The following is a 72,089-nucleotide window of genomic DNA, read 5'->3' on the forward strand; positions in this document are numbered from 1 at the left end:
GGAGGTATTGAATAGGATTGGGGAGAAGAGAAGTTTGTGGCACAACTTGACCAGAAGAAGGGATCGGTTGGTAGGACATGTTCTAAGGCATCAAGGGATCGCCAATTTTGTATTGGAGGGCAGCGTGGAGGGTAAAAATCGTAGAGGGAGACCAAGAGATGAATACACCTAGCAGATTCAGAAGGATGTAGGTTGCAGTAGGTACTGGGAGATGAAGAAGCTTGCACAGGATAGAGTAGCATGGAAAGCTGCATCAAACCAGTCTCAGGAGTGAAGACAACAACTACAACAACAATATTACTGTAGCTGGGAGGGAGGTCGCTTCGGTCGACTTATTGTCAGTTTTTATCGTAACATTTCACGAGGACACATTGAACTACCTGATACTATACAAGGTGAATCACCTAAACCTGACACCGCAAATACTGGGGAAATGGGAAGTGCTATTGATGTGCGGTTTTCACAGAATGCATTGGTAGACAGAGGCTCTTAATGTTAGCCAATCAACAGTTTGTAACAATGCTTAGAAAGTATTTTTTGCAAACTTACACTTTTTATATGGAACAATGCCTGCTGGCATTAACAGACTAAGAGTAGTGTAAGTTAGAACGTAAGTAGTGTTTGTCGCAGGATTATAGTGCTACTCGTTTACGAGATACCGTATTTTAAAAAGTTGCCACAGCGACGCTTGTACAATACCTGCGGTAGCACACACTAAAGAACAATAGAAGTGCATACGATAGTTGTGTGGGTTCTGACCAGTAATGAGACAACTTACCATCACAGTTTGTGTTCAACATGACCACCGGCAGCAGCAAGACATGCTTCCTGTTTGTTATGGAACGACTGCTGCACACGTGCTAGAATGTCAGGGGAGATATCCGAGCAGGCTGTAGTAATACGTCATTGCTGATAATCGGGTGTAGTTGGTATATCCTTGTAGACAGCATCTTTCAGCTTTCCCCAAAGTAAAATGTCTACAGGCGTCAAATCCGGGGAATGGGACAGCCAAGGTACGGTCATCTGTGTTGAATCCAACGATTTGGAAAAAAACTCATGAAGGTAAGCTGTAGTACTTCGTGCACTATGCATTAGACAGCCATCATGCAGGGACCATAGGTTCCTCCTAGTCTGCAGAGTAACGTCTTCTAGCATCCGTGGAAGAAATTCTACTAGGAGGTTGCGATATTTTTGTGCGTTCAGTGGAATGTACATGAACAACGGGCGTTTATGGTTCACTATCCCAAACCACACATTTACACTCCATGGACCCTGCTGTTCCATCTCATGGAGCCAGCAGGGATTCTCGGCAGACCAATAGTGCATGTTTCGACAGTTTACCTGGTGGCCATGACTGGTAATGTGGCTTCATAGATATCATACGTGATACATCTGAAGTATTCTCTCTTTATGCAATTGTACAGAAGTTAACACGATTCTCATAATCGATTCCTTGCAGCTCCTGATGGAGAGAGCCGTGATAGTGATGGAACCTATGTTGATGGAGAATGTGCAGGACAACTGCCTGACTCACGCCACTTGCTCGTGCGATTTCGTGGGAGCTAACGTGCGGATCAACTGCAATAGCAGCGAGAACAGTAATTTCTCCCTCGTCTGTCGCAACTTGGTTCCTTCTGTTACCTTGTCTGGGTGTTACACTACCACTTTGAAGTAAATGGTTGAAGAAGTCGATAGACAATTGCCGATATGGTTCACGGTTATTGGGATATCTTGCCACATACACCGTACAAGAACGAACTGCATTCTTCCTACACTCTCCATACTCCATGAGCGTGTCGACGTTTTGTGCATTGGTGAATCCCATCGTCCACTCACGGCCTACTGCTTGGACTGTCACACACTAACTGAGCAGCAAGATTCAAGGCACACACAAGGATACCGTAAGCAAACGTAACAATAGTCCCAAGCAAATACTCAGGTTGAAAGGCACAAACAAGTGTGGGTGTGGAAACGTTTCAAAATATGATATCTCATAAACAACTCGGCCTATAATCCTGCATCAAACACTACTGAAATTCTAATTTACACTAATTTTAATCTGTTAATGCCAGAAGACGTTGTTCCACTTTAAAAGGATACGTTTGCAAACAAAAAAAAAAAGTACACTGCCAATTTTGGTTGAAAAAACCGGAAATTTCTTGTGGAATATTTTCAAACATTCCCGCTTCGTCTCGTATAGTTTCATTGACTTCCGACAGGTGGCAGCCCTGTACGGAGCTGTTAAAATGGCGTCTGTAACGGATGTACGTTGCAATCAACGGGCAGTGATCGAGTTTCTTTTGGCGGAAAACCAGGGCATCTCAGATATTCATAGGCGCTTGCAGAATGTCTACGGTGATCTGGCAGTGGACAAAAGCACGGTGAGTCGTTGGGCAAAGCGTGTGTCATCATCGCCGCAAGGTCAAGCAAGACTGTCTGATCTCCCGCGTGCGGGCCGGCCGTGCACAGCTGTGACTCCTGCAATGGCGGAGCGTGCGAACACACTCGTTCGAGGTGATCGACGGATCACCATCAAACAACTCAGTGCTCAACTTGACATCTCTGTTGGTAGTGCTGTCACAGTTGTTCACCAGTTGGGATATTCAAAGGTTTGTTCCCGCTGGGTCCCTCGTTGTCTAACCGAACACCATAAAGAGCAAAGGAGAACCATCTGTGCGGAATTGCTTGCTCGTCATGTGGTTGAGGGTGACAATTTCTTGTCAAAGATTGTTACAGGCGATGAAACATGGGTTCATCACTTCGAACCTGAAACAAAACGGCAATCAATGGAGTGGCGCCACACCCACTCCCCTACCAAGAAAAAGTTTAAAGCCATACCCTCAGCCGGTAAAGTCACGGTTACAGTCTTCTGGGACGCTGAAGGGGATATTCTGTTCGATGTCCTTCCCCATGGTCAAACGATCAACTCTGAAGTGTATTGTGCTACTCTTCAGAAATTGAAGAAACGACTTCAGCGTGTTCGTAGGCACAAAAATCAGAACGAACTTCTCCTTCTTCATGACAACGCAAGACCTCACACAAGTCTTCGCACCCGAGAGGAGCTCACAAAACTTCAGTGGACTGTTCTTCCTCATGCACCCTACAGCCCCGATCTCGCACCGTCGGATTTTCATATGTTTGGCCCAATGAAGGACGCAATCCGTGGGAGGCACTACGCGGATGATGAAGAAGTTATTGATGCAGTACGACGTTGGCTCCGACATCGACCAGTGGAATGGTACCGTGCCATACAGGCCCTCATTTCAAGGTGGCGTAAGGCCGTAGCATTGAATGGACATTACGTTGAAAAATAGTGTTGTGTAGGTAAAAGATTGGGGAATAACCTGGTGTATTTCAATGCTGAATAAAACAACCCCTGTTTCAGAAAAAAAAAATGTGTTGCATTACTTATTGCCCTCGTATTATTACAATCTGTTGATTAGCTAAGAATACGAACCTCTGAGTACCAACCCATTCAGTGGAAAACACACATCAATAGCACTTTTCGTAGTATTCGCGGTGCAAGTCTGAAGTGATTCACCCTGTATACGCAGAACTGCTTTGAAATTGTTCACAGTGCGGTACGTGTTCTTCACTCACAACTGTAAGCTGTTTACTGTAGCGCTTGTTTCTAGGAACGGCCACGGGAGGCCAAGTGCAATAGTATCGTGATGGGGTAATAAGTTGGCCTTAAACGCAAGCGTATATAGTTAAGGGCACAGTGCATAAAGTAGATAGTAGCTCTTCCAAAACTGATGAAAACATTATTATAGTCGAATTAGGAAGTTCAAAGCGAAGCTTAGACACACCAGCATCAATTTTGAATTATTGCCCGGCAGTGTGACAGCCAGCTGTGTGATAAGATTCACAACAAAGTAAGTCTAATAGACTCGTATGAAAAGTTTTCTTACACAGATTTCCACAACTTCACAAGCTTGCAGCTACGGTTATGTTAACGTTAGTACCTACATATTCGTACGAGCAACATTTTTCCGCACTGAACAGAACGAAATCCACCCACTAAAGCTCACTGACAAATATCAGTTTAAAAGCTTATCGTCGAACCAACAGCGCTGAGAAAGTGGTAGAACAAGACGTTGATACTTTAGTGAAAAGCAAAACAAATAGTGTTCATTGACATGCAGTGTTTCTGTCATAATTATGTTGGCTTCCGCAGACGGTGTCATGCTGAATAAAATCCTTCTGGGTGTTGTCTAGTTATAAACTTAAAAGCTGAAGTTTCGATTATATTACAACTGCGTTTCTCAGGGCAAGACTGAGTTTATCGTCCAAATAAAATGATCACGAAATTCATACTGATGTCAATTTAAACTTCGCACGAAAACGACAGTCATCATAGGGTTGCATCAGTCGTAACAAATATCATGTTTCGTACTTAGCTGTCCCAGGTTCTTCACATCATCAGTTAAAGGAAATATAAGTCTCGCTTCCTTGTCATTTCTCATCACTGCAGCAGTCTTGGGAAGCAAATTTGCCACGCAAAGTATTAATTAATCACCGTGAAGCGATACATTTCTGTAGAACGAACTTTAGCGGCTGCAGAATATACTTGTTGATAACAGTGTCTCGTGGCGAGCTCCCGTGTTCCCACTCCCCCTCCGTTGCGCTCCTCTACCAAAAATGATTGAAATGGCTCTGAGCACTATGTGACTCAACATCTGAGGTCATCAGTCCCCTAGAACTTAGAACTACTTAAACCTAACTAACCTAAGGACATCAGGCACATCCATGCCCGAGGCAGGATCCGAACCTGCGTCCGTAGCGGTCGCGCTATTCCAGAATGTAGCGCCTAGAACCGCTCGGCCACTCCGGCCGGCGCTCCTGTACCGGTCGGCCGGTTTCTCACTGCTGAGGCGAGAGCGCGAGCCAGCTGTCACAACAGATCGGTGAACAGTGATGCAGTTAAGCATGCTGCAGTTCTCTCGGTCTCTGAAAGATTGACCTAAGTCTTCGATTTCTGACGTCAGCCTTACGTGTGTGAGTGTGACCATTCGGGAGAGCCTTGTTTCCCGCATTCACACATATCGCTTTGGCTAAGGCCAAAGCGGTGCAGGTGTGTAGGCTAAGGGCCATGGCCGGTCAGGAAATGTACCATACCGCGTGTTGGGTCAGTCTGTCCAATCCTCAACCGTCCCCGGATGTTCGGGAAGTAGGAGAAAACCAGACGGCCCTTGTCAGATGTTTCCCATTCTTTTTGCCATGTCACAACATTCCAAACATTTAATTGGTGTTATTCTGTTATATACCTTATCCAGTCTTCCCCTATTAAACCAGTTTCTTGCTGCTCTGTGTCTAACGGTCATGTCAGTAGGGTACGTTACCATTACAACGCATAGGGCTTCCACGGACGTGGTGTCAAATGCCCCTGACATTCTGAGGGATACACCCCTTTCTCCATGCCTCATAAAGGTTTCTGGGTCGTGAGTGACAGTCGATGTTCCCAGGCACTTTCTGAGAAACACATTGTAGATTCAAAGAGGGCTGTATGGTACACACGAATGGAGAACGTATAGTGTCAACAGTGAAGTACGAAGAACGTGGTGTTACAGTATGGGGGTTAATTACACGGTGCCATTGACGCGCTAAAGAAATCGGTGAGTGCGGAAGGGTGTGAACTTTATAGCATTACGAACTTCGTATGGCAGAGGAAAAGCTCTGAGACGATTATTGTATCATCAAGGCAATGCACCTTGTTGCTAAGCAACATCTATGAGGTAAAGATTGGTGAACAATAACACTCCTGAAATTGATTGGCCGGTCCAGAGTCCTGATCTGAACCCAACGGAATACCTTTGGGATGAGTTGCAACGTAGATTTCGTTCAAGACCCCAGTATACGGCATCACTGACTTTTCTGGTTTCGGATCTTGAGAAAGAATGATCTGTCATTTCTCCGCAGACATTCAGATTCCTCTCTCAAAGGAGAGATCTAGCCGCCATAAAAGCGACGAGTGGACACACACCGATTAAAGTCCATGTCTCATTACTTTTAATTAGATAGTGTATATATACAGTATAACAGAAAGTGACCTGGAGGTTTTTTTGCAAGTTTTGGTTTGCGGATGTAAAATTACACTCAAATTATTTACATTTATCATCCCAAAAAATTATTTCCTATCGGAAATATTCAGAAAAGTACAGTAATTATCTTTTGTGGGTTTTTTTTTGCACCAGCCTTCTGACTGGTTTGATGCGGTCCGCCACGAATTCCTCTCCTGTGATAACCTCTTCATCTCAGAGTAGCACCTGCAACCCACGTCCTCAATTATTTGCTGGCTGTATTCCAATATCTGTCTTCCTCTACAGTTTACGCCTTCTACAGCTCCCTCTAGTAGCATGGAAGTCAATCCATCACGTGTTAAGAGATGTCCTATCATCCTGTCTCTTCTCCTTATCAGTGTTTTCCACATATTCCTTTTCTCTACGATTCTGCTCAGAACATCCTCATTCCTTACCTTATCAGTCCACCTAATCTTCAACATTCGTCAGTAGCACCATATCTCCAATGGTTCAAATGGCTCTGAGCACTATGGGACTTAACATCTGTGGTCATCAGTCCCCTAGAACTTAGAACTACTTAAACCTAACTAACCTAAGGACATCACACACATCCATGCCCGAGGCAGGATTCGAACCTGCGACCGTAGCGGTCACGCGGTTCCAGACTGAAGCGCCTAGAACCGCACGGCCACACTGGCCGGCTTATCTCCAATGCTTTGATTCTCTTCTGTTCCGGTTTTCCCACAGTCCATGCAACTTATTGGTTAGAAACAAGGGAAGAGTTCAATTACTAGTCGATTACGCTACTGACAACAAATCTCTGGAAACGAGAGATGCCGTAAAATATGTAGGAGTAACCATTCAGGTCAACCTACCAACCTTAACTGGAACGTCCACACAAAACTACTTTCCTGGAAAACAAATGCTGTGTTAGTGGGGGGATAGGGGTGGCAGGGAGATTCGTTGGTATAACACTAAGGCAATGTAATTTATCCACGAGAAAAAAGCCTTTTAATACAGTCGTTCCACAGATTCTTGAGCATTGCTCATCAATCTAGGACACTTTTGAGGTTTTGCAAATAAAAGAGAGGCGTGGAACAGCGCGGAGGGGTTTACTGTTGAAATGTCGAAGACCTTGTGTTAAAAATGAGAGAAGAGTCGGTTTAGCGACATGTTGCTTCCTACCGTATAAGCCCCGTCAAATGGACGACGACGAAAAATGAGAGAACGTAGAGCTGTTAAGCATGCGTACTGACAGTCACCCTTCCCGCACAATACTGACGAATGGAAGAAGGAATGCTTGAAATGATAACAGTAGTAGAAGGGTCCTCATTCTCTAGCTTTGGGATCGATTGTCGAGTACAGCAGTAAATGTAGCTAGAGACGAATTTGTTAAGAAATGTGGTAAATTATTTATTTCACTGAAAAATAGGAGCACACTCCACTATGTACTGCATTAATCTCACGCTGCAGCACACGTCTGCCAATGCTAGTAAATAGAAATGGTTTGACATATCAATGAAAAACAGGGTACTTTACGTAAATGTAAAGCTGCGTGAGATTAATAGCTTTCTTGTCGAATTTAACTGCTGAAAACTTCCAGAGTTTTCAGTCAAGTGGATGAGATAAGGCTGCCCTCAATGCGATGTCTGGTTTAAACGTTGCAGTTCTATTATTACAATGAAATGAACACCCTTAGCTGCTTACAGATGAAAATGTGTGCCCCAACCGGGACTCGAACCCGGCAGCTCCTGCTTACATGGCAGACGCTCTATCCATCTGACCCACTGAGGACACAGAGGATAGCGCGACTGCAGGAATTTATCTCTGGCACGCCTCCCGCGAAACCCACATTCTCAACGTATTGTCCCGCACTACATCCGTAGTGCCCCCGCCCATTATACTCATTACTCGCGGCGCGTTGCCGATTCCCGTAAGAGTTCGGGCTCTGTTTGTGCATTCGCACAGAAGAAGAAGGTGGTCAAGTGCCCGATGAGCCTTAACTATATATATACTAGGTCCTATGTGTTGTTTTCTCTTGCCTTTCTCCGACCATTCAAGAGACAGACACCGAATTGTTGGAGGAGGGGATGGAGAGATGAGGACAAGTGCTTAATTTGGACTCCAGATCTGGCAATTTCACATATAGAAATCGTTGAAAGAGATAAAGGAAGAGAGATAGTACAGAAAAGTTTCCAGAAATGACTAATTATGAAATTGCGGGTATTTTTATTTTCAGTTCAAATGGCTCTGAGCACTGTGCGAATAAACGTCGGAGGTCATCAGTCGCCTAGAACTTAGAACTAATTAAACCTAACCAACCGAAGGACATCACACACATCCTTGCCCGAGGCAGGATTCGAACTTGCGACCGTAGCGGTCGCTCGGTTCCAGACTGGAGCGCCCAGAACCGCTCGGCCGCTCTGGCCGGCTCATTTTCAGTCTGACTCTCGCCCACTAAGCGACCGAGTCAGACTACTTGCGTAATAACATAATAAACAGAAATTGTAAACTTATTGAGGATTTAAAATCCAGCGCGTTACATACGTGTATTCTTAACTACGTCTTTAGAAATCACTGTTGTGAGCGAAGTAGCGCACTGAATGTCTTGACTGATTAATACTGTGAGCCTAACTGCACACCAAACATTTACTCGCCTTGTCTGGGTAATGCTACTACCGTCCGAGCTATGCAGACCAACGACCCTCCTTCACAGCCCTAATCCACCATCACGTATTCCCTACTCTCCAAGCCGTGTGCACCCCTAGTCCAGCACATAACTTTAATATTATATAACATTTTACAACGCCGCATGTTTCGGTACCAGGGATAGACTGTTCCTGTTTCCTCACAGACTTGTTTCCACATAGACGTATCACTATCCAAGGGGACCTTCCACATGTATTTCGGAATTTAACTATCCACCCTTATTTGTACAGGATTTCTTGTTCCACAGCTTTCTATCTGCATTACATGCTCACATAAATGGCAATTCCAGTTTTGCCTAAAATTTATGTTCCGGTCGTTAACATTTACGTCTGATTTTTCACTACCGAAAATCGTTTGCGTGAATATTCTAAATTTCGCTGCTCTTTGTGGTAACAAGAATATGTATTGAACACGGTGTTCTATATATTTCCGCCTACTTGATTTCGAGACTACTCAGACTCTGTTATTGAAACTAACTTATTGATTGTAATTTTCCTTTGAAAGGCCACAAATGTGTGAACCGCGTCGCATTGTTTGGCCGCCGGTTTACTAACAAACCAATTCTAATGACGCAGCAATAAAGTTTTGCATCTCTTACACTTAAGTGTTTTCCTGGCTAGTTACCTCAAATTTTTCTCGTGTCCCTTCTTAATATTGACTCCGCATTCGAGTTATTTGTTCGCCATACAACGATTTGTGCATCTTCTGAGCTTCCCTATAGCTATTAAGCAACGGGAGACTTTGAGAAAATTCCAGGAGTGGTAACAGCGAAGTACCATTCAACTGATGACCACGCGCAGTTGGAAGCTGCCTCTTCCACTGGATTTTGTATTGTACCTTCTGTCGTCAATCACCCTCTAGCCATATCCGCAGCAAGTCCTCATTGAAATATGTATACTGATTTTTAAATTTAAAAATTATCTTTGTGAGCAACCGAGGAGTATCATCACCTGCTTGTCTGGACGAAGATGATGAATTTGCTCTAGGCACCTACATACTGTATGTAGTTATAACATATGACCACCAAACAGTATAAAATAAAAATAAATAGTTACATCGTGATGAAAATACGAGGGTTATTCGGAAAGTAAGGAACGATCGGTCGCGAAATGGGAACCACAATGAAATTCCGATGAAGTTTTGCACAGGTGTGTTGGGTAGTGTCTCTAGTATGCCCGCCGATCGCGTTACGTCGTTCTTTTTAGTTCTGAGCACACAGGGTGCACATAAAAATATCTATAACAACAGTTTCTCCCGCCAAGTACGAGGGCTTGGTGAGAAATTTCGCTTGAAGCTATGTAGCGAACATTGCCTAACTGTCGTGCGGTTTCTTCGTCAAGACAATTCCCAGCCGCATTCTGCAGGGGCAATGAAGATGCTCTTGCATAGTTTTCAGTTGGAAATGTTTGATTACCCACAATACAGCCCGTAATTGTTTCCCTCCTAATTTCATCCCTACTCACATGAACCGCTGGTTATGAAGACAACATTTTGGCACAGACACCGAGCTGTAGGCCAGCGTATAGAATTGGCGGAAAGCACTGGCGGCTGCCTTCTATAACGAGGGTATTGGAAAGTTGGTACAACGCTACGACAAACGTCTACGTCGGATCGGCGACTATAGAAATAAGTAGCTGGAAGTTGTAGCAAACTGTTGCAAATAAAACAATTTTGATTTTCACTGTGGTTTCCATTTCGCGACCTATCGTTCCTTACTTTCCGAATAGCCCTCGTACGTGAGCATTCTGGGTTGAAAGAATTCATGGACTATACTAGCATTTGTGCGTATAAGTGTCTTCGTTAATTCTTATATTGTGTCAGAGTATCAGGTTTCTTAAAACTGTCTGTTCAAAGTTTTTCCTCTATTAACGTTTGTGCGGCAGATTTCTTATTACAGGCTTTGCTTTTCAAATATGCACCGAGTACGGGGGGGGGGGGTGTTCAATAAGCAATGAAACACTTTTTTCGACGAAATTCGGTTGAAAAAAAATCGTTCAAATGGTTCTGAGCAGTACGGGACTCAACTGCTGAGGTCATTAGTCCCGTAGAACTTAGAACTAGTTAAACCTAACTAACCTAAGGACAACACAAACATCCATGCCCGAGGCAGGATTCGAACCTGCGACCGTAGCGGTCTTGCGGTTCCAGACTGCAGCGCCTTTAACCGCACGGCCACTTCGGCCGGCTCGGTTGAAAAGATGCGGAATTTATCGTGAGACATCGTGGGATATTCCCTCTTCAGCTCCTATTGTTTCATGAAGTTCCGATAGCTAATGGTATACGTAGAATTTAAAACGGAGGTATTTTCCAAGCAGGCAGCTGTTTCATGAAGTTCCGATGGCTAATGGTGTTACACGTAGCCTTCCAATCGGAGGTATTTTCCAAGCAGGCAGGACACCAGAGCATTGCAGATATTCGTAGGCGCTTGCAGAATGTCTACAGAGACCTGTCGGTGGACAAAAGCACGGCGAGTCGTTGGCGAGGCCTCTGTCATCATCTCAACGGGGTCAAGCAGATCTGTCCGATGACCCGCGTGCCTGCCAGCCACATACAGCTGTGACTCCTGCAGTGACAGACTTCAGCGTGTTTGTCGCTACACAAACGCAAACGAACTTCTCCTCCTCCATGATAACGCAAAGTCTCACACAAGTCAGCGCACCCAAGAGGAGCTCACGAATCTTCGTCGGACTCTTCTTCCTCATCCACCTTACAGCGCGGACCTCGCACCTTCCGACTTTCGTCTGTTTGGTCCAATGAAGGATGCACTCGCGGGAAGCAGTAGCTGGATAATGGAGAGGTTATTTATGCAGCAAGGCCTTGGCTCTGACATCGACCAGTAGAGTGGCACGATGAGGCCAACACAGGCTCTCCTAGAAGGTGGCGTAAGGCCGTCGTATTGAACGGGGTTCATGTTGTGAAATAGGGATTTTCAGCCCAAAGAGTGAGGAACAATATGGTGTATTGGAATCCTCAATAAAGCTAACCTGATTTCAGAAAAAAAAGTGTTGGTTTCCTTACTGAACACCACTCGTAGTTGGACTGAGAAAGGCTACACACGTAACGAAGGAAATGCTGCCTTCGCTTCTAAGCCATCGTCGTAAAAGTAAGGAATTATGGCACACTTTAATTTCTGCTCATCGAAAAAACATACACACCATATATTATAAAAAATTTCGTTGAAAATTTATATTCGCTGCTGCCACAAAAAGATATTATCGTAATTAAGCCATGTCAAATACGTAATTTACGCAAGCAAAACACATCTGCCGCGGTACAATTATTGCTGACGATAATGTTGTATTTCGATGGTAATGACTAGATACAACCACTATTCTCTTAACTAAAACCGCGCCAAGGGGTGTACAGGGAATAGAATTAATAATGCATATCCACACAGTAAAGAGTATACGATACTAAAAGGAAGAACGTGCCAGTATTGGGGATTTGTAGGTCGCTTCACTGCAGCAGACGAATGTTATTTTGCTCACATACTGTGATGCTGTTCAGTGTCACCAAGCTCAAGCAATGCTGAAAAATGATGCCCCAGAAACCGCGGGTAATTACGTCCTGTCAGTTGTGGAAGAATGTAGACCCCAATAAGACGCGTACCTGACTGTCCTAACCACACACTCCGTGATGAAGTATTGCTGATGTAATTCAGTTAAAGCACATCACAAACGACTGATATGTCAACCTGAACCTGTACGTCAGCGTGGTTACCTGAAAATTGTCATGCATTGCAATGAAAACTGGATCAGATGAGTGTGAGAGATTGTCAACAATTTGTAAATATTCAGGAGGTGCTCGAGAGAATTCGGAAATGTACAAAGAAATGAGTGTAGTTCTGCAAAGACGGCACTCTAGACAATTCTTTTAACGGACGTTGATGTGCAATAACTGCAGCATGTAGCTCTAATGTAATGTTCCTTATTGTCTCACTCATGAGAGTACGTGAACTGTCACTCCTCGAAACGCCTATTTCTGCGAACTGCATGTTTACTGAAATCATACCCTCCGGTTCCCAGTCATACAACCCGTTTCAACTCAACTGTGAATCCTTCTCAACCGCATTAAGTTGTTATGTCGCGGACAGTTAGTTCACGTAATAAAATGTACAACTTCGGACGACATGCATCGTTGTCAGCTGCAGTAAAAAACTCCAAATTCCATTTTTGGTCAAAGCAAGTGTGCATCTAGCAAAGTAGCCAGTAAACTTTTATTTATTAGTTGTTTCTTAAACTACGGCATTTACAAACAAGGAAGTCGCAATAGGGTGCCAACAGCTAATTCGCAGTCCTTCTGAAAACGGTTCGTTTGCAGACTCTCGTTCACACATTTGCTCCTGCTTTTAGTACCTCTTACTTTCGCTTGTGTCTGTTTGTGCCATTAATTATTACGAAGAATTACGTGTGATTCAGACGAATAATGGAAATGGAGGAAAAGTGACCACGGTTCACATAAAAATGTTTATATTTGTGACATTAATCGATAATGACCACCAGTCCAGAGTGTAAACGTATACCAATATGGCTTCATCAGTCGGATAATGAAGGCACTGTTTCGGCTCTGGCCACAGGCATTTTGCGTATTATCCTATTGTTCCCGTCAGATATCTAGGTACCGGCTTTTGGTAAACCGCGAAACTATGCTGCTTCTAGCCAGCTAAGGATAAGGAGGATTTCTGTATAACACGTGGCTAAATACTTCTGATAGAATTCTTCTGCTGATATTTATAGTCACGTCCCTAATCTGGCAGGTGACAGAATATTCCGTTCAATTAAATGTTTATACGGAAGTCTAGGCGTTCGATATTTTACGATAATCGTAAGCACATTTGTTACAAACAATAAGAGTATCAGCACAGTGAGACAGAAATTTAAGTTTTGTAGACGTCCCATCTCATCAGTTGGCAGATTCAACAGTAACAGAAAAATGACTGAAAATTGTGGAAGCTAACAAACATCGTTTTCAATAACAATATATTACGAGGATTGAATCATAAACACAGTTGATAATGAACATAGCGCAATACTATGTGAGCTGCTCAAAGCCGTTCGAGATAGCAAAATAACGGTCCCAGAGAGAACGATGTCTCAATAGAAATGTGTAAGACTACAGATGAGGTAATAAAAAACGATCATGCAAAACTACATTGCCTATAAAATGAAGTGAAGCGGCCTGAAGGCCAGGAGAAAACGAAATAAAGCTTTACCGTTTGAGATGGTATGTAATGTTATTTTAGTGATTACAAAATCGACTCATATGTAGAAAAAACTTGGCAGTTATGAGTCTGACGTGGCACTCCCTCTGACCCTGACGCATGCACTGATTCGGTTGGGAAGCCGTTTATCCACTCCCGAGGCAAACTGGGCATCAGCTGTTGTAACTCGTCTTCGAGAGTATGGATACTGGTGAAGTCATACTCGATGTTTCCCCACAACGTAATGCCGGAAATAACGTCACCGTGCCCCTCCAAAACATTGGAATAATGGAACGTATCCCCAAGCCGCATCCATATTCGCCGACGGTAGTCATTTGGGAGAGCGCAGAAACGCGATGCATTGCTGAACACAGTGAGACGCCATTCATCAGCAGTCCATGGTTCCCGGTCAGAGTACCACTCTAAAAGCAGCCGTTTGTATTGCGCTGTTAACAGCAGCTAACGGATGGGAAGGTTATTCCCTGGTCTGCATACTGCTCCTAGCAATTGTGCGGTATTGTACAGAATGTTGCCGGCAGTCCATCACTTACTCTCGGATGGCAGGTGCAGATGTGAAATGGTCACGATGTCCTTGGTGCACAATATGGCGATCATCCCTTCTGATGGTTAGACGTGGTCGCCCGGAACTTTGAAGACGAATTTGCCAGCCCTCACGATCCCATGCAGTCCACCATCTGGTCAGTGTCCTATCCGAATGCCCAACAGTTGTGATTATTTCACGATTCGACGAGCCAGGCAAATGGAGACCCACAGCGAGGACAATACTCGACTTTCCTGGGTAATGAAAGTGCAGTCACACGCGAGTACGCGGCATCTATGTGTTCTGCACATGATCATTCAACATTTGAGAATGTTAACGCCCCTTTTCTACCCTACCAGGCCTTCCGGTAACAATACTGAATGAACTACCCGCCAATGGTATGTATGTGTAGGACGTTTGACATACGACCATTACTTCTGGGTACTTCATTGATTTTGTCAGACAATGAATTTGCAGCACGGAATTCAAACAACGCGGTGACGGGTACTTCACGGAAAGGAGTAAAAAAATGACTTATAATAAGACTAAAAAATGCTTCCAATCGTTCTGAGCACTATGGGACTCAACATCTGAGGTCATCAGTCCCCTAGAACTTAGAACTACTTAAACCTAACTAACCTAAGGACATCACACACATCCATGCCCTAGGCAGATTGTAACCTGCGACCGTAGCGGTCGCGTGGTTCCAGGCTGTAGCGCCTAGAACCGCTCGGCCACACCGGCCGGCTAATAAGACTAAGCCAACGCATAATTAATACACCCGAAAAGAAGAGGACAAATCTATCAAGAAAGACATAGGTACATTTAGTATCGGATACTATAACTGCAGGACTCACAGAAAAAGAAATGAATACAATACTAAAATTAGCCTTCCTTTTGCAAAGTGGAAATCGTATTCAAACCTAATATTACGATGTATAGGAAAAGAAAACTTATAATCAATGTTTATAACCTATTCTGACTTACCGCAGTGAGAAAGAAACCTTTGTTAAGTAAGTTATTCCACACTTTCAACGAATAACGAAGGGACGCATAGTGGACCTTACTAGGACAGCCGCAAAAATATACAATAGCAGCAGGCAACAGAATGGGGCGGAGGACGTAATTATGACAGAAATGAAAAAGAATTGGCTGAGTTAGTGCCATGTGGCCAGGCGATTAGGAGGACGTCGCGCCAAGGAAACTGTGTTTCTAGGAGAGAAAGATCGAGTCGTCACGAACGCGCAGAAGAAACGACATTCAACCAAAGACTATAGCGCATGGGAATTCTAGAGGGAAATGAACAGAAAAATGCTAATGATTGTGACAACTAGTCGTTAAAATAAGTAAACGCAAAGTAATGAGTCAATTTGCGAGACATTTTATTTACGACGCGTTTCTTGAAGCTTTCTTACACCATCAGGTGGCAGTTCCTAAGTGTAGTTCAGGTGGTTTGCTCCCTGGAAATCAAGATGTCGGAATATCTGCGGTCCTCTGTATCTTCGTTGTGTAGTATCCTCGAAAGCACTACATTTGAGCTTAACACATCCACGTCTACAAACTTTACCGGGTATGTAATATCATCTCTAATATGGCAGTAACAAACCCGTCAGGTTAGCCGAGAGCGCTGGACTCGTGTAGGCGCACCAGCCCCGGATCGAATCCGCCCGGCGGATTACCGACGTCGGTCGGTGTACCGGTCAGCCTGGATGTGGTTGTTAGGCGGTTTTCCACATCCCGCTAGGAGAATACCGAGCTGGTCCCAGAATATGCCAGTAACACACATTTTCACTGCAGCGTTTAAACACAGGTTTCTTTCCCACTGTTTTGCAGCGTCAAATAAGCAAGTTATCCCACGTGTGTTGTGTTTTTTGTTCTGTGCCTCCTTCTTCCGCAGTCGCAGCTATACAACTACTGTAGCTTATACACTGAAGTAATCAAATTCTTGGGACAGGAAATGCACGTATACAGAGGTCGGTAGTCCAGTATAAGGTGTAATGGTGCAGTACATTGGCTGAGCTGTCATTTGTAATCAAGTGATTCATGTGAAATGTTTCCGGGGTGATTTTTGTCCGCACGACGGGAATTAACAGACTTTCTACGCGGAGTGGTAGCTGCAGCTAGACGCATGGGGCATTCCATTTTGGAATTCGTTAGGGAATTCAAAAGTTCAAGGTATTCTCTCTCACCATGGACAATGCAATGGCCGAGGGCCTTCACGTAACGACCTAGAGCAGCGGCATTTACATAGACTCATCAGTGCTAACAGACAAGCAACACTGCGTGAAATAACCGCTCAAATCATTGTGGGATGTACGGTGAACGAATCCAGCTAGGACAGTGAGGCAGAATTCAGAGTTTATGGCCTCTGGCAGCAGACAACCGAAGCGAGTGTCTTTGCTAACTTCACGACATCGCCTGCAGCGATTCTCCCGACCTGTGACCATATCGGTTGGATCCTAGACGAATGTGAAAACCGTGGCCTGGACAGATTAGTCCGAGATATCAGTTAAGACAAAGTCTGAAAATAAGTCCGTGATCGTAATATGGCACTTGATTTTACAAGTCCGTCTTGACCACAGAAACTTTTACATAATATGTACCTACCTGTATAATTTGATGGCAATACCTACATCAGAATATTTTATGATCTGAAGATGGCAGTAGCAGAAGCTGGTAAAAGTCTGTGGGATCAAGACGGACCTGTAAAATAAAGATGAGTGCGACTTCAGTTGGTAGGAGGTAGTAGGGTTCGAGTGTGGCAAGTTATCGACAAGACACTGAGGAAGCTGGTGATGGCTCTGTAATGGTGTGGGCTGTGTTTACATGGAATGGAATGGGTTCTCTGTTCTAAATGAATAGATCGTTGATGGAAGTGGTTACGTTTGGCTAATTGGAGTCCATATGTAGCCATTCATGTATTTCATTTTCCCAAACAACGATGAAATTTATATCGATGACAATGCGCCATGTCGCAGGGCCACAATTGTTCGCTATTCGTTTCAAGAACATTCTGGACAATTCGAGAGAATGATTGCCCGACATGAATTACTTAGGACATCTACGGAACATAATCGAGAGTTCGGTTCGTGCACAAAATCCTGCACCAGAAACACTTCCGCAGTTATGGACGACTACGGAGGCAGCATGGCTCAATATTTCTGCAGTGGACTTCCAATGACTTGTTGAATCCATGCCACTACGGCAGGCGAAATGAGGCCCGACAAGATGGTATGAAGCATCCCGTGACTTTCGTCACAGCAATGCATACCGCCTTTTGCGTCTTATTTAGACTGTCCGCGTTTTGCGCTATTTCAAAGCATCTTCAGTGGTCACTGCAAGAATATATATATATATATATATATATATATATATATATATATATATATATATATATATATATTACAAATTCTTCTGTGAAGATCGTACATGAGAACGTTTTACGTTACTAATATTAAGCAATATTAAATTACAATTATTAGTCACGAATTTCTGCTACCTACTTCATTTCTAATGCTCTTCCACACGTAGGTGCTCGATCTTTAGAGCACTGTGCTTCACTGTCGCTGGTTATCTTTTTCATGCGGCATAGATGCACTTACGCCAAGTGTACTTGTATTGACGTTGCAAGGTACGACACTACTCCAACAAAATACATACAAAGACACAGAGGCATAGTAGATGCTTCCATAACCATAGAAAACAAAAGAAGAAGACGATCACACACAGTCGTCTTCTGAAACCCTGGAAATAATTACAAGTCTGAATATGTAATTTGGCGTTTAAAAGTAACATATTTGGTGCATTATATCGGTGGTAAGGTTTGCAAACGGTAGATGCGTTAATTTAGAATGCAATTGTGGAGAGGAATGAACTCAATGAAGATGGACGGAACTGTAGATATTTGAACATCGTTGGTTTCCCAGGGCATTACGTGCTGTCTCCCACGTAGCTTTGAGGCTCCACGCCGTACGACAGCGTCATTTGGGTTGCCTGCACAGCAGGCGTTACGTGGTGAGACGACGTAAGGCTAGAGCCATAGGAGCGACACGTTTACCGCCGTAATTTGCATCGCCTGTCACGTGGGCGGAAATAGAGCTCGGTATCATTCCGCCCGCCGGGTATTTACGTGGGCTGCGTTGTGTGATAAGTTCAGTCGACTGAAGGGTGAAATTGCGGGTCTACTTTCGGAGCCGGCTCCTAACCTTCTAAAGATGACGAGCATCAGCGGACAACAGCCAGCAATCAGTGTTCGACGGTCCCCTCGATTTCCCATAATAATTTTTTACAATTGCCTACCAATTGGATTAGGACTGTTATTCAGAATCATACTTGTCAAATATTGAACCTGACGTCGAATCTCTTCCAAACGTGGGTTAAGTATGTATAGAAGGTGGTCAGAAAAGTCTGTAAAGATTGTTGGGATGTTGCAGGGCAGGTTGTACTGAGATGTAAATGTTAAGAAAAAATTCGATTTCCGAGTTATTTAGCATGGAAATTAGCCAATAGGGATGTCGCGCGCTCATATTTCAAGCGGCCTGCCACGGGCATTGTTGCCCAAAGATAACTTTGTTTGGTTAGCTGCAACTTGAATTCGCGCTCGCGACGATCTGATTGACGAACTTCAATGCTAAACAACTCGAAAACGGCGCAACGTATAGAATTTTTTTCTTAATATTTATGTCTCAGTGCAACCTGCCCTGCAACGTCCCTACAAGCGTTTCAGACATTTGCTGACTACCCTATATAACTGATTCCGTAATAAATAGTGTGGGCTTTGAGTCTGATCAGTACCTCAGTAGCTGTGTCAATGGTTTCCGTCTTAGTGGAATTGATACAATCAGTTTCACACTCGTTGAGTGTTGTAGATCGTTCCAGACCAGCGCACTTTGTTGCTAAAAACAGAGCATAATACAGCAAGCTACTTACCCAGACACTTACAGGGGAACGAAAGTTTCACGTGACTCTGAAACACAGTCAAATGTATTTCTGTGTTAAGATCGCGTATCGCACTCACTATAGTCCAGTAGAACTAACCTCAGTTCCGCCAACACGCACAGAGGGCCAACGCGATAGCGCGTGACCCCTTTTCTATCTCCTGGGCGTGACGTCACTGGGCGGTAGTATCAGTGAGCTTGCCGTAACCTTGTGGCCCCTCCCAGAGTGCCAAAGCTTTTTCTATCGGAATAGGATTCTTATCTTCACGCGGCCTTGAGCCTTCAGTTGCAGTATTCCTACAATGGAAAAGTGCATATCTGTACCAGGAATCGAAAGTGGTCCTCCGATTACCATGCAGGAGCGTTAACCACGGGGGAGCTCATGCCTCTGCGATTATTAAAGTTATATGACAGATGTATTACAGCATAATAATTAGTTTTTTGCATATAAAGTGTCTTGGAAAGTAGCATATTATAGATAGCCTTCGCGAATGACAAGAACAGAACATTCTAGCATACCTGTTTCATTCCTGTACGGATCGTGAAAGAGATGGTAGTTGGCGTTACATCCATAAACGTCGCAAAATGGATGTTACAATTCGAGAGCGACTTTTGTGCTGGAGGAAACAGTATAAGACATTTCGGGCAAGCACTCATGTATTGACGATAGAAATGGCCGTTAAATATCTGCCAGAAGAAAGTAGTTTCTCGGAAATAGATGCCATTCTGACATTTATTCGAGGAATCGTAAAGAAATGTCATTAATACATTCTGCATCTACAGAAATACTCTGCAAAACAATCTGAAATGCTTGACAGAGGGTACTGTCCATTAGACACACATTAGGATATCTTGTTCCATTCACGTATGGAGCGTCGGAAGAATGATTGTTCAAATTCATCTGTGCATCCTATAATTAGGCTAACTTTTGCTTTGCGGTATACGGGAACTATACTTAAGGAAGAAAGAAGTGTACTATAGTTCTAGTTTCTTCTTTGCACGCTGGACGTCTTTGCATACGTTCAGTATACCCTGTTAGCCCTATGTGTTATGGGTCCAACACACGCATGAGCGATACTGTAGACTGTGTCACACGAATAATATGTAAGCAGCCCTTTGTGGCTGATTGCAGTTTCTCGATATTCTACCATTCGATCCCATTTATCTTCGCACGAGCTTATGTGAACATTCCATTTCATATGCCAACAAAATGTTACATATTTCTATAAGCAGACTAATTCCAATTCCGTCTCCTTGATTTTGTAAACTGCTCAATTTTCCATTTTTGACATTAAAATCATATTTCCAAATAAATTCTCCAGGCAGTACTTCAATATACATAATCGAGTCATCTGTAAACCTCTCAAGTTATTATTAAAATTCTTTCCCAGGTAATTAATATAAAATACGAACGAAAATGAGTCCCAACACACTTCCGTGGAGCCTGAAGTTGAATCTACATCTTTAGATGAATTTTTATCCTAAATAACAGGAAGGAAGTAGTTTACAATGCTTCTGCTTGGCAGGCTCCCCAGCACTGCTTAAAACCGAGGGTCTCTTTCCACGTATAATTAAGAGAGGAAACAGAGGATCTCCAAAGAAACGTAGCGCGTTCTATCACTGGTTTTCTCTTTAATAAAGTGTGCGAGTTTCACGGAGATTCTTATCGAACTCTAGTGGCTGATGCCATAAGGCCTTGCACGTCATTGGGGCGATTGCAACTGATATTTCAGGAACGTACTTTGCAAAAGACATGAAATAACATGTTATTTCCTCCAACAAACGTCTCAAGTAATGGCTATGACATAAAAATGAGAATAATTTGAGAGCATTCGGAGCCATACGTTACTTGCCCTTCCCACTCATCATTCGCTATTAGACAGGGAAATTGAGAAAATGACAGTGGTATGTTTTGACATTTAAAGCATGTAGCCAGACAGTTTTTTCAGACGGTACTTCCTTATACACAAACGCATCTTCTGCAAATATCTTACGTTGCTATTGTTTCCCAGGTCATTAAAATACAGTTCCAACAACAAGAGCCCCAACATACTGAGAAGCAGTACTGGGGCACGCCGTAAGGTAGGTTCCGGAAATGTTGGGGTAGTTTTTCACGTCAAGTATAATTAGTTACGTGCATTATCCTCTAAAAGAGTCAAATGAGTACCTTATTTAGTCCTAATATGTAAAACAAACTGGGCGCACAATATATGTATCATCTTCAAGATCTATCACCAGCTTCCGTCTTTTCCCATTCAATAATATGTCTCAGCCTTTGACGCCCTCTCCTCCTTTACCGCATACATACACACTGTACTCGTGTGTTTGGCCAGATCTGGAAGCTACTTCTGAGAAAAATCCGATTCTACCACACCGTTCTGTGAGATACTACTTGCTTCACAGTTTCTCGAATAATGAATATAAATCTATTCAATGAAATTGACTGACAAAATGGGTGAGGAAATCACCTCATAATTAACAGTTCACAGTGTTGGTTTCCTTGTGAACCCCAGACTACCCGCCGTGGCTGCTGTACTTAGGAAGTAGACAGTCTGCAACTAAACCGCGAAGGCCACTGCACGTCCTAAGCTCTTTGAGGCACAGATTCCAGCGTGGTGTCGTTTTCTTTCGCTTATTTTATATCCGTGCCAAAAAGAGGTAGATGTTCATAGCCATGGGAAGGAAAACCACGAAAACACAATTCGTGTCCGACGCTGTGAAAACGTATATTATCAAATTTTTACATACAAGTCTTGTGAAATACGTGCTCACATTGCAATTCGTTATAAAGAAAAAATTTATCATTAACCTATCAACACAGAGGTTTTGTTCACAAACTTTGAAAACCACTGATAATTTCCATTGTTTGCTAAAGTACCGCCGAAACCTAAATAAAAATAAAAAGACGCGCGAAGCATTTCCCATAAGTCTGCACCTCTAGCACGTAACCTGAGAAGCAAGCTGAAGCAATGAACACTGAAGACGTACGCGTTCTATCCGCTGCTTGTGAGATGTCTTTGCGACATCGTAAACTAATTTATGCGCTGGTAATTTGGTGAGGGCAAGGAACGTGAAGTGTAGCAATAATTATTGGACACTAGAATTTCGCTCTAGCAAAACTACGATCTGGTCGCTTTGGTACAATACTTAAACCTAGTACATGGTAAGATTACCTGTAGTACGGGTAGGGAAAGAAACATAAATAATTTGTGAGAGAGAAGCTGGGAGCTGAGGACTTCTTTGCTTCTTGTTTGTTTGCACGTAATTACAAGCGCACATCGCTCAGTGTTAGTCCATTGTGTGTTCTATATCTTTATATAATGTAAACTGCATTTTACAAGTAATAACAATTTGTTGATTGCGTAACTTCTGAGCTTTAGTGTAACCGAAGCACTTAATTTCCATGCAAGTGCAGTTTATATCCACAAACATAAAAGATTATATTATTATTGTTGTTTTTTGTACTGATAGAACATTCTTCACCACAATCAAAGACAAGATTTTCGAGTTGTTATTGATAAGTGCGAAATTTGTTTATGAATGTTTTATATAAACTCGACAAAGCATTGAAGTGACGTTTGATATTTTGTTGTGTTTCTTTTCTTTTAATTTCACTTTGTCTGAGGAAATTGCGTTTTCCAGCGTTATGTGATTAACCTGCTTCATTTTACAAAACAATAATTTTCGAATAAAACCTGCATTACTTGTAAATATTTACAATTTCACTTTTGCTATAAATGTTATTCATCTATATGTAACAGAAAGTGGGATAATCAAGTAGAACAAAAATGTTCCGTAGGTTACACGGTCCTTTATATATCTCGCTCAGTTTCTAGACTGTTCACCGCTTCCTGTTTCTAGGAGAATCTAGTGAGGGACTGATCGCATATGAAGACAAAACGATAGAAGTTAGGTAACGCCCGATAGGTATGCAACACACCTAACATACAGGTAACGCAGTTACAATCTTAACTGACCAAAGCTACGATTACTTGTGATGGTCTACTGCCGTTTTACGACTCTGTTCGACACTTTTGGGAAATTGCATTAATGGAGGATGTACTTATTTGCAATTTCGTAAAATTCCGTGCATAAATAATAACGGTGGAATCACTCACGTACATTGTAATAATAACGACTCCCCGTTCCTGAAACTATGAAAGAAGTTCCTCTAACTTCGAAGCCATTACTTCAGACATTTTAGGCTTACTAACGACTTGTGGAAGACATGAGAAGCGCTACCCGAGAAAGAAATGATTCAAATTTCAGCTAATGAAAACACAGAAAGTTATGAGCTTGTCCACCAAATTTTTATTCATATTGTCATCGTTAGTGTAGATGTGTAGAATTAGTGGTGGATATAACACTTGCTGCATTGTGTCCAGCGTTCGTGCTAAGCAGTAAGTCGGTAGACATAAATAATTTTACTGCGGAATAGTGTGAAAAGTTGCAGATTCGACAGTGCTGGGATGTCGCTGCAGAAACAGCTGAGCGTAGCCTCGTCGTGCCAGTCTGCTGTTACATTCATCGGAGCCGCACAGGAAGCGCGTGCTGGCTAGCTCTTCATCAGTAAAGCTACCCGTGCCGTTTCGTGTGACCGTTAAATACAACTGACACTGCAGGAAGAAACAGATCCGAGACAGAGCCGGCCGGTGGTGACTTCAAGCTTGAGGACCAAGAGTGAAGTGGACGTTACTGTAGTCAACACCACGTGCGCTTAGTGAATGGAACAAGTTTATTTTAAGAAAACGACGCACAGCGTGTATCATCGTTATTTGCATTATTGCGCAGAAATTTTCAGAGGAATGCAGATACAAATAAGTAAGAATAAGAAAATAGATAACACCATTATACCATAATAGTCAGAAAATGTCCACCAAAAACCACTAAATTTTTTTGAATTGAGTTCGGTTAATCGTGTACACTTATTCTGCCAACTAGTGACACTCCTAGTGGCCAGTACGGTGTGGCTCTTGACACATAGCTGTGACAGCACAAATACTTCGTCTCGAGAGTTACGTTCAACAAGAACGTAAGAGTATGTTTACTTCTGATGCTAGATATCGCTGATAGTACAGATATAACGGTATGCGTAACACTTCATGCTTTACTATCGGTATTAATGTTAAACAGTAAAGTTGCAGACTAACACATTTTGGGTGTTTGCGACTGTAGCACTGGTAGACGATAATGTGGGAGTAATACGTCTACACTGCGCTGATGAACAGCGAGTCTTCAAGCTGAGGATCGTAGATACTGTGACACAACATTTCGCACAACCCCCAGGACCCTACGCGGAATATAGAAACAAACAGAGCTGGTATACTGCCTTAGGAAGACACAGTACCCGTCTTGTATTGTTTTATTATTATTTTTATGTATTTCCGTCTCACGTCACACAAATGGTATGATAACTGGTTTCGACTTTTTACCAAATCACCATCAGATGATTTCAATACGTTGCAGTTTTCGATTTATTACCAAGTCACCATCAGGTGGTGTGAATAAGTTACTTAGTAACTAATCATCTGAAGAAAACCAGAGATGATATCCCAGCTGAAACACATCTGCCAGGCCACTTCAGCTGAGTTACTATGTAACATATCCGATGATGACTCAGCAATAAGTCAAAACAGGTAATGATACGTACGTGCATATTCCGAGACTGAAATACATATAAATCAAAACATCTGTTGTGACAAAATAAAGCTGAGTGTGCCGGCAGTCGTCTGATGATACGGGCTGCAGTACCTTTACAGGTCACTGTTAGCTCGAAACTATATGCAGAAGTAAGCAGGAGCACTGAAAGCCGTGGAGCAGGGCACACGAGTGGAGACTGAAGTAACAGCGCTTGGCCCCCGCGGCTATCGATAGTCAAGGTCACTGGGACGCACCTGAGAGGGGTGCCCGCCGCCGCTGCCACCGCCGCCGCGGTCCGCCCCCGCCGCCCCCGGCGCGCGCCTCACGGAGCCGGGCCAGGCCGCCGGCGCTGCGCTCCTCTGGGTCTGGCTGTGGCTGCGGCCGCGACGCCACGCTGCCAGCCTGCCGTTCCAGCGCGGACGCTCGCCTGGCCGCCAGTGTGCCCGAGGCGCGCGTCGCGACGCTGCCGACGCCGGCCGGCGCCGCCCCCGCCGCCCCCGCGCCGCCCCTGCAGCCCCGGCGGGAGCGGTCGATGCGCGCGCCTGCCTCTTCAATGGCCGCGATTCGCCGGGCGCGCCGCTGGTGGGGATGGAGTGGAGTACTACGCTGCCATAGTAACCGGCGTGGCGCTGGAGCCGCAGCCGGCCGGCCGCGGGCGGCGAGAGGCGGGCGGCGAGGAGTGTGGCGGGGGAGGGGGACGTAAAAAAAGAGAGAATTTTGTGCCCGTCCTAAAACACACACACACACGGTGGCTGCTGCCGCTGCCGCTGCCGCTGCTACCTCTGCTCTCGGCCGCGCTCGACTCTGCTCGCGCTGCAATCAATATGTGGGACATTGTAATAGTTGTAACGCCCGCGGGCTCCCCTTTAAAGACGAGCGGGTGTTAGCCGTCGAACGATGCGTAGGCCACGCGTAACGCGATCGTGATCGTATTTCGGTGGGGGCGCACGACGGGATTGTTATCGGCGCCCAATGTTACCTGTGGAGACATTTTCAAAAGAAAAGTCATATGTTTTCAGAAGTTGTTATTTTATCTACACGACCAGTTTCGGCATTTCATTAATGTCATCTTAAGGCCACTATGTATAGAGAGTCACATACACGGATGCATGCATAACTGGAGCCATCAATACCTGCATTTCGTGAATTTTTTGTACTTTGTGTATTTCGAAGACTTCACAAGTTGTCAAGTATCTGAATCTCTATACATGCAGTGCATAGGGGCCTGATCATGGAATTAATAAAATGCCGAAACTGGTCGTGTAAATAAAATAAATTTTTGAGAACATCCGACTGTTTGATGGTTTTTCTTTGGAAAGTATCTGACTGGTCGCTGTCCCGTATCCACGATGAATCAACAGAGTCTGTGGATAAAATTCGCAGAATAGTTAGGCTTTTACCATAAGTAAGAAATATGGTATAAGTAGATTTATTCTGCACGCTCGCTCATTGAAGTTTCACAGTCTTATTAGCCACGAGGAGTGGCCGCTTGATTAGAGGCGCCTTGTCACAAATTGCGCAGCCCCTGCGGCCGGAGGTTCGATTCCTCCCTCGAGCATGGGTGTGTTTGTTGTTCTTTGTGTAAGTTAGTTTGGGTTAATTTAAATAGTGTGTTAGCGTAGGGACCGATGACCTCAACAGTTTGGTCCCTTAGGAAATCACACACACACACACACACACACACACACACACACACACACACACACACACGCACACACTGTCTTATTTGTCAGACTAATTTTTTGCAACAGCCGATAAAATGCATGTTCAACAAAGTCTCACTCCAGTGATCATTTTGTTACGAACTATATGTATATATGTTACGTGACTACAGAATTATATTTTTCTCTTTTAATGTGTGCGGACGAGGCACAGTCTAAACATGCGTTTACTCTCGTGCGCCTTGCGGTTAGTAGCTGTCAGGCTGTAGCTTGCCCTACACGGAAGTAATGTGGTCCGCTGTGAACAAGGGTGTGAATCATTCGTACGCTCACGTTGAGGAAGAGGTGTGCACCTACAGGCGAGCCTCTACTTGCTTGTGAGTCAAGCACAGACGCACGGAGACCAGGCACAAGGAGCACCGGTGTTGAAAATGGCTCTGAGCACTAGGCGACTTAACTTCTCAGGTCATCAGTCGCCTAGAACTTAGAACTAATTAAACCTAACTAACCTAAGGATATCACACACATCCATGCCCGAGGCAGGATTCGAACCTGCGACCGGAGCGGTCGCTCGGTTCCGGACTGTAGCGCCTAGAACCGCACGGCCACTCCGGCCGGCCGAGCACAGGTGTAAAAATACTTCAACGTAACAGTCGCGACATTCCGCCTTGTCTTTATAACCCACAGCGATAGCAGCGCACCAAGAGGCTAGCAGATTATGCTGCTAAGCTCGGCGGAATCCTGTGAAAGTGAATGCGAATCTCAGTTGTTTATATTGGTGTGTAGAATGTTTCTTTTTTTTTCCAAACGGGAGTGTCCGTAGCGCAATAAATTTCAGCCACGACAGAAAGAGAGCATCACATTCTTCTTTTCTTTTTGGTTTTGAAAAGTCCCCTTTTAAACAATTATACATGACTGTGCTTAAACTGACACAATATTTTTAGCGCAACGCAATCTGACTCTCAATAATCGCTACAAAAGAATGGCCCTGACTAACATTAACCTATACCTTTCACAAATCACTTACCTCACAAAAATCTTCGTTACTCGAACTACTGCAATACAGCGAGCGCCACTACTGCCAGCTAAATAAAAGATTCAAACTACGGAAGGCACTAACTACTGACAGGCATAGTTAGCAAATGAAAGATTTTAATAGAGAACAAACAATGTATTTACCTTAATAGTGTTGAAAACTCATAATATACATAGTAGGTCATGACATCCAGTCTTACAAATTTCAAAACTCCGCCATCTCTCTCCCCACATCCACCACTGCTGGCGGCTCACCTCCAACTGCGCAACGCTACGCGCTGTTAACATCCAGCTGCCCAACACTACAATGGCAGACAACAATGCAAACTAGCCACAGACTGCACACAGCACAGCCAGTGATTTTTCATACAGAGCACTACGCGGCATTACCAATAAGAAAACCTAAACAGCCTACTTACGTAGCCCCCATGCATTTACAAATTGTTTTGGGCACTGGCCATTACATATTTGGAAAAAATTTTTCATAATTACAATAACAAAGAAATCAAATGCACACACTTATTGATACAATGTTGGTCAAAAGCTAAAATTTTCTCACAGTCAATAAAGACAGTCATGATTATTCATCACAGTAAAATTGCAGTGTTTTTCTCAAAGTTTGAGCAGTAAAAGAAAATGCACACGGAAGTAGTGGATTTCCATGCAGTCTTGAAGAAGTAGTGTTGTCCTTCCAACGGAAAGACAGTGCTGACTCTTGACATGCAGACAGGTATTGGTCCACAACAGAGCAAACCCACAGCAGAGTCAGTCGAAATTTTGAAGAGTATTGGTAGGTAGGTCATCACAGAGCAGACCCACTGTGGTCCTGGTAGAGATTACGGTATTGGTGGGCCACCAGAGGTGCAGACCCACTGCAGTCCTTGTAGAAATAATGGTACTGGTAAGTCAGCAAAGGTGTAGACCCACTGTAGTCCTTGTATTGGTGGGTCATCAAAGATGCAGACCCACTGTAATCCTTGTAGAGATGGCCAGCAGCCATCTGTTGTGACTGTGCAGGTGCACAATCACCATTGAAGAGTCTTGCAGATAATGTAGCAAGTCCATAACCACCACTTGTGCGTTCACAAAGTTTTTGGAATTGTCCTCAGAACCAGCAATGCTGTTATCCAGTCCCTTGCTGAATTATTAACACACGTGCAAACACTAACAGTCCCTACTTCTCACATATTGTCCATATACTATGACCAACAGAAACGCGTGCAGTGAAATGTAACTTACAAGTTAATAATATGATGAACTGGTATCATTTACAATTTTATAACATAAGAATACAATAACAACGGTACAAAATACATCATTAAAAACATAATAATACAGATAACATTTGTAGTAATAGGAGCTTTACAAAAAAATAGAAATAAACATATACATCAGTGTTACAGGAATTATGACATAAGTAAATGCATAAAAGATCAGAATAATTATTGAAACATCAACTTCACACATGAGCATTAAAACAGAACAGAATTAATAATGTCTAAACATCTTTACAAAGAAAATAACATATTATCAGAAAAATTCTACAACATAACTCTTATTAGCTAAACACATTAAGACAGGAAAAACACAAATTCACATAGTGTAATAACACATAGCGGAATAATACGAAAGGAAAGACAGGGTTCGTCTTCAGGGTAACATTTGGTACTGCAGTCCAACCCAAAACTTCATTCCATAGATCTTTCGTCTTATTTCAACATTTGCTTCCACCAAAAAAATCCTGTCTAAGCATGCTTTCTGTATTTATATGTTCACATATTTCTCACCTCATTATTTATTTTCCATTATCTTACATCATTTATTTCCAAGAAAATCCTACCTAAACTTGTTGTCTCTAAAACCTACTTTTTTGTTCATATCCTCTTTCAAAATACTTTTTTGGGTAAACCATATTCTTATAGCTTCTCAATGCATGTCTCCCAATTCATCACAACTCGTTCTCTTATATAGCCTACCCCATTTTAAGCTAACTTAAATCTACTGAGCTCAGATATATATACTAAGGGACGAGGCAATGCAGCAGCACAAAACAATTAACACAAACATCAATGACAAAAAATTCAAATTGGCAAAGCAATTGCAATATTACAACTGATATAAGGCACTGTGCAGCAAACAAGAAAAATAAATGTGTAGTAAAACTGGCTTAACAGCGTAATACAAAATCAAATTCAGTAACATTATGCCTGGCAAACAGCAGAAGCAAATGCATCTAAACATGACAAAGCTCAAGCAGAAAAATATTGCAGTAAAGACAACAATGCAGATAATGGAAATGTCTATTCACATCTTAATATCTATGTCATTAAAGTGGTGCACCACAACTTATTCTACAAAATAAATTACCAAGTACTTGAAAAGAAAATTATGAATGCAGTTCATGTGAAGGTAAATGTCTTTTTGTGCTCCCTCATTTTTTTGAAAAAAAATATTAATTACTGGATCTGTAGGCATAAAATATCCATATTAGTACTTCCATAAAATTTTATTTTAACCAATGCTGCAGTGCAGCTAGAAACTAGATATTAAACAAAATGAGCAAATATATATAGCCTATATAGAGCAATGCATGAAACGTCATTCACTAGGCAAATGGCGTCTCCAAAGGCAAAAGAATCTCTCAACTAGAAAGACAATAAATGTAAAACGTTTCTCATCATTTCATTAGGCATTTCAGTAAATATCATAAATTAAGAGCTCCACAGTGTAAACATATGTTTTCAAGTTTGAGTGTGTCGTATTTGCGATGCTTTCTACAAAGAAATGTCAATAGCGAGGATAATGGCCTCTTTTTTTTCTCTACCTGTGCCTCTGAAAGGCACACACTAATGGCTTTTTTTTGTCAGACGACTACCTCTCAGCTGGGCGCCCAAAACGCATTATGTCAAGGTCACTTACCTTTCTTACTGAAATATTTACGACAGCAGTTTCCGCTACAGTGGCAGTCTCATATAAAAAATTCACAGGTTGAGAATTTGGTTACAAATGCGTAGAAACAAAATCCTATGAATATAACAGTGTTCAAAAAGTTTTCGTCGGCATTGTGATACATTCACGCATTTACATACATTTCATAACTCTTAAAGTACGATTCTTGGTTTCCAACATCCTTTTTCACAAGTCAGAGTCCCTGACCACTACTCATTATTCCTTACATTATTACACATATACATATTCATCAACACATCTTCAATATTTCATCATAATAAATACATAGCATAATCAAATTCCTCATATAGCATCAGCTTACTGATCATAAACATACCTCAACAACATAATACACATCGTCATCATAATAATAACATCATAAAACCTCAGTCAAATCTCAAAAACGTCGTAGCTTTCTGCAATAATGTCAAAACCTAAAAAAAATTCTCTGTTAATTTAAATAGTGTCATCTACCTCAAACGTACTTTAAAAATCATGACCCCATACCAAACACATCATTCAAAGCTCTCATAATATCACAATGGTTCTGAAAAAATATGAGCAGTTCACAAAGTACAGACAAAATACAATTTCGTAAGTATGAAGTTATCCAACAGTGTATTTACGTAAACATCTTTCACTGATGTAGTAAAATAAATGTTTGTCTCTCTCAGTTAAATGATCAGATAGCTGTGTAATTTATGTGTTGGAGAAATATGGTACCGATGTGTAAAGTTGTATAAGCAAATACCACATTAGCTAGGGCTCCTTGTGCTTGCCACACACATGGTACACAAAGTAAGTGTGTACCCCCCTGAGGATTAATGTAATTATACCCTCAGGTGTTACAGATTACAGCAATGGAATGAAATGTATCATGGAAAACTTTCTTTGTAATTCAAAAATCTTGAAAAATAAATGGTTTAAGTACAAAATCAATCACTCAAATGCGTGTCCTGTAGCACTAAATGTGCGTCTTGCTGTAAGATAATTCTGTGGAAGTGTCGTAGTTACTGTCCTCTGTAAGCAAAGTTCTGCTGAAGTCAATGTACTTACCTCATCATAAACGAAAGTGAAATGCTTTGCGTATAGATATCGTAGTTATTACGTACCTTACCATGATCAAGAAGGTACTGGAATGTAACGTATTGTTGTGATACGAAAAACGCTGTCTCATTGTAGCTATACCACAAAAGTTACTACTAAAACACGTTTTACTTTCAAGAAGAATTCAGAAAAACTGTGCGGATATAAAACAGAAACACCGCAAAAGCAACATTGTAAATGGTCACTCATTAGTAGCATTGTGATAAAATCGTGTAGCTGTCACATAAACTAACCACTGTGTCATCTGGTATCTCACAGAAAGTACTTTAAATCCAGAATGTATTTTCGAGTAAACCAAAGTGTTGCATTAAAATCTCATTAGCAGTACTGGTAAATGTTCTAAGTATGTAAGCCTTATAGTCGTTATGTAATCGTGCAACTAACACGCAAGAATGTACACACACAATGACACTGTGACGTCTGTTCACTATAACAATGCATTCGTAATTTCTGTTGAAACAAGTTCTCTTGGTTCTTGACTGGATATTTAACCTCAAACATTATTGCATGTTAACAGTTTCTTAAGTCTGTTAAAGCAAACTAGAAATGTGACGTGAAAAGTTTTATGGCAAAGACAAAGTTAAATAGCAGATTATCTCTCAATAAGCGGTTTTACATGTGAAGTGTAGTGCAATCCTTTACTCTTCCTAGTACGCAGAGTTTCAACTTTAACGCAATTATCATGTGGTATACGTCGGTAAAGAATACTGGAATTTTTCTCAAGGTTAGCGTGTATGCTATTTTTCCTGAGCCAGCGGGCGCACGTGGCTGCCTGCGGTGCGAGTCATTGTCTGTTTCTTTGTTGGCGCGCGTCGTTACTGGGATTAGGAGACCTAACTTCTACAAATTCACTTTGACGAGAAGGCCCTGACCTGTTTGAAGCTCGCCAATTCTGATGGAATTCAGGTCTGTCGTTTTGTCGGTAGTTTACATAGTTTCTTTTTTGTCGGTCATGTGGTGGAGAATTTCTCCCGGAATCGTAACCGCGCGCTGAACTGTTGCGTCTGAAATTACTCTGTCTCCCTTGATAATAATAGTTCTGGTTACCATATTGTCTGTTTCTATTATTGTCTCTGTCATATTCATTACTACGGAAATGCGAACTTTCTCTGTAACTATTACTCTGCCAGTGGTTGTCATTCGGGTGGTGTCTGTTTTGGTCACGATTTGTGTTATGAGAATAGCCTTGCCGTGTCCAGTTATTATTTCTTTCATCGCGGAATTGCGATGGATGTGACCTGTAATTGTTGTATTCCTGTTTTCGCGTTCCGCGATTATCAGTGTCAATTTATAATTCTTGTAAGAGTCCCTTAAAAGCTTCAATGTCGTCTTTGCAACGTCCTGCTAAAATAATATGTCGTAAATGTTCAGACAGTTTGATTAAGCAAATGCGGATGAGTTCTGAGGGGCTGTATGGGTTTGACAGGTACTGATTCTTGTGCAACATGTCTTCAAAATATTTCACAAGACTGGAAAATTCAGATTGTTCGAAATGTTTCATCATTATGATGCTATGTTTTACTCGGTCTTGTGTAGATTGAGACCAATATGCTGAGAGGAAGGCATGATAAAATTCTCCTTCACTGTGACAATCGTGAATGACCGATCGCATTCTTACAGCTGGTTCATTCTCTAAGTAGCCACACATAAATTCTAATCTGTGCTCTAATGACCAGTTGAGAGAATTGATGAAGCCACGCTTGTGGATGAATGTCGTTGCTTGAATTCTTAAATGTTTTGAATTTACGTGTAGTAATGAACAGCTTATAGTCAAAATCATCATGTCGGCGAGTCGCATGTCGGTCATTGCTACATCGTGTCGGCGGTTCCATCTCAAAATTCGGTGCACATGGCCAATTTCTTTCATAACTTCCGAAATGCCCTGTGTTATTATTTTTTGGCTGTCCGTATTTCTATGTCCCTCTTCCCGTATTGGAGCGCGAGTGTCCTCTGAAATACATAATTCTTGTATTACCTGTGTCAGCTGATCTTGTACTTCCCGGATTTCTCTTTGGTGTTGCGTATTAATTTGATTCTGATTTTGTTTGAATTTCCTAAGTTGTTCGCACTCTTCTGTATCATTAAAGACTACCGGTTTTGTGTCATTCAGATTTCATCTACCTTTGTAGATAAATTATTTAGCTGATCCGAAAGTTCAACTACTTTCTCTGATAATGAACTAATTTCCTCCATGTGGCTTTCTGAACCAATTTTCAGAGTATCTACTGTGGCCTTTAAGTTTTCCTGAGTGTTTGCAAGTTGCGTAACCAAATCGGTAGATGCAACTGAGTCAATTTTAGCTTGCAATGTCTCATGATTTTCATGAACAATAGTTTGCAGTGCTTTTATGGCTGCTTCGTGATTCTGTAATGCATTTTCATGCCGCAAAAAATAGGTTGAAAATGGTCACAAATTTGTGTTTCTACGTCATTACAGACTTTTTGACATTTCGATTCAATGTTATGTAACTCAGTAGTTAAATCTTCACGTGTTTGTTCAAGCGTGGTGTCTAACTTTTGAAGATTTTGTTCCATTGCGTCTAACTGTTGCTGTGTTTGTCTCTGGTGTTGTTCCATTGTGTCTAACTTTTGAAGATTTTGTTCCATTGTGTCAAACTGTTGCTGTGTTTGTCTCTGGTGTTGTTCCATTGTGTCTAACTTTTGAAGCCTTTGTCCCATTTGTTGCATTAATTGTAATAACAATGCACTGGTGTCTGAAACATGTTCCTCAGCGCTTTTCGTCAGTGAATTTGCACCGGCAACATTCACATTTTGACAAGCGGAAAATGTGTCTTGACTCATTTGAGAAAACGGTGAGAACCCAAAACCTGAGTCTACAGTATTTGCAATATTGTGTTCTGTCATTCCCGATTCCTGAGGCGAGTTGTTGCCGACCGATCGATCGATAATGCTTCCCTGTTCACTACCTGTTTCACTGTGTACACCATTATTTAACGCCCGCTTCATTTCCCTATGCACAGTTACCAAATTACTACTTTGAATATTAGTTAATTCATTACATGGTGGCGCTAACACACTGCTTTCGTCTTCACTGTCATTCCTCAGTTTACTTTGGAGCCTAGTATTACGTTTTTCACACGCCATTATTGTCACAATATTTCACACGACAACACAGAAAAGCACAATTTGAAGAGCAAAAATAAGAGAACACATTAACATAGCACTGAAAATAATATCTAGTTAATTGCAGCTGCGAAATACTTGGTGCAAATCTACATGCGTGCCACACCTGTTTTACTGTACAACAATGAAAGACTGCAACTACAAAGGAAATTCTCTCTATAATTACGCGCTAGCAATAAACAATAGCTACACTAATTACACAAACTACAAGAAAAAAATCAGAAGATTCCAGTGAGGTATCCTAGGCTAAGGGTCGACATATGAAACGTCCGCTTTTGAACAATTATACATGACTGCGCTTAAACTGACACAATATTTTTAGCGCAACGCAATCTGACTCTCAATAATCCCTACAAAAGAATGGCCCTGACTAACATTAACCTATACCTTTCACAAATCACTTACCTCACAGAAATCTTCGTTACTCGAACTACTGCAATACAGCGAGCGCCACTACTGCCAGCTAAATAAAAGATTCAAACTACGGAAGGCACTAACTACTGACAGGCATAGTTAGCAAATGAAAGATTTTAATAGAGAACAAACAATGTATTTACCTTAATAGTGTTGAAAACTCATAATATACATAGTAGGTCATGACATCCAGTCTTACAAATTTCAAAACTCTGCCATCTCTCTCCCCACATCCGCCACTGCTGGCGGCTCACCTCCAACTGCGCAACGCTACGCGCTGTTAACATCCAGCTGCCCAACACTACAATGGCAGACAACAATGCAAACTAGCCACAGACTGCACACAGCACAGCCAGTGATTTTTCATACAGAGCGCTACGCGGCGTTACCAATAAGAAAACCTAAACAGCCTACTTACAGTTTTCTAAGGATGCTGAGATGTATGATACGATACATTTCTTGTAATCTACAGATGCCTGTTGAAGAATGAAGTTCTCCTTTAACAACAAAAAATTAGAAAATAGCAGAACACCTGATCTTTTGTACAAAGTCATCTACTCAACAACGTGAAGTACTCTTCATTACTTTCCCAGCCAAATATTTAACTTAGGAAACTTCTATAGAATCCAATACCTACGTTATTTAAAAAACAAAATAAATTACCGTAACAGTAGTTAAAGGGAAAACCACAGAGACGTGTTAACTAAACGCCAAAAGCAGTAAAACTGTTTGCGAACACAGAAGAAACCAACTCTGCAACTGTTGCTACATTTGAGCTACAAACGGCAGCAATCTTCAACACCTTCGGTTTTCAACCAAAAGGAATTAAATTTAGAGAAATATTCGCGTATTATAAAAGTGATTGAAGTGTGAGAATGTGCGAATCGTCAGACACAATACGAAGTTGTCATGTCTCAAGGAAAGCGGCTTTAATAATAGAAAAAGAACACATAACAATGTAAATATATGCTTTCCATATATGAAATAAGTGTTTACATTCTCCTGCTTTCAGCGGAATAAGCTGCAGTTATATACATATTGTATGAACCTACCCTCACCCGTAAGTTGCATCCTTCGTTACTGAAGGGTGATATTCAGCTCTTTTTAGATGTATTTCACAAACATTCGTGTCCACTGACAATACACAAACTCTTTGAGGCAAAAAATAGAATAACTCTTTCCTAAATCAGGTAGAAAAGTGATCAAAATATACATTATACTTACGCTGCATGTCACTGACTGCTTTCTCACTGCTTGGAGCGCTACTATCGTTCCACTTGTCGAGCGGTGACAACTTTCGCAGCAGAGTGTGTCGCGAGTATTTGTGTTAGACTGTAGGTGAGCCACGCTGTCGAATATCTGCTCACAAACTGTAACACACCGAAGGCCGTCGTCTTTCAGAACAACGATCCTATATTGTCATTGTTTTTTCCGTAGAATTTTCATTGTGAATTTTAACTTTATGTTAATAGAATTGGGCTGAGTGGAATTTAGTTTGTTTATTTATTATTTATTTATTTTCGTTACAGCCATCCATGGGCTACGTTTAGACAACTTCCAGCGCTTTCTAAAGTTCTCTTCCCTCCTCTTTCACCAGTACTACTTCATCCGTTGGCTCACTCGTGCACGGTCTTCTGCCGAGAATACGCTGTTCTTCCTCGTTTCCTCCTCGAAGAAATCGTTCACCTCCGCAACCTGTTCCCAAAAGATCTGCCTGTTCACAATTTCTTCTGCCGCGATCCGGCATTTTTCTAGATCCCAGTGCACTTCTTTCACCCATGGAACTTTTGTCTTCCTGTTCTCGTGGAAGAGGACAATCTTGTTGGCGAACCTCTCTGATTCCATTCTTTTAATATGTCTGAACCGTGATAAAAAATTGCTGTTTTGAAGTGCGCTCTGCAGCGCGTTGTGTGAAGCAGTTGCCCTCCGTTTCTGGCGGTGGCGCCGCTGTGGCAATCGCAGCTTTGGTGTCTCCCTCTGGTGGGAAACGAGAAAGGTTTCCCTCCACGTGCATTTAAGGGGCGCTATGAGCTCGCCAGTTGGTCAGTCTGGGTGTGTCTGGAGTCAGTTCGGGGTCAGTCTCTCGTCCTCAGCTTGCTAGTCTGTCTCTTGTCCGAATTTGTGGCGCAGTGAGAGGACTCAACGAGTGGTCGCTCGGTAGGGGGCTTAATTCCTGCATCTGAGTCTGCCCGTTAGGCCGCCAGTCTGCTTGAGTTGCTCATGCAACGGTCATCGGTGGTTGGATCGATCGGTTGGTTGGTTGGTCGCGCCCTTAGACACAAGATGACTTGTCCGCCTCGAGCGTCGGTGATGTGAGGTCACCACGTGAGTCCATTGGGCCGCGTCGTATAGCTGGCAGCGGACGGTTCGGGAGAGCGTTTTGGGGGTGCTGCGCCAGGTCTTCTCAAGAAATCGCAGTTTATTACAAGTTAAGTCATTGTTGATATGTTGTTTCATTTACTTGTTAAATTCTACTTGTTTCCTTGGTTAGGTCACCAGCCGCTTTGTTTTGGGGTCTCCCACCATTCTTCTCCGTTTGCCCACCCGCGGGAAGGTGGTTATTTATGAATTGGGTGGTCCGTTTTTTTTCGTTGTGGAGTAGGGGCGGGTTAGAGCAACCAACGGTTCGGGTTGTTCGATAATCTCCATAGCAATCTGCCGTACGTTAATAGTTGCCTCTGTCATGTTTGTCGGATTCGGTGTGTTAACGAATTTATTGCCCTAATTCCTGAAATATGTTTTTATCTTGCCTATCATCTTGAGAGGCGGTATATGTGTACTGCAGAGCATGTTTGGACAATCTTGTATAATTTTATGTAAGATTGCATTTCATGGGCTTTTATTTAAATGGTCATAGTAGTATATAAAGTTGCCACCCTTCCACCATAAGACTTTTCTTAGAAGTTAAAATCAAGTTGCACCTTCGGTGGCAAGTTAATCTTTTAATTTTAGTGTTTTGTACCATTTCCATGCCTCCTAAGGGGTGCATAGTTTGTGTGCTTGTGCGAATTGTTAAAACTTTTACTTTATGGTAATCTGGAGTGTTGCAGATTTGCACCTGTGTAGTTTTCCAGAGGTTGTTGTGAGCGGTCGTGATTACGGCCGTGTCAAAAGGGAGCAGCAAGGTTCTCAGGCCGAAAGCTCATACACTCAAAAATTTGTTCCTTTCTATTTCTTAAAAAAAAGAAAAAAAAGCTTTTATGAATAAAAAATTCCCATTTGGTAAAAGCAATTTCATTTTGATTTCATCAGTTACTCCGTGGGAACTACTTCCACGCTCACATAGTGTGATTAAATGTGTTAATGTTCTTGATGAATCGCTAGTAAATAAAGTAAATTCTTAAGAAAAGGTTTTGAAAGTAAATTCACGGTTCAATGTCCATAGAAAGACAGTCTTGTATTCTTCATTGTGGTGGTGATATTTTCAAATCGGTGATGAAGTTGTTGATTTGACCTTAGGTCGAACGTAAATTCATTAGATATTTTTCTGCGCCCAAGAATCTTACTAAGGAATCTCCTTTCTTTCTTTTTCAAGTCAGAAAGTCCCTTACTAGCTATTGTCTCCGATGCATATAAACATTCAGGTTTGACGACTGTGCTAGAGTGTTGGAATTTGGCCTGGTGTGAGAGTGATTTAGATTTGTATGTGTTCTGACACAATCTAAATGCTATTTTCATTTTTCTTGCCCTTTCCTCAATTGGTGCCTTTTCTTTGTTGTTTGGAGTGAAAATGTCTCCTAGATTCAAATGGTTCAAATAGCGCTGTGCGCTATGGAACTTAACATCGGAGGTCAGCAGTAGCCTAGTACTTAGAACTACTTAAACCTAAGGACATCACACACATCCATGCCCGAGGCAGGATTCGAACCTGCGACCGTAGCAGTCACGCGGTTCCGGACTGAAGCGCCTAGAACCGCTCAGCCACAGCGGCCAGCCTCTCTTAGGTACTTGAACTTCTGAACTCTTTTGATGTTAGTGGTTGCGGAATAAGCCTCGTTGTCTTAACATCTATTCCAAATTCTTTCGGCACTTCTATTAATGTGTCTCTGTCTATGGAGACGTACGCTTTTTTAGATACCACAGATGTCATGACCACTTCCTTGTCAGCTGCTAGTGTCTTTGTTATGTTTAAGGTTTTGATGGTAAAGATCTGCTCTGCACACGATCTTCCTATCCTAAAGCCGGCTTTATATTCACCTTGTTATTGATCTATGTGTTGTGCTGTGTTTGAGAGCGATGGCAAGGATCTTGTATGCTACTGGTAGAAGTGATATTCCTCTGTAATTATTGACATTGGATTTGTCTCCTTTCCTGTGCAGCGGGTGGATGACAGCATCTCTCCATTCTTCTGGGATCTCTCCCGTGAGCCAGATTTTCTGAAAGAGTCTTTCAAGTCGTTTCAGGAAACTGTCTCCTGCAACAATTGAATCTTTGCCAGACACTTTGTTGTTTTTCAAGCCTCTAATGATTTCTCTGATTTTCTATTTATCTGGTGAGGTGGAATCAGGAAGTTTGTTTTGTGTTTTCTGGAAGATTAATTTTTCTGGTGGTGGGTCACAGCCGAGCAGCTCTTTGAAGTATCTAGTCAAGTGTTCACAATTCTGTTTGTTGTTCGTAATCAATTTGCCCTGATCATTTTTGAAGCAGATGTTGAGTGATGAGTCATTTTTATTGTAATGTACAAAGCTTGCTCTGCGGGGAGGGAAGTCGTGGGATACCTCCTTGTGGCCGGCGTAGGGCAGGAACTCGACGCGGCATGGGCTCAACAAGTCGCTGGAAGCCCCTGCAGAAATATTGAGCAATGCTGCCTCTATAGCCATCATAATTGTGCAAGTGTTGCCGATTGTAGTGTAACGACGTAAGTTTTGTATAAATGATTTTCTTTTGACATATGACCATGTGCGGACTTCGTCACCTACGTCAGTTACAACACACTTCAAAATTATTTAAACTCTTTCTAAATTGTCTCTGAATGGTTCTTGAACGAAACTGTAAAACATCATTTGAGTCGTATGAGCAGAATTTCGTCACTCGGGCCAATTGATTTGCGTAAATTTTTTCAATTTTAGATGTCGTTTGTTTCTCCTCAGAAATTATATTGATACACGTTATCTGATTTAATCGATATTAGGACCACATTGAATAAATTTTTTGAGATTCAAAGTCGCGATGAACGCTGTCAAAATTCAGTAATCTTGTCAAATATATTATTAATTCATTCACATAATTCTTCATAAATGAATCCTCGGAACACGTATTTCAACTTTAATAGCATCCACTAGTTTATTATCTTCCTACATACAGACGTGAACCTGAGCCTTGACGAGACAAAACTAACATTATCAATAAAATTAAACTCTCTACGACGTCATTGTTGTACAAAACATTACAAATTATTCATTTTCCATTTTTAGAAGCACGACGCAACAAATCGGTTTCAGAATCTTCTGTCGCTCTTTGGCTGTCGACCCGCGACGTATAGCGGCCAGCAATTTTCTCTCTGGTCCCGGCACCGAAGATGCTGTCTCCGTTCGTTGCGCCGCCCTCTCCGTACATGAAACATAAAAAATACATACAAAACTTTAGACAATTCACAAATATTACAAAAATTACATAAACAAAACTAAATTAAACTTATATTCACCTGCAAACTGGGCTGACACTGGTGGATGGGTGACGCTTCAATTTCGCGTCCCACTACACGATGCAGGGTTTTGTGTACAAACGGACCACCCGATAATGTCCGATACATTTTAGATGCGATTCATGTCGGGCTATGGCCAAATCATTGACTCCAACTTTCCAGAATCGCGAACAATTGTGGCCGTTGACATGGCGCATTGTCGTCCCCAAAAATTCCATTTTCGTTTAGAAACACAAAGTCAATGAATGGCTGCAAAGGGTCTCCAGGTATTTGAACATTTTCAGTCAATGATCGGTTCAGTTGGTCCAGATGACACAGCGCATTCCATGTAAGCACATTGCACATTATTAAGCAGCCACCACCAGCTTAGACAGTGCCTCGTTGACGACCTGGATCCGTGGTTTCGTGGGATCTGCTCCTCAGCTCTTAGCAACTGACCAGGCCACGATTTTCCAGTTGTCTAGGGTCCAGCTGTTATGTTCAAGAACCGAGGAGAGGCGCTGCAGGCGATATCGTGCGGTTAGAAAAAACACTGGGGTCGGTCGTCTGTTGCCATAGCCTATTAACGCCAAATTTCGCCGAGCTGTCCGAACGGATACGTTCTTCGTACTTCCCACATTGATTGCTGCTGCCATTTCAGGCAGTTCTGCTTATCTGTCAGCACTGACGACTCTACGCAAACGCCGCTGCTCTCGGTCGTTAAGTGAAGCCCGTCGACCACTGCATTGTCTGTGGTGAGAAGTAACTCCTGAAATTTGATATCCGTCTACGTTTTCCTTCTCACGTTGTTCAGAGCAGAAGAAATGGAAATTAGTATTATCAATCAACGAATAATTTTTGAGTACAACACAGATTCCTTGCAGTTCAGCTGTTGTGTCCAGTTCAACGACCTTGGAGGAGACAAAATATAAGTAAAAACTACGACACTACGACACACACACAGGCGCGCGCGAGCCCGCGCGCCCAACGAAGACCACGTACTTTTTCAAGTCTAAAGCCTAAAAAATGTAACGGCAATACAAATAAGTACAATAGTGTAGTAGATAGTTGTGGAGGACGAGGAGATTAGCGTTTAACGTCCCGTAGCCAATGAGGTAATTAGGGACGGAGCATCAGCTCGTATTAGGGAAGGGTGGAGAAGGAAATCGTCCGTTCCCTTTCAAAGGAACCATCCCGGCATTTACCTTAAGCGATTTAAGGAAATCACGGAAAATCTAAGTTTGGATCGCCGGACGCGGGATTGAACCGTCGTCCTCCGGATTGCGAGTCCAGTGTGCTAACCACTGCGCCACCTCGCTCGGTGATAGTTGTGTCTGCCTGATTGTTGGAATATAATAGACAGGCTAACCGCTCACAACACACTACCATTTCCAGCCTGAGAGCTGAGTGTGGAATCCAGACACTTCACTAATTTTTAAAAGCTCCACCTAAATTTGCTTTTGCCCTCTCAGTCACAGTGTGAAGTGCACTCATGAAAGGTGTGGTGCTCTCGGCGAGTATGAACTGATGTGTTAGGGGAGAGTAGCCTATTCCCAGGCGGGTCAGTTTCATTTCATACATTAGCGATTGCAGCTTGTCCTCCGTGCACACGTAGTGGACCAGCACTACACAACTGGCAGCAGTTGTACTTTGACGTTCTTCACTACACAGATTTGAAACTATCCTCTCTGCTTCTGTACACAGTTACTGAGAATTTAAAGAAAAGCGTAGAACGAACAATCAGCAACGATTAACTTTTTTATAAACAGGTTGCTCAAACCTCTATTCCCAAGAAAATTGTAAACCAACGATATTAATTTTTCGTTCAAAATATTTCGGCTGACACGATGCATCTGTGACTGTCATTAATGTTTTTATTGAGCCAAAGCATTAGTAGCAATAAAATTTCCAGTAACTTGTTTGGACACTTTGCCCACTTCCATGCGCTCTCGGCTGCAAGGTATGTGGTGCACTCCTACTGACAGAGGTATCCCTGTTGTGTTAGTTTCATATTTTGATGTAGAAAACAGCCAAAGTTACGAAATTCATTTCTTTTTATTTATTGATGAACCGTTTATGGCATCAAAAACCGTTTTCAAATCATCCAACAAAAAATGGTGTATTCCATGGTAGCGCGCAAACCGTGTTAACATTGTATTTACTTGTATCTCAGTCAGGTTTTCCAGCGACCATTAACAAGACGAACATACAACTGCTTGTCCTGCCAATGATCACTGACAAACTTGACCATAGCCAGGAAGAAAATGCAGTTGATTGTCGTAAAAATGTTGACTTACGCACAGTATGTACGGTAATAACAAGGTTTGCGTGCTCTCACTGAACACCATTTTTTTCTGTTTGGATAATTTGAGAATGGGTCCTGAAATTAAATAAAAAGAAGAGAATCTCGCAACTTTGGCTGTTTTCTACATCAAACTGATTAACACATGTTCTTATCCTGTTACTAACTCAGCAAGCTGGAAATTGAAAAGTAAGTTTCATATGTTTGTCAACATAATGTTGCTTATTACGAGTTGCTGGGCAGCATTGATTATAGTTACAATGTTCGTGCCTCCTAGTGCTTGTCTGTCTTATATTGTTAGTTGTGACCACTTGGAAATAGCCTAGGGGTGAAACCCGTAGTACCTGGTGCTATGTCTGACCAAAGATAATGTTGAGGCCGTTGTTCTTTACGAAAGCTCACTTTTTGGCCCGGACTTGCTTTAAAAATTAATATGTTATGATGGGTCTGCCCTGAGGAAAACATATATGTCTACATCTACATACGTACTCCACAAGTCACTGTTCTTTAAGTGGCGGACGGCACCCTATACCATTTTGAGTTAGATCCTTTCCAATACCACTCACAAATAGAACGAGGGAAAAACTTACGTCCGTATTCTTCCGTACGGGCCTCAATTTCTATTATCTGATATTCAGGGTTCTTACGCGGAAGGTATGTTGGAGGCAGAAGAACTATTCCGCAGTTAACTTCAAAATCGTTTCTCTAGTTCTCAGTAGTGTTCTACGTAAAGAACGTCGGCTTCCCTCGAGATGTTCCCATTTGAGTAATACTCGCCACTGAAACAAACTCTCTCTCTGTCTCACTCACTCTCTTTCTCTTTCTCTCTCTCTCTTTCTCTCTCTCTCTGTCTCACACACACACACACACACACACACATACACAGGGTTGGGGGTTCATCCTAAGGACTAAGCCTGCAGAAATTTACAGATTTACTGACGAAGAGTTTCAAGAGATGCAAATTCAGAGGCATAGTGATGGCACTGCAAGAACAGCTCAGCATAGATTCTTTGTGGCGCTCTTCCATCACATTCAGTAAACCCACACACAAGACGCATATTCGAGAATTCTTCGTCACCAGTCCTGATACATATCACTGCGTATCACTGCCAACGTGTTGACGACTAACAGTACCGGAAAAGCAAACCAGCGACAGGAGCGAGTAGTTTAGAATGCAAGCTTGAGGATGATGACTAAAATGGTCATTACTACTGTCAACAGCAGGTACCATGGCCGAATGGAGCAAGTTTGATCCATACAAGACACAGAACACACACGGTCGACGTTTGCACTACTGTGCAAGTATTTTCACTGCAACACAAGACAAATGAGGTCAAAAAACAAACGAAACGGAGTTACTCTGCACCGAGCTACCGGAGATCCAGGGTCTCTCATAGCGAAATACTCAGAAAATATTCCTTGAACTGCCTCAAATATAATGTCGGTGGAACTGGAGGTCACCCTGAACAACTGCTTTCCAGACGTAATAGATTTCTGTGAGGCTAACAAGGCGTGCGATGGCGACATGCACAGTATCAACACATAGCATACCACGTGAATCTGCACCCAGCAGCGTCATTCCGCCGGCGTTGCTGACTGTACTTTCAAATCTTAATGGTGATTGTTGCGATGGCGCACGTTTGCTGATGGCTGTATTGGTTCCGTAGAACTCATTATAACGTTTAGCGAAAAGTGCTGCACAAAGAAGCTGCAGTTGTAATATTGCGTGTGTATACTTCCTTCATTCAAAACAGAGGGGAAACAGTCGCCTCTTCAGCGTGCGGTGCCTACCCCACAGTTGCCAGCTGCCAGGCGAGAGTTCGTTGTGTCACAAAATGTATGAGGGCTATACAGTAAGCAATGTAACAATGTTTTTATCGGCCAGTTTTAGTTGAAAAAATGCGGAATTTACTGTGGAACATCAGCGCCTATAATTTCGATAGTGACGACGCTATACGTAGCTTCAAACGGCGTCTGTAACTGATGTGCGTCCCAAGCAGAGAGCTGTCATTCAGTTTGTTTCGGCTGAAAACCAAAGCATCGCAGGTATTCATGGGTACCCGGAGAATGTCTACTGAATCTGGCAGTGAACAAAATCATGGCGAGTCGCTGGGCGAGGCAACTGTCATCGTCGCAACATGGTCGCGCAAACATCTACCATCTTCCGTGTGTTGGCTAACCGAAAACAACTGTGACTCCTACAATGCTGCAATGCGCGAACGCACTCATTCTAGGTGTTCGACAGATCAGAATCAAACATCTTGCTGCACAACTGGACGTTCCTTTTGGTACTGCTGACGCACTCTTCCACCAGTTAATGAAAGGTGTGTGCCTGCAGGATTCCTCGCCGCCTAACAGGAGACCACCAAGAGCAACAAAGGTCCAACTGTGCGGGATTGCTCGCACCTTACGAGACTCATCGTGACAATTTCTGTTTTGTCGAACTTCGTCACAGGCGATAAAACATAGGTTCATCTCTTCGAACCGGAAACAAATAACAATCTATGGAGTGGCGCCATACCACCACTCCTCTGAAAGAAAAGTTGAAAGCCGCATCCTCAAACGGTAAAGTCATGGCGACCGTCTTCTGGCACTCCGAAGGGTTATTCTGTCTGATATACTTCCTCCTGCCGCAACGATCGACTCCGAACGCTGGAACGATTTCAGCGTGTTCGTCACCACAAGAGTCCAAACGAACATCTCCTTCTCCATGACAACTGAAGCCCTCTGCGCACCCGAGAGAAGCTCATTTTATTGGATTGTTCTTCGTTTTCCACTCTGAGGCCTGGATCCCGCACCTTCTGACTTCCGTCTGTTTGGCCCAGTGAGAAGCAGTACGTGGATGAGGGGGAGGCTACTTTTGCAGCGAGACGTTGGCTCCGTCGTTGATCAGTAGACTGGTAGACTGGTACCATGCGGGCCTCCAGACCTCCCAGTAAGGTGGCGTGAGGCTGTCGCATTGAACTGAAATAATGTTGATTTTGTAGTTAAAAGCGTGCGGAATAATATGGTGTGCTGGAATCGTGAATAAAACCAACCTGCTTTCAGAAAAAAAGAATGTGTTGCATTAGTTATTGAACTCCCTTCGTAAACTACGACAATCGTACTTGTCTCTTTTCAACAACACACCGTAAAGAAATCAAACAATGTATATTTTATATTTGTTTACTGAAGAACAATTCTATTTTCCACACTGGCCGTTGTAAAATGAGTGTCATTTATAGTACGATCGGTCGATTCCGTCAGTATGCCATTTTCCTGTGCGTTCTTCTACAATCGTTAACTTACACTGTACCAATTCGTGATTATACAAACGTACGTGTGTCATTTAATACTTAACCGCTGTCGTAATAAACTCGAACGACAACAGCGTTCCAGACTCGTCAACAGTTCAGAATAACATAATTGAGGTAGCGGCACACCACGTTTATGTACGTATCCCATTCCAGCAGAAATGTTATTTTAAAGTGTTGACGAATATGGGACGTTATTATCGTTCGTGTTTATTACGACAGCGTTTACGTGTTAAAAAGGTAGATGGACATTCGCTTACACTCGCAAAAGGTGACGATGGCAGTTTACGACCGTAGGAATCAGCACTAGAAAAGTAGTTTTTACAACAGCAATGGTGGGAAAAGGAGCTGTCCTTCATTAAATTTATGGCTATGTACCAAAAAGGAGTAATCTTTATTTATTTATTCATGGATTTATTTCCGCTGGTTGTATTAGTGCCTTCACACACTGTGTTACGTCTTACATCTGATCTGACATCCTTAGTGTGTCAGCTGTACAATGTTTTATACTACATAACAATTTATAAGGACAATAATAATAATAATAAGAAGAAGAAGAAGAAGAAGAAGTAGAAGAATTCTGTTATAGCTGGTCGCAAGCCCGGTTGAGAAAGGTAGGGGGGGGGGGGAGGATCAGTAGTACCTCTAACAAACTTGGTTTCCTGGCTCAGGTGATGAAATCTCGGGAGGGTCCCTGCCAGGGAAACGGCGAAGACAGACCTCAACGACAGATCGTTGGTACTGCGCAACTGGTGGAAGAGGCAACCCTGCTTGTAGAACTAATATAAAAACTACAGATTAAAATCCAAATATGTCTCTTCCCGTATCGGACTGCGTCTGGTCATCTTCTACACCCCATGTGAGGACCGGCAAAAAAGAAAAACCCTGAGACTGACGATCTGAGCTTTAAATGTGAATTGGTACCCACCAATTCTCCAACAAAAATATCAGTTAGCTTACGCATTACGGAAATTTCTCCAAATGGAACTACGCCAGGATGGAACCTTGAAAGGAACTTCGTCGTCGCAGAAAGTGGCGCAACCGGGACATCGGATCCTGGCGAGCCCAGAACAACATTCAAAGTGAAGGACTCATAATTCTCTGGAAGCCCTAAATGTAAATTAAGAACAAAAATTAAGTACTTCTTTAATATTCTAAACATAAATTTACTTTTGAAAACAGGGAAACTAAAAGAACTAATTAAAGAATTACCGGATACCAAATACAACTCTTGGTTTTTCAGGGAACTACACACATCAAAAAGAGTCTTGCATCGCCTCGGTTCCGAGGGTTCCGGAACCTGTACAGAAAATTACAAGAGAGATCAACATAAACATCATTTCCGCTCTTTTTATTCCTCATGAAAACCACATATTGCATGTTGTACAACCATACAGCGAGACTTTCAGAGGTGTTGGTCCAGACTGCTGTGCACACTTGTACCTCTAATACACTGGAGAACCTCCTCTTGCATTGATGCATGTCTGTATTCGTCGTGCCATACTATCCACTAGTTCATCAAGGCAATGTTCAAATGGCTCTGAGCAGTATGGGACTCAACTGCTGTGGTCATTAGTCGCCTAGAACTTAGAACTACTTAAACCTAACTAACCTAAGGACATCACACACATCCATGCCCGAGGCAGGATTCGAACCTGCGACCGCAAAGGCAATGTTGGTTCAGATTCTCCCACTCCTCAATTTCGATTCGGTGTAGATCCCTCAGAGTGGTTGCTGGGTCACGTCGCCCATAAACAGGCCTTTTTAATCCATCCCATCAATAGGGTTCATGTCCGAAGAACATGCTGGCCACTCTAGTCGAGCGATGTCGTTGGGGCGTGAATTGTCGGTCATGAAGACGAATGACGCCATTATGCTGTCGATATCGTTCCACTGTCGGTCAGAGGATGGCATTCACGTATGGTACAGCTGCTACGGCGTCTTCCATGACCACCAGCGGCGTACGCCTGTCCCACACAATGCCACCCCAAAACAGCACGGAACTTCCACCTTGCTGCACTCGCTGGACAGTGTGTCTAAGGCGTTCACCCAGACCGGGTTGCCTGCAAACACGTCTCCGGCGATTGTCTGGCTGAAGGCATATGTGACACTCGTCGGTGAAGAGAACGAGATGCCAATACTGAGTGGTCCATTCGGCTTGTGGTTGGGCCCATCTGTACCGCGCAGCATGGTGTCCTGGTTGCAAATATGGGATGGACCTCGCCGTGGACGTCGGGAGTGAAACTGAGCATCATGCAGCCTATTGCGCACAGTTTAAGTAGTAGCACGATGTCCTGTGGCTGCACAAAAACCATTACTCAACACGGTGGCTTTGCTGTCAGTGTTCCGCCGAGCGATAATCCGTAGATAGCGGTTATCCACTGCAGTATTAGCCCTTGGGCGGCCTGAGCGAGGCATGTCATCGACAGTTCCAGTGTCTCTGTATCTCCTCCATGTCCGAACAACATCGCTTTGGTTCACTCCCAGACCCCTGGCACTTCTCTTACTGAGAGCCCTTCGTGGCACAAAGCAACAATGCGGACGCGATCGAATCGCCGTATTGACCGTCTAGGCATGGTTGAACTACAGACAACACGAGCCGTGTACCTCCTTCCTGGTGGAATGACTGGAACTGATGGGCTGTCGGACCCCCTTCGTGTAATAGGCGCTGCTCGTGCATGGTTATTTACATCTTTGGGTGGGTTTAGTGACATCTCTGAACAGTCAAAGAGACCGTGTATGTGATACAATATCCACAGTCAACGTTTATCTTCAGGAGTTCTGGGAACCGGGGTGAAGCAAATGATGTGTGTAGATGCACTCATGAAGACATTTTTGAATCAGAGAAGGATATAGGATTCTCGAAGTAAAGAAAGGCCGGAATCCAATGGGAAAAGGCTTTCCACACCTAGAAACAGGGTTCAAACAGAACAATAGTAAATTCGGTAACGGTCGTTTATTCACCAAGTCAAAGGCTCTGAGTTCTTACTCTCCGATGTGCATATAAGACTTAACGTTAATAAATTGTTATTCTCCAATAAATATGAGCAATAAAAAGAATCTGCATAAAGTTGTAAGCTTCTGGGAGGCAATGGAACACGAACTGTCGAAGGTTCCATTCAAGAACGTTAAAATTTTGCTAGGGGACTTCAGTACGCATATCAGAAAAGATAGTTCAGGAAAACTGTTGGAGAGTATCCAGCACACAATTAAAAATGTGTCTAAGACTAATAGAACTACGCAGAATCTACAACCTCAAATTAATGTCCAGTAATTTTACGAAACTGCGGAGGAAACAGAAAACTTGTAAATCACCTAATTCAAACCTAGGAGAATTTCAGATTGACCACGAAGCTATATCCTTCAGCAATCAAACAGAAATCATGAGTGTAAAAGTTAGAAACGATGCGAATATTGAAACAGATCACTATGTAGCCACAATGAAAATGAAATTTACTCTACAAAAAAGGATTCCAAAACAGGGACATAGAATTCATAAAAGTATACAGAAACTTTGAAAGTGAAGACACAATAATTTCAGGAACGGCTAACACGAATTGTGGAATGAACAGTGTGAAAAATGCATTACTACTTGGAAAAGAATCCAGGCAGAACTGGGTCTCCACAAAAAGAAGTGATGACTTTATTAGCTTTATACAACAAAGATCTCAAACATCAAAAACGTTAAGGAAACCAGCTATCACTAATTGAACAAGACTTCCAAAAGAACAATACTAGGAACTTCTACAAAACTTTTAAACAAAGCCTCCAAACGTACCAACCTCCTATCTTGTGCTACAAGAATGAAGACAGAAAATTAGCCCTATAAAACAAAGAAAACTGTTAGGGAGCTATTTTAATAAGTTGTTAAATTGTGAGGAAACAAGGGCAGGCTTCCCAGAAAAAACCTCAGGACACGCTCATACAAACCCAGAACAACACAGCATGGATGAAATCCAAAATATAATTAATGATCTGAAGAATATCAAGGACCTCAGGGACGATTCAGTAATTGCTGAAACGTGGAAAATTGCAGATGCAGGAACAGCCAAGAAGCTACATCGAGTCTTTCAAAAAACCTGGGAAACAGAAGCTGTACCTGAAGATTGGGAAACAGCGATTATTCACCCAGTCCACAAAGAAAAAAAAGCATTACGAAACAGACTGGAAGGCCAAGTGGAGCAGCAGTTAGAAGAGTACCAAGGAGGATTAGAAAAGGACGACCCTGCGTGGAACGATAGCTAAATCTGAAATCAGGTATAAAACAATGAGAATGTAAAGCATTTATAAAACATTTGTAGAGTTCAAAAAATCATATGATTCAATTGTCAGGAAAAAAATCATTTTCAACACCTCAAAAGAGTCTGCAGCTGACAACAAATCAATGTAAATCGTAAAAAACACACTAAGAAATACAAAATTTCAAATTAAATTTTTAGGCGATACCTCGAAGGCTTTTGAGATCAAAACTGGCGTATGACAGGGAGATGAACTCACCCCATTGTTGTTCAATTGTGTGTTAGAAAAGATAATCAGGAAATGGAGAAAAAGAACAGAAGAAGAAGAAATTAGAAGAATCACAATTGGGAGTAACGGGGATAATCAAAGTTTTGACTGTCTGCCTTTTGCAGATGATCTTGCCATCTTTGCTAGTTGTAACAATCCAGAGACAGCCTACAACAGACAGCTTCAAGAGCAGCTTACATAAATCTTTTGAAAAAACAGAGTATGTGACAGAAGTGCAGGAGACACCGAAATGTATGGAATTGGTTATGGCAGAATAAAAAAGGCTACATAATTAAATTTAAAGATGTAGGTGAAACAATACAACTAAATGCTTTAGGCAAAGAAGCTAAAGTAGCAAGAGCAACGAAAATGGAGGTGGATTTTCAACTAACAAGAAACCTGTATAACAAGAAATCTATTTCCATAAATGCAAAACTTCCGCACTACAATATTGTCATTAAACCAGAACGCCTTTATGCACAAGAATGCTTATCGTTACATATAGCGAAACAAACAGGTGAAATAGAAAAGAAGGAAATGGAAATATTCTGGAAAATGAGACCGAAATGTGAGAATGAGAAATGGGAATTAGGAAGAACTAAAGAAGTTTCTGAAAAAATAGAGTGAGTACTATACACGATGAGGAAGAGAAGAGTTGCATTCTATGGACAAATAAAAAGGCTAGATGAAAACAGGATAACAAAAATAATTTTTAACCTCTTTGACAGAAACCCCAAAACATCAATGACGTGGATGAAAGAAGCTAAAGCAGACCAGAGGGAAGTGGAAATAATGAAGGAGGAAGTAGGACACAGAGAAAGGTTCAGGGCAAAAGTAAAATATTTCAAGGGCTTCCGGGAGAAAACAATGAACAGGACTAACCCGAATTTAATAAATGTTGTTCTTTTTCACATTAAGTTGAGCAGTACTAACATTTAACAGAAATATGTGGCAGCAGAATAAGGGGAATCAATATTCAGACGAAGTTCACTGTTGAGAGAACGAACGAGAAATAACAGGGTAAAATCAGCTGATGAAGTGGAAGGGAGAAAGCAGAAGTACGCGGAGTCGAGAAAAGAATGAATAGTTTAAAATGTGACAGACATACGGGTTCCCTGTTGTACAGAAGGGAAATAGCCGGGATACGCCGAGAGGGATGCTACGTCAAACATAACAGAGCTTTAATCTCCTCCTGAATGCAGAGTGGTTTTGGATAATGCGCAGGTTACAGGGTAATTTCTTACACAGCCGCATTGTTGAAATGGAAAAGGAGATGGAGAGTTACTGTGATGCAAAGGCAGATGTGATGCAAAGGTAGATACATCTGTTATGATATTCTGGTTATAAAATGATGACAGGTGTCTGATACATCAGGAGAGGCGTTGAGGATACACGAACCAACAACCCGATGAAGTAAACAGCGCGTGTGGATATCGTTCACATACAGCCTAACTGAATACAGAAAAGACTTACGTGATTAAACATCATGAAAATCTCCAATGAAATCAACTCATCTCTTTTCATTTATTGATAGTAAATAACGTGATTGGGTGGGAGTTGAGTTAGACGGGCTCTGTCATAACAAAAGTTTATTTGGATGGATAAGACTACAGCGATTGTTTATGCTGACTTCATTTCCTCCTTTTTACCACTCTTTAATTTAACATGGTGGTAGCTATATTTATTCATTTTCTGAGTGAGCTTTAGAATGGGGCAACGCTGCTGACACAGAACAGAAGTGGAACAGCGAAAGTAACTTTCTTTGGGACCAAAGAACTTAGCCTTCTCAGAACTGCCACTTGGGATGGGACAGACATAGCTGCCCTCGCCTTGCGTTGGAAAAGTTGCCTCGTCTAGCATTATACTGGCACCCAGCCTATTGTGCAGTTTCTTGCACAAATCCAGTTTAGGTGATCGAGCTGAAAGCATTAGTTCTAGATGACCCAACTCTGTTGGCAGAAAAACGATGTTCTGACCCAGTTTAGAAAAGTGTATTCAGCTGATAAACATCTCCCAGCGATCTAAATAAACGTGCAAAGCAACTCTGACATACTACAGGTTCAGAAGACGCCACAAAAATGGTGGCTAGCCTTGAGCAAAGTTTTCTTAGTTTTTCCCAGAGCCTGTGGTACGAGGCTAGTTGCTGCTTGAGAGTGCATCGACTGATGAAACTGATGTGATTACAGGAGGATGTAACATATAGTGCGAAGTTGATTTAGAAAATTGAGGAAGAATTGGAGATAATTTTGTTTTTACCTTTTCACTATTTCTTGGCAGGATATTTTGTTAAGGAAACAACCACATCATTGGTGGGCCAGTATAACTTTAAACAGGACTGGTCGCCGAGATTCGTGGCAAAGAAGAGAACATAGGACCCCATTCTGCTGATGTAATTTGCTGTTCCAGCTTAATGAAATGTGTGTGAAATCTTATGGGACTTAACTGTTAAGGTTATCAGCCCCTAAGCTTACACACTACTTAAACTAAATTATCCTAAGGACAAACACACACACCCATGCCCGAGGGAGGACTTGAACCTCCGTCGGGACCAGCCGCACAGTCCAAGACTGCATCGCCCTAGACCGCTCGGCTAATCCCGCGTGGCTGTTCCAGCTTAGAGCGCTGTCTGTGGGGTCCCAATGTGTCCAGTGCCGAGTCCAGAGATGAAATCTCAACAAAGATAAAATTTTTGGTGTGTGTGAATACATACATTTTTACAACGTCACATACAGATGTAAAATTAAACTGTCGCAGAATCTCTTTTCTCTCTTTCAACTTGCCATTGCTCACAGCGAGATACCACACTTGTCATTCTCCTGGATACCCTGACTCTCAATAACGTGTAAGAAAAGGTGTTATACCAGCATAAAAAAAATCGTAAAGGGGTGACATAAAGTCACGTAGGATGCTACCAAATAGTTTATGCGATCTATCGTTTGGCTGGCTAGGTCACATAAAAAGACATACAGTGGTGAAGAATGACTTTACTGATCACAAAGTGCACGTTTCTAAAATTACTTCAATTTTGAGAGTCCCAGGTGCAAATGTATCACAAGGATAAGAGCGTTACGAGATGTTTCGTAACATGAGATACACTACTGACCATTAAAACTGCTACACCACGAAGATGACGTGCTACAGACGCGAAATTGAAACGACAGGAAGAAGATGTTGTGATATGCAAATGACTAGCTTTTCAGAGCATTCACACAAGGTTGGCCCCGGTGGCGACACCTACAACGTGCTGACATGAGGAAAGTTTCCAACCGATTTCTCATACAAAAACAACAGTTGCCTGGTCAAACGTTGTTGTAATGCCTCGTGTAAAGAGGAGAAATGCGTACCATCACGTTTCCGACGTCGATAAAGGTCGGATTGTAGTCTATCGCGATTGTGGTTTATCGTATCACGACATTGCTGCTCGCGTTGGTCGAGATCCAATGACTGTTAGCAGAATATGGAATCGGTGGGTTCAGGAGGGTAATATGGAAAACCGTGTTGGATCCCAACGGCCTCGTATTAACTGTAACGTATAACGTATCGTGCAGCCACGTCTCGATCCCTCAGTCAACAGATGGGGACGTTTGCAAGACAACAACCATCTGCACGAACAGTTCGACGACGTTTGCAGCAGCATGGACTATCAGCTCGGAGACCATGGCTGCGATTACCCGTGACGCAGCATCACAGACAGGAGCGCTTGCGATGGTGTACTCAGCGACGAACCTGGGTGCACGAATGGCAAAACGTCACTTTTTCGAATAAATCCAGGTTCTGTTTACAGCACCATGATGGTCGCATCCGTGTTTGGCGATATTGCGGTGAACGCACATTGGAAGCGTGTATTCGTCATCGCCATACTGGCGTATCACCCGGCGTGATGGTATGGGGTGCCATTGGTTACACCTCTCGGTCACCTCTTGTTCGCGCTGACGGCACTTTGAACAGTGTTCGTTACATTTCAGATGTGTTACGACCCATCGCTCTACCCTTCATTCGATCCCTGTGAAACCATACATTTCAGCAGGATAATGCACGACCGCATGTTGCAGGTCCTGTGCGGGACTTTCTGGATACAGAAAATGTTCGATTGCTGCCCTGGCCAGCACATCCTCCAGATCTCTCACCGATTGAAAACGTCTGGTCAGCGGTGGCCGAGCAACTGGCTCGTCACAATACGCCAGTCACTACTCTTGATGAACTGTGGTATCGTGTTGAAGCGGCATGGGCAGCTGTACCTGTACATGCCATCCAAGCTCTGTTTGACTCAATGCCCAGGCGTATCAATGCCGTTATTATGGCCAGAGATGGTTGTTCTGGGTACTGATTTCTCAGGATCTACGTACCCAAATTGCGTGAAAATGTAATCACATGTCAGTTCTAGTATAATATATTTGCCGAATGAATACCCGTTTATCATCTGTGTTTCTTCTTGGTGAAGCAATTTTAATGGCCAGTAGTGGAACAAACTAGTCTGTGGGGGTGCACTGTTTCTCTCTTCCTATAGACAGTCCAGTTTACATGTTTCGGCGAATCTGACGATGGTTCATGGTTCACCAGTGCGTCTCTGGCCAACCACATTCAGATTCCTCCCCTCGTCCTACTCGGTAGGTAGCGATGTTTCTCGCGTTTAACTCAAGAAACTCCAAGTTTGGTAATAATGTCGTTCAGCTGTAAGCTGAATATCACTGTCCCTGTTGTGGCCAGCGAGGACAGTTTTTTACGCCACTTTGCACCACCCTGAGGCCTCACGTGAGTGACGACTGCTGTTGCAGCACTGTACCATGTATAAACCCACTGACGTTGTGGTTCTCAGGGGTAAGTGTCAAGCTTGCTGCTTCTGCTAAAACGTGCCTTCTGGAGACTATCTTCTGCTGTGATGCCGTAGCCAGTGGACGGAGTTACCATTTAATTCTCTAAAGTGAAGCCCCTGCCCTAGGACAGCGGCCCAGAACGTCTGTAGTTTGTAACACCATAGCTCTAATGCTGTACGGATTTATTTTGCTTTTGTTTCATTTAATGTTACATCGCTGAGTTTCTGTAAATGAGTGTGATTGAATCGATAACATGAAACTGTATATTTCTTTCTTTGCACAAACTTTGATGTCATGGTTTGGTTCTATGTAATTTAGTATATCAGTCGTTTAAATGCTTTGTCCCATTTGGAGGGAACAAAACTTACTGTATATAATTGCAATTTTGTGTGAATAATTTTTTGTAGAAATGTCTATATGTGCAAATGTTCTGTTTTGTTTAAAATGATTGTTTACTGTTATGGAAACTGCTGATCCTCACTTAGGGTTCTTAGTTAGTTTGTATGTAAAAGGTGTAGTGGTTCCCCTCGGGAACGGAACTGTGTAGCGCGTGCAAATTGTGGTTGGCCTAGGTGGAAAAGGTGGAACTGATAGACAGTCGGGGACGAGCTACGAGTCGGGGACGAGCTACCAAACCGTGCACTGCCATGTAAAAGATGCATATTATGCTGGTTCCGAGAGAGGCTTTTTCTGCTTCTTTCCAATGCCTCGGATGGATGGATAATTAGCTGGAACTATTCTGGAATTTGTATCTATCATCGCCACCAAGAAATGACAGAGTCCAGCAATTCTGCCTGCAATTCCACCTACCAACTTGCAGTTGCCACCACATCGCGCAATCATTACATCAGAATACTACAATGATGTACAGTGAAGGATCAGCTTAATGGATGTGTCAGTGTGCTCAAATATAAGGTAAATTTTATCTGAATTTATGTACCTACCCTGATTTTTTCCTCATCATAACACCTCTCAGGTTCCTCTCCGTTTGAGCTAAAGTGATATTCGAGTGTCCTTACTAAAAGAACATTAAAGCCCAATATTTTGCTCATTAATGCCTCTTCAACATAGTAATAAGAAAGTTAAAGTTAATGTGGCAAGAGAGTGGGTTAAAGTTAATGATGCTTGCTGAAAATAATATTCCTATTAAAACTGCTTATTAAAGTGCTGTTGCTAACTTCAAAATTAAAAGTTCTTAAGACTGAGGCTTATAAAGGAAATGATCACATTGTTGTCTGTAGTAAATTCTAAAAGGTGAGTCAGTTTCTTGCAATTTTGTCAACATTGTGTTTCGCTGTAGTAAAAGTGAGAAAGCAGCAGTTGTGAAACGTTATATACTCATGTTTGCTAAGTGTTTGTCTCTCTTGTGTATTAGAAGTGCATATTAATAGTAATGTTATAAAGACCATTCACTTTGTGTAAGGCCTGAAAGTAATAGTGTGTTTCGGTATCTGTTATAATTTTGCAAATTGTTTCTGCTGCTCTGTTAGTTCCAATCTTACCGTAAACATATGTATGTGTAAGAGTTCATTGCACTCGCGTGTGACAAAGTATAGGTTGTGTTGATCCGTTATAGTTACTTATATCTACTTCCTTAAACGAGAACGTTAACCTTTCTCTTGCCTAATTAGGCTGGCGGCCGTTTTCCTTATTCTATAAACAGTATAGCTGGGCAAAACTTTGTTTGTTACTGTTCAAATATTTACGTAATTCTGACTTTCACTTCCGATAAGCCACCTCCGTTAGGTACAATACGGTCAACTTAACAAAATTCCTCTCAGAGGGTAACACTGATCTGTTGCTTTATACCATTATTACTCTAACAAAATAATTCTGATTTGCAAATTGCCTCCAGTTTCGAGGTTATGGTACAGCAGTAGTAGACTGGAGTGTTGTAAGTTCGCTGGGCTGTAGCGATACTGTTTGCCTCCGGTAACCTAAACGTTAACTCATTTGTCTCCTCTCTGCATTTAGTCTCTGATTTTCTGTCTTGTAGCACCCTAGACGGCTTCCAACAGCCTTAAGCTTAACAACGTACAAGCCAATACGTCATCCATATAGGGTATCCATCTTAATGCTGTAGAAACTGAACCACTGCTCAGAAGACGTCAAATTTCGACACAATATTAGCGACGCAGGGGAAAACATCATGGAGCTAAATAATTTAACGAAAATTTTACCAACTGATGGCGCTGTAAGCGTGTCAACGTAAATGATGTCGGCTATAAATGACATACGAATCGCAGAAGGACAGCTATGGTTTGATCTGCATAATACAGGGTGATTCAAAAAGAATACCACAAGTTTAAAAATGTGTATTTGATGAAAGAAACATAATATAACCTTCTGTTATACATCATTACAAAGAGTATTTAAAAAGGTTTTTTTTTCACTCGAAAACAAGTTCAGAGATGTTCAATATGGCCCCCTCCAGACACACGAGCAATATCAACCCCTATATTCCAACTCGTTCCACACTCTCTGTAGCATATCAGGCGTAACAGTTTGGATAGCTGCTGTTATTTCTCGTTTCAAATCATCAATGGTGGCTGGGAGAGGTGGCCGAAACACCATATCCTTAACATACCCCCATAAGAAAAAATCGCAGGGGGTAAGATCAGGGCTTCTTGGAGGCCAGTGATGAAGTGCTCTGTCACGGGCTGCCTGGCGGCCGATCCATCGCCTCGGGTAGTTGACGTTCAGGTTTCATAACCAACCCTTTTCGTAGGACTCTCCATACAGTTGATTGTGGAATTTGCAGCTCTCTGCTAGCTCTGCGAGTCGATTTTCCTGGGCTGCGAACAAATGCTTGCTGGATGCGTGCTACATTTTCATCACTCGTTCTCGGCCGTCCAGAACTTTTCCCTTTGCACAAACACCCATTCTCTGTAAACTGTTTATACCAACGTTTAATACACCACCTATCAGGACGTTTAACACCGTACTTCGTTCGAAATGCACGCTGAACAACTGTCGTCGATTCACTTCTGCCGTACTCAATAACACAAAAAGCTTTCTGTTGAGCGGTCGCCATCTTAGCATCAACTGACGCTGACGCCTAGTCAACAGCGCCTCAAGCGAACAAATGTACAACTAAATGAAACTTTATAGCTCCCTTAATTCGCCGACAGATAGTGCTTAGCTCTGCCTTTTTTCGTTGCAGAGTTTTAGATTCCTAAAGTTGTGGTATTCTTTTTGAATCAACCTGTACACTATCTGTACTGTTCAATGCGTATGAGTTCACAAGTACGGATGTCAACAGCTGTGCCACTATTAGTCACGTAAACCCATCCACTACGGCAAGGTCGCATAACTTCGGATAGGAACAACCGATTTTTAACTGTCCTGGGATAAAAATCACATAAAAAGCAAAATGATATCGGTTTCTAAGACTGGCGCAGTACATGTCCAATATGCTGTCCATCGCTCTCTGCCAGAAGATGAAATCGAGAAAGAGCAGGTTCCACAAGAGATCGGAGTGTCCCAGTGGCTACTTTCAGAATTCGTTGCGCAATGTGTGCCTTCAATTCAGCTGTGTTCGTAATTGGAGCACTGAACACATCTTTCTGATAATCCCACAACCAGAATTCACAGGGATTAATATAGGGTGATTTGGACGGTCGGACTGTAACGAAAAACGAAGGCTGATATTTCTACCAGTTACAAAATGCCTTTGTAGGAGCCGTGGAGCTGCTTCACGGTCTGCGAACGAGCAGAATATTTCATAAAAATCATCCTAGCCACACTTCCACGCTGTTGAAGGGTTGGAATGACGTTGGTGCGTAAAACACTCTCATAGCTGTTACCAGTGACGGTACAGGCAAGAGGACCCCGAAAAAAATGCGACCCTACGATAAACGATGTCGTTAATCCGCACCATACAGTCACCTTTGCAGAATGAAGTGGCACAAGTTGATGTCCGTGCGATTTTTCCGTTTCATATATTATGTAATTCTGCATACTGACACATTCTTGGAAATGGAAATGAGCTTCCTCTGTCCAAAGAATGTTTCATGGCCGTTCATTGTCCCCTTACACGCGATGACGAGATTTCAGACCGAACATTTATCTTACTGACATGTCATCAGGAAGCAATTCTTGAACAAGGGTGAATTTTTACGGATAGTAATGCGGAATGTTTGTGAGATTTTATTGTCCGTGCTCGAAGACATGTCCAACGCCCGGCCAATGTTTGCACACCAGCGCTTGACCCTTTCTGCAGTGCTGTGGCCAAGTCTTCGACGGACGTCGGATCAACTGCTTTCCTCCGTTTCACACTGCACTTTAAAAGAACCTGTATTTTCGAATTTTGTAATCTTTTTCTCCAGATACTTGCAGACATCGGACCAATACCTTTATCATACCCTTGAGCGTCCGGAACTTCTGCAGAGATACTGGCGCTCAGAAACCGTTCATGTAGATGATTTTCACCTGCAAGGCACGATCCTTCATAGAGACGGTCATATTGGGCGTCTCAGAATAAAACTGAGGAACAACTGTGTGTCGTATATTCTGACGCCAACAGTGCTACGTATTTTTCAAATTTGTTCTCTTGATACAGCGCTTGGAAACTGGACTTCAATTGTGGGCATCCTGTATATGGCAAACCTGTGTGAACATATCTGAGTGGGAACTGTACATGCACGTGGGATATATGGGTTCCAATGACGGATCCCAGACACTTAACTCCCAAAAAAACAGTCCTTCAATAATTTCAATATTTTCTTCATAACTGTGTCTTCATGTGTGAGTAATTCTTACATCTTTCTTAATACTTCCCCCAATCAGAGGCCTTTACTTTGTTTCTCTCTGAGTTTTCTTATAAGTTCTCTTGTTTGTTTATTGCAAACCATGTCTTTAAAAATACATCGCAATATAATTATCTCCCATACCGACAGCGATGCACGACACCGCATTCAGAACATGATTATCGTTTCCTCTCACACAGTGAATTTTAAGTCCACTCTTTCAAAAACAATGACCATCAGATAGTTATTCAACAATTTGCTTTGCATGAAAATGCACTTGCTTAGTAATCGGTACAAACGACCATATTATGTCCAGTTAATATATACGGATACTTCTTACAAATCCATACTGCTGCTAACGTTTCCTTTTGCTGTGTTAAAATCACTCACAAGGGATGAGTAGTCTAGTTGACGAAAGCTATTCGTCCTCGTGTTATTCGTTTCCCTGGTCTCCAACCTGAAAGAGCATCAGCAATGCTAATAATTTCTTTTGAAAACTCCAGATAACGTAAATTTTTTGAGTTCAGCAATGCTTCTCTTACTTTTTCAAACTCTCTTTTACATTATTCTCGCTAACACAGCTACTGATGCCTTCAAAAGTTTCGTCATATTTTCCCAATTCAGAATTTGTTCTAGAAAAAGCGTTCTGTGAAAATCTACTTCCACGACAGCTATCAGTTGTTTTCTCCTTTTTGGAGGTAGGCACCTCATAATGGCCTGCGCATTTGTAGAGGTTGGTTGAACTCCATTATTACGTATCGTAACTCCCAAGAAATTTAATCTAACAGTGACTGTATCATGTTATAGACAGCAGGGAATCACTTACAGAGCATGGCGCGAAGCAGTACAATGTTGCTAGTATCTGTTATTTGAATACTGCTATGCTACTGGAACCCTTCCGCCAACAAGTTGCACTGATAAAAGGTTAATAATAATTTGATTGCGTCGTTATCTAAACTAAAAACGTCAATGGGAAAAACGTTTTAACTTATTGGTAGAAGACGATGGACCAATCAGAAGTCCGCACTCAATAAGAGGCGCCGAGCTGTTACTCTTAACACAATACGAGTCTTCTACAGGGTACGACCGAGGTAACAGGCGTTGGGACGGTCAAGTGGAATACGATACCGATAATTATTCGTCACAATTAATAGTGCCTTGGAAAACTTTTGTGAGTAATAAGCCACTATAAGTTTAGTTTCACGTATGAACAAATGCAACACCTGCTTCGGACAGTATAGTGTGACGAGTTACCGAAAATCGTGTGTCATGTTGAACAGTGCCTTGGTGAACGGTCGTGTGAAGATTTGACATCTTGTAATATTCTGAATCATTAGACTGTATCTTCTTGGACTGCTCTGAACATAGTTAACTTCTGCGGAATTTTATTTAAGGAATGAACTTAATCAGGCTCGTACTTGCGTTTTTCGATTAGCGCTGAAAGTTAATGAATGAAAATCAAGTGGCGTCCTAGGTTCTGGTAAATTTATTTCGTAGCACTGGATTTTCTTCCACACTGCCATTGCAGTTTAGCACAATTCGTTGCTTGCACTTCGAATCGTACCCCTATACGTGAAAGAATCCAATCGGGTTGAAATTCATGAGCCAGCTTTACAAGACGAGACGTAGGAAAACTCCATGAGTAACACCGGTGAGGTGACAACTCTTTGTCCAACATTAATCGTTCCTAACTTCTTTCTTTTTTCTCTTCTTAAAAATTAATATTTTATAATTTTTCATTTTGCAATCTGAAGGGCTTGGAACAAAAACATGGTAACCCACTTCTTGTTAAAAAATGAGATATGGTAACCCTGATACTGTTCATTTGGTAAGCCACCAGATCATCACGTAGCTCCAGCAAAAATCCAACAAATGGCAGAGTGACACACATTTTGCTACACCAAATTTGCATCATCTAAAATTCATACGTTGGTATCCCAAAGAAGCAATGGCTGGATCGAGTGGAATTTGTTGCTTTAAGAGGCAAAGGAAAACGAGAACTCAATTGAATTTCGAAGGTATTAATCATAGCAATACATTGTTTGAAAAATATCGCAGTGACTATAAGCACCCATTGATGAAGAAACCGATGAAGATCTTAATATCAACAATGTAAGTGCTTGGCTCAGCATACACTTTACGTTGTGTTGGTTAACATTTTTTGATCTTGTAAAACTAATACGTGTTTTGTGTGCTTACTAAGAATAACAAATGTAATTTGAACCATTATTAGACTATATTTTATGCATTACAAATTCTCGAAATACTATCTGTAATCGTCAGCGCGTATTTATTTGGGTTATCATGTTTCGAACTTGTGAAATGGAAACTTGCAGAGGGTTATAGTCGTGAAGCTAACAGGCTAATCGCACTGTTATTGTTGATGATTTCAGTTCCCTGGAAAAAGAAGGAAAACATAGACGAATCTTGAAAGTGCACAAACCAAGACAAGAACCATTTGAGCTGCAGGAACAAAACGCAGAGGGAGGAAATGGTAGTGTTCATGCAAGAAAATTAGAAGTATTCAAAGGAACGAAAAGACCAAGAAGATGAACGGAGGTCTTGAGTACACAACGGTTAACAAAGGAATAATTATGGGAAAACTGAAAATAGGTCATGACTGTCAGTGCAAGAAACAATGTTTTGTAAAGACGCCACAAGAACGTACGGAAAAAAATATTTTCAGAGTTCTGGGGCACGAAAGCTATGATCTCCAGAATTCGTATTTCCATGGAGGAATCAAAATCCCAATTAAACTTAGATACAAAGAGAATGGTGATGGAAGGAGAACATCTAATAGTGTGGCATATAGGGTTTTGAATGATTTTATGGAAGTAGCAGTTTGTAAAGTAGCGTTTCTAAACATACATGGATTTCAAAAATCGAGGGGCAGGGTTGAGTTTATGGTTAAAAAACTACTCTAGATCAGAACACCCTCCTTTGGACCAGAGAGGCCTTCATGGAGCTAGAAATAATGTTTTTAGTGACGATCAGAGGAAGTATGTAACTGATGACATTAATAAAATTCCGAAACACTGGAGTCATTACAGCCGAAAAGATAACCCAGACAAGGTTTATGTTGGACACGAACACTGAATTAGAAGTATTCATGACGATTAAGTCAATAATTTCTGTAAAGGAAATGCACTATAGACAGTTTCCTTCCACAAGTACGGAAAAATCTTCAGAACACTGAATATACATTTCAGGCATCTAAAGATTGACATGTGTAAAACATGTGACACACTTTCCTTGTAAATTAAAGACTGAAAATTAAGAAATGATACCAAGGAACTCCATGAGTTGGAAGTTCAACAAGAACTGCTCCATAGAAGAGCACAAACTGAATTTGCGAAATTAAAAGGAAATATAGATTTAGCCAAAGCTGAAGACGATACTTATATATTCACATTGGACCTGCAACGAGCACTGCCTCTTCCTAAATTGGGTGCTTACCCAGCGTTTTATTCCAGGAGATTGTGGTGCTACAATTTTGGTGTACATGACTGCAAGTGTGGACTAGGTTTACTATATTTTTCCGACTTCTCAATGTAAAAGGGTGCCAGAAAATGTCAGAATGTGTTATGGAACCCAAATTCATGAAATATTATTATACTAAAAATGTTTATTAGTTTAATTAAGGTTCATATCTGGTATCAATAAGTTCTTAGAGGACAAATTCAGTATACCTTTACGCCATCGTTAAGATATTGTCGTAAGTATATTCCGAACATATCGTAAATCACCTATGACACTCTGGATAGAACCCTGAGCTACAAAGAGCACATCACCAAGCTTTCTCATAAAGTTGCTGCAAGGAACAACATACTACATAAGATCAGTGGTACCACCTGGGGAACCTCTGATGACTGTCTGCGTTTAACTGGCATCACCCTGGTGTACTCTGCTGCCGAGTACTGTGCACCTGTCTGGTTGGAAAGTGTACATGTGAAGAAGGTAGACACAAAACTGAACGACACAATGCGCTGCATTACTGGTTCCATCAAATCAACCCCATGCCACTGGTTACCTGTACTGAGTCACACCCCTCCACCTCACTTAAGGCGGAAACAAGCTCTATGAAGGATGCCAAGAAAGTCTCTGCATCACCCTCTCTACCACTGCACCAGGAATCCTGTCATCCGCCACAGCGACGATTGAGATCAAGAAGACCAGCAAGTGTTACTGCAGGACAACTCATCGCGGATGGTTTTGATCTAAATGAAAGCTGGAAGCATGAACGGTCAACAAAAACATTGGGAACAAGAGCCCATCACCTTGATCCCACAAAGGCGCCAAAAGGTTCTGACCTGTTGAGGAACCTCTGGTGCCGCCTCAACAGGTTAAAGACTGGACACGGTTGTTGTAGCTACTTCAGGTACAAATGGGGCTGGATTAGTTCACCAATTTGTGAATGTAATCAAGAAGAGCAGACAATTGAACATCTAGTCCAACGCTGTCCACTTCATTCATACCCTGGACTTCCCGGCGACTTGTTCACTCTCACACCCAGCGTAATTAATTGATTCAGAAACACGGACTTTAAGGTTTAATCTTGCCTTATATCAACTGTATATTGTATAAAATCACCATACGAGCAAATAAATAAATAAATAAGTATATTTTTCGTGTTATGATATAATGTTTTCAACAGATGTTACTTATTCCTTAAGTTATGTGATGTTAAACAATGAACAAATGGTTCTACTTTATTAGAAATAACTTTTCATGTAAAGAAGATTATTTCCATAAGTGTATTTGAATAAGGGTGTTATGTGTTACACAGTGTGACAGAGAACAGTAATTAAATAATAAATATAAATGAGCTTTTATACTAACATAAAATCATTACTAATATTAAAAGAAGCATGGTAACCATTATTTTACATGAAATTTCCCATGAGAAACATTGTAAGCCACACAAAACGATTAGAAAATACTACAAGAGATTACTCTGATTTGATGAAATGCTTCTCTTCATTAAATTATGATACATCTGAATGTTCCAGCTTAAATTACGTAAGGTACATTTCAATTTCAAGAAGAACTCACAGCTGTATCTTACACAAAAATGGGGAAAAGACTTTCACGCAGCCCAACCTCCACGTAGTGCAAAATGGGCAACGGTGCTGCCACGGCCTGAGTTGCGTAGACAAATTTAGTTGCTGGGCCGGGAGGGGGGGCTGGTACCGGATAAGTTGATGTGTGAAGTTCAACGAGCCGCATAAAATTTATCCCAGTTATCCTAGTTATCTACTTGCAGTCTTGGAAAGAAAAAAGGAAAGAAGTGCAGTTTTCAGATAACGAAACCCAGCAGCCCGCTACGTTTGTCGCGTTCAGAGTGCTGCGCGTGGCGTCGGAACCTTATCTATCTCCACAAACGTCTGGACTGTGATACGTCGGTCTTGTAGCACCAGGGTCTCCACTTCTCATGCCATGTTCGACTTTTCGCAGATAAATGTCCTGCCACTTCGATCTCCATCACTGACAGCATCTGCGCCACCTGGCCACCATCTTCACTAATGCAGCACTGTTGCAGTACACTTCCACCAACTTAGCATGGGATATTGTGGAAAATGAATCACCACACCATACGCACCTCTATGAATGGACTGTGCCATTTCGTTTCCACATCTCTAGCAGTCAACTGCGGTACTGTGGTACCGAATTCCTATTTGTAACCTGGACTCCACATATGTACCCACAAACGAACAAAAATTAATAACATTACTTTAATTTTTACAAGCGGTAATAAAAGCTCTATTACTATCCTTGTCCGCCTGCTTCGCTGAGGTCGGCCAGAGTGGCCGAGCGGTTCTAGGCGCTACAGTCTGGAACCGCGCGACCGCTACGGCCGCAGGTTCGAATCCTGCCTCGGGCATGGATGTGTGTGCTGTCCTTAGGTTAGTTAGGTTTAAGTAGTTCTAAGTTCTAGGGGACTGATGACCACAGCAGTTAAGTCCCATAGTGCTCAGAGCCATTTGAACCATTTCTGCTTCGCTGGGTGGTGTTTGCCTACCGTACAGAGGGCTCGGGTTCGATTTTCGGCCGTGGACCGGGTGTTCTGTTGTCCTCATCTTCATTTCATCACCACCGAAGCGAAAGTCGCCCAATGTGACATACCTGAAATAAGACATGCAACCCAGAGGCCGAACTTCCCAGGATGGGGCCTCCCGGCCAACACTGACATACGGTCATTAAATTTAATTTCATTTACTACGCTTGCTATGATAGGTAGGGCGAAAGAAACAGTGTCAATGTGTTTAAAAGACTCCAAAAGCTATTACGAAAAAATAGTGGTTCGACTTTGTTCTCCTCATGATTATAGATACAGCACTTCAAGTTCTTGTTATAAATATCAGACGTTTCACATACATGGTGAGGCTTCATAGAACATTTCGTCCAGCCATTAAAAAGAGACGGTTCAACATTATACAGTTGTCATAAAATCAAAATACAGTTTCGTACAGAAGGTGTAATTAAGAGTCGAATGAGCGCAATCGTAGACCTATTTCGTGAATATTAAATGAGTTTGAAAACGGTATATGCAAATATTTTGCATAAAATCAATTTAGGACTTGTTGATGTGTTAATGAAGTGTATGACCATCGGATGATAAGGGCAGAATAGTCGACGTCTACATCTATATTCCGCAAGCAACCTCACGGTGTGTGGTGGAGGGTACTTTGTCTACTAATGTCGCTTTCCCCGTTTCCTGTTCCAGTAGCGAATGGTTCGCCAGAAGAACGACTGATGGTAAGCCTCTGTGTGGGCTGGAACCTCTCAATTTTATCTCTGTGGTTTTCGCGATGTACACCTGGGGTAAAGCAATATGTTGGTTGGCTCTTCTAGGAACGTACGCTCTCGGAACTTTAACAAGAAACCACACCATGACGCAGTACGAGTCTTTGTCAGTCTGCCGCTGGGTTTCGCTGAGTATATCCGCAACGCTTTCGCGCTTACTTAATTAATCTGAAACGAAATGTGCTGCTCTTCTTTGATCTTTTCCATTTCCTCTGTCAGTTTTGTGTGGTACAGACCACAGGCTGACGAGCGATATTCAGTACTGGTCGAACGAATGTTTTGTAAGCTACTTCCTCTGCTGACAGACCACATTTCCTAGAGGATTCTATCACTGAATTCAGTTTGGCTTTACCAGCGATTAATTTTATATTGTCTTTCTAATTCAAATCGTTCCGTATGCGTACGCCACTGCTTTCAATGATTCTTCTGGAGTCGTGCAATAGTGCAATAAAGGGTCTTTCTGTCTATGCAATATGTTACATTTGTTAATACTATGGGTTAACTGCCAGACCCAGCAACAAGAGCTGATCTTCGGAAGGTCTACCACCATTTCGCTATAATTTTCTATCGTTGTGGATTCTTTGTACACAACAGCATCATCTGCGAAAAGTCTCTGACAGCCTCTGACGTTATCTATTATGTCGTTTATACGTATGTGCTGTGAAAAGTGATGGTGCTGTACCACTCCTTTGTAGCAACTTCCAACTTACTTTTAGGTCTGAAGATTTCTCTCTCTGGAAAATGATACGATGCGTTCTGTTAGCTAGAAACTCTTCGGTCTAGTCGCATAGTTCGTCTGATATTCCGTACGCTCGTATTTTGTTCTTTACGTGGCAACACAAAAGTGTATCGAACACCTTCCGAAAGTTAAAGAAGATAGCATCTTCTTGGGCGCCTGTATCTATTAGTTTTTAGATATCTTGATATCCGCCAGAGCACATTACTTAAACAACAGTCCCAAGTTGGCATGGACCGTTGAAGGGAAAAGATCAGTTTAGTTCAAATTGGTCTCCATGGCCACGGTGTAGTAAAGGAATACCTTTTCTCTTAGTGTGCTCTAGTGGCGCTATCACAGAACGACAGAAGAATGGACGGTCTAAGAGTGTGGAAGTCGCCTCTGCACCACCAAAAGTAAAGCGCTATGAGAAGCCAGTACAGCCTTCTCTGTAAGGCTGACTAGTTGGACTATATTTTACTGGAGGAGACACATCATCAAGGCAGTGACATTAATGGAGACACGATCTCCAGGTCAGTCTGAAGAACGGCCCCTCGATGCCGTTTGGTTTCGGTTCGTTCGTGAAAATTTGAGCGGAAGCCTTAGGTAGAAGAAAGTTCTTGGCTTGGAGAAGTGACTTAAAGCTTAAAGAAATGACTGTAGGGCTCCGACCTCGTCGTGAGAGGGTGCACACGGCTTCCAGGATCGCTGGAATCACGCACGTTCACAGTCTTCTCTGCGAGGCGACCGTAGTAACACGCCAATGCTACTTTGGCAAGTTGCCGGCAATGCCGCCCTTTACATCTGAATGTCACTCACCCTCATGGCCAAACTATGTCCCCCTTCTTCTGTTAAAACTGTTTCCTTTGCTTTTTGCCAATTAGAACTTCCTGGTTGGCTGAGAAACTTTTTACTCATATTCTGTATTCTTCTTTCGTAAATTCATAATGCAGTGTAAGACATATGATCACTAAGGAAAATCTACCGTTGTGGATTGCATTTGAGTTTATGGTTCAGTATAAACTCTAAGACAAGAGAAATACACTCCTGGAAATGGAAAAAAGAACACATTGACACCGGTGTGTCAGACCCACCGTACTTGCTCCGGACACTGCGAGAGGGCTGTACAAGCAATGATCACACGCACGGCACAGCGGACACACCAGGAACCGCGGTGTTGGCCGTCGAATGGCGCTAGCTGCGCAGCATTTGTGCACCGCCACCGTCAGTGTCAGCCAGTCTGCCGTGGCATACGGAGCTCCATCGCAGTCTTTAACACTGGTAGCATGCCGCGACAGCGTGGACGTGAACCGTATGTGCAGTTGACGGACTTTGAGCGAGGGCGTATAGTGGGCATGCGGGAGGCCGGGTGGACGTACCGCCGAATTGCTCAACACGTGGGGCGTGAGGTCTCCACAGTACATCGATGTTGTCGCCAGTGGTCGGCGGAAGGTGCACGTGCCCGTCGACCTGGGACCGGACCGCAGCGACGCACGGATGCACGTCAAGACCGTAGGATCCTACGCAGTGCCGTAGGGGACCGCACCGCCACTTCGCAGCAAATTAGGGACACTGTTGCTCCTGGGGTATCGGCGAGGACCATTCGCAACCGTCTCCATGAAGCTGGGCTACGGTCCCGCACACCGTTAGGCCGTCTTCCGCTCACGCCCCAACATCGAGCAGCCCGCCTCCAGTGGTGTCGCGACAGGCGTGAATGGAGGGACGAATGGAGACGTGTCGTCTTCAGCGATGAGAGTCGCTTCTGTCTTGGTGCCAATGATGGTCGTATGCGTGTTTGGCGCCGTGCAGGTGAGCGCCACAATCAGGACTGCATACGACCGAGGCACACAGGGCCAACACCCGGCATCATGGTGTGGGGAGCGATCTCCTATACTGGCCGTACACCACTGGTGATCGTCGAGGGGACACTGAATAGTGCACGGTACATCCAAACCGTCATCGAATCCATCGTTCTACCATTCCTAGACCGGCAAGGGAGCCGGCCGCGGTGGTCTCGCGGTTCTAGGCGCGCAGTCCGGAACCGTGCGACCGCTACGGTCGCAGGTTCGAATCCTGCCTCGGGCTTGGATGTGTGTGATGTCCTTAGGTTAGTTAGGTTTAAGTAGTTCTAAGTTCTAGGGGACTGATGACCACTGCAGTTGGGTCCCATAGTGCTCAGAGCCGGCAAGGGAACTTGCTGTTCCAACAGGACAATGCACGTCCGCATGTATCCTGTGCCACCCAACGTGCTCTAGAAGGTGTAAGTCAACTACCCTGGCCAGCAAGATCTCCGGATCTGTCCCCCATTGAGCATGTTAGGGACTGGATGAAGCGTCGTCTCACGCGGTCTGCACGTCCAGCACGAACGCTGGTCCAACTGAGGCGCCAGGTGGAAATGGCATGGCAAGCCGTTCCACAGGACTACATCCAGCATCTCTACGATCGTCTCCATGGGAGAATAGCAGCCTGCATTGCTGCGAAAGGTGGATATACACTGTACTAGTGCCGACATTGTGCATGCTCTGTTGCCTGTGTCTATGTGCCTGTGGTTCTGTCAGTGTGATCATGTGATGTATCTGACCCCAGGAATGTGTCAATAAAGTTTCCCCTTCCTGGGACAATGACTTCACGGTGTTATTATTTCAATTTCCAGGAGTGTAATAAGAAGAATAACAATAATAAAAACTGCGCATCACGAAGGAATTATCCAAAGAGGACGGAAGTCGGTAGATGCGTTGTAGATGTGCAGACAAACGGATTATTACAGTTTGAGAAAAAAATTGGATGATTTGTTGGAGGGAAAGAGCTTCACAAATTGAGCAAGTCAGTAAAGTGTTGGTCCATCTGTGGCTCTTATGCAAGCAGCGATTTGACTTCGAATTGATTAATAGACTTCTTGGATGCCCTCCTGCCCTCCCAAGTTGTCCAATAGGCGGTTTAGATCAGGAGCTGGTTGGATGGCTCTGCCCATAACGCTCCAAGCGTTCTCAGTTGGGGAGATTCGTATCCCACTGATGTCCAGAGCTTCTCTAGATACGTCTTCGTTGATCATTGAGGCTCAGTTCGAAGTGGGACTCATCACTGAAGCGTCTGGAGACGCTATGGTCAGCGGTGGGATACCAACCTGATTGTCGCCCGCCATACGGTGCAGTGGCGGTCGGGGGTGCCATTTCATTTCATAGCAGGACCACTTTGGTTGTCATATTCGACACCCTTATAAATAGTTTAGACAAGAAGAGAATAGAAGCTTTCGAAATGTGGTGCTACAGTAGAATGCTGAAGATTAGATGGGTAGATCACATAACTAATGAGGAGGTATTGAATAGAATTGGGGGGAAGAGAAATTTGTGGCAAAACTTGAAGAAGGGATCGGACATCTTCTGGGGCATCAACGGATAACCAATTTAGTACTGGAGGGCAGCGTGGAGAGTAAAAATCGTAGAGGGAGACCAAGAGATGAATACACTGAACAGATTCACAAGGATGTAGGTTGCAGTAGGTACTGGGAGATGAAGAAGCTTGCATAGGATACAGTAGCATGGAGAGCTGCATCAAACCAGTCTCTGGACTGAATAACACAACAACAACAACAACAACAATAACAAGCCGTACGATATTCTAGGCCCCGTTTGACAAACAATTCTAGGTTTACGTTTCACCAAAGTAAGGCTAAAACCCAAAAGGCGAGAGTTTCTGCCGCCTGTCTTCGTGCCTGCCAAACCCTACCTTGGCGAGTAAGGTCGCAGTCTCCCCGCATTTGAGAACATTCAGAGCCTTATCGGCTGGACCCTCCAACCAGCTTCGGAGTTTGACAAAGAACGAGCCAGTTTGATAGAATTTGACACGACATCCTTCAGGACGACATTCAACAGCTCTATCCATCAATGCCGAGTCGAATAACATCTTTCATAAGGCCCTGAGGTGGTCC

The sequence above is a fragment of the Schistocerca nitens genome, chromosome 6 (assembly GCF_023898315.1).
Source record: "Schistocerca nitens isolate TAMUIC-IGC-003100 chromosome 6, iqSchNite1.1, whole genome shotgun sequence".
Classification (NCBI taxonomy): domain Eukaryota; kingdom Metazoa; phylum Arthropoda; class Insecta; order Orthoptera; family Acrididae; genus Schistocerca; species Schistocerca nitens.